This window comes from Ahaetulla prasina, chromosome 1, assembly GCF_028640845.1.
Source record: "Ahaetulla prasina isolate Xishuangbanna chromosome 1, ASM2864084v1, whole genome shotgun sequence".
Classification (NCBI taxonomy): domain Eukaryota; kingdom Metazoa; phylum Chordata; class Lepidosauria; order Squamata; family Colubridae; genus Ahaetulla; species Ahaetulla prasina.
In genome coordinates, this window is record NC_080539.1 from 128,937,237 (window position 1) to 129,009,325 (window position 72,089).

General features: G+C 37.6%; 1 protein-coding gene and 1 long non-coding RNA gene across 2 annotated transcripts; one reads left to right on the forward strand and one right to left on the reverse strand.

Annotated features, from left to right (window-relative positions):
- Positions 1-821: 821 nt before the first annotated feature.
- On the reverse strand, positions 822-9,746 carry LOC131194530 (uncharacterized). The gene is made up of 3 exons (XR_009154216.1): positions 9,692-9,746; positions 8,072-9,000; positions 822-2,338 (listed from the first exon to the last, which is right to left on the reverse strand). It is a non-coding gene; the product is annotated as an uncharacterized LOC131194530 (long non-coding RNA).
- An 11,249-nt stretch (positions 9,747-20,995) lies between these two features.
- On the forward strand, positions 20,996-53,363 carry TBX18 (T-box transcription factor 18). The gene is made up of 8 exons (XM_058175611.1): positions 20,996-21,721; positions 24,449-24,626; positions 27,046-27,147; positions 33,073-33,244; positions 41,023-41,190; positions 45,066-45,130; positions 48,153-48,247; positions 50,375-53,363. The coding sequence occupies exons 1-8, from the start codon at positions 21,382-21,384 to the stop codon at positions 51,097-51,099; spliced, it is 1,845 nt and encodes a 614-aa protein (XP_058031594.1). The 5' UTR covers positions 20,996-21,381; the 3' UTR covers positions 51,100-53,363.
- Positions 53,364-72,089: the final 18,726 nt, after the last annotated feature.

Here is a 72,089-nt window from a genome sequence, read left to right on the forward strand (position 1 = left end):
TACTGCAGGCTCGAGTCCCACCAGGCCCAAGGTTGACTCAGCCTTCCATCCTTTATAAGGTAGGTAAAATGAGGACCCAGATTGTTGGGGGGGTCAATAAGTTGACTTTGTAAATATACAAATAGAATGAGACTATTGTTCTTACACAATGTAAGCCGCCCTGAGTCTTCGGAGAAGGGCGGGATATAAATGTAAATAAAATAAAAAATAAAAAAATAAAAATGACTGGCCCAAGACACCCAGTCAGTTTTCATTGCTAAGGCAGGATCAGAACTCACAGATTCCTGGTTTGCAGCTTGCTGCCTTACCCATTAGACCAGGGGTGTCAAACTGGATTTCTTCAAGGGCCAGATCAGCATTGTAGTTCTCCTCCACAGGAACGGTGGGGGAGCAGGGAGTGAGAGGCAAACAGGACAGAAGCCTCCCGCAGCACTCTGCCTGTCAAATGCCCTCCTGCAGCACTTTACCAGCCAAAATGGGGTGCGGGGGTGCACGCAGCCCCCCGTGCCTCATTTTTGCCATCCATGAGCTCCTCCTCCTTTCTGCCAGCCGAAAACAGGCTGAAAATGGGCCAAAAATCGGCTGTGCGGGGGCTGCATGTGACCCATTTTAAGCACCCCACGGGCCAGATTTAAGCACCCCACGGGCCAGATCCAGCCCACAGGCCTTGAGTGTGACACCCCCGCATGGCTCTATTGTGTTAAATTGTATTGAATAGTCATACGAGTGAAGATAAACTCTCCTTTAAGTCCAATACAACTCACAAATATGTCGACATTATTTTCTTAATGATAATATGGAAGTCACTGCTTACTTTCAGGATGTTTTCCAGTTCAGTTCATAACCTCTGGGATTTTTCCAGTGATTTCCATGGACCTTTTGAGTCTTTTTAGCTTTTCTGAAATTGGCTAGCCACTGAAGACATGAGGAAGACCAATCAAAACCAATACATTAGACAAGGAATTCAATTTATTTATTTTATTAAAGTTATAAAACTCAATGAGTGCCTTAACAAGGAGTACAAGACTTGCCTAAATGGTGGGTCAATCATAAGACAATTCAGGAAAACCCCAGGCCAGTCTTAAATTTGACTGAGATTAAACATCTAGATGGACAATATTTACACATCCATTATAAACTAGCCAATCACATTTTAGCCTCTTATATGTTTGGTATATCATGCAAATCCAGAGAGAAAGAGCAGTAACATTTAGGTATATATACTGTCCAGTGGTGGGATTCAAATAATTTAACAACCGGTTCTCTGCCCTAATGACCGGCTGGGTGGGCGTGACCATGGTGGGCGTGGCCAGGGGGTGTGACAGGCAGCACTCGGCTTCCTGCACCCCCCTGGGAGCAAAAACGGGCCGCGGGGGGACGTGTCCCCCCCACGCCCCGTTTTGACCCTAGTAGGCCTCCTTGCACTTACCTGGGAGCCAAATTGAGGTGTGTGGGGACTCCTGGAAGGGGCGGGGCAGGGAGGGGGAGGGCCACAGACAGCAATTTAACTACTAGTTCACCCGAACCAGCCTGAACCAGCTGAATCCCACCACTGATACTGCCCCACAGTGCTTCCCAGCATTCTCTGGATGGTTTACAGTGTCAAAGCATTACTTGCATATTGCCCCCAACAACCTCCTTTTACCAATCTCGGAAGGATGGAAGGCCGAGGCAACCTTATGCCGCAACAGTTCGAACTCCAGACTGTGGACAGAGTTTGCCTACAATACAGCACTTTAACCTTTGCACCACCTGTAGTCCTAATAAATCCAAGACATTTTTAAAATGATTTAATTTGCTCTTTCTGCATATTAGAATTCCACAGCTTGATCGTTGATGGTTTGGGGCTTTGGAAGGCTGAGGACATAATTTTGTTTTTAATCAGCCATATCATTCTACAACATGGAATATAGAAAAACCATGGCTCCCTGCCCCTTTTTCCCTGTTGAAATTACAACAGCACAATGTTATTAGCTTTATGCGGGTCTATCACCTAAATACAACAAAACAAATAAAATAAAACCATCGTTGTTAGAAGACAATTCTGGCCTGTTTCACAGCCAAGTAAATGAGCACACCTGCTTGAAGTCAAGGTAGAAAGTATTTGACTTTTTTGTGTTGCTGATATCTGTTTATTTCCTTATGTCAATTGTCAGAAATTGGGCAGAAAAGTTTCAGTGTTTCTTTGAATTCACCTGTGGGTCAGGGACGGTTGCGGTTGATGTGTGGACTGGCTAACAGAGGTCTCATAAAAGCTTTTACCTTCCAACATTACTATGGAGCTTCCTAAATTGGCAGCAGAAAAACCAGGTGATGATGCTCTTTGGACAGGCAAAGCCTATGAAAGTATGAAGTAAAATTAGATGAAATATTCATTACAATCAAAGACCGGTACAATTAAAAATGCTCAAAGAGTATCTAGTTAAAAAGTTCTAGAATAATATAATACCAAAATAATAAAATCTATGTTAAACTCATAATTTGGCATCCTATCTATCTGTTGCACATAAACAAAATGTGGCCTAAACTGCTATAATATATTATTATTATTATTATTATTATTATTATTATTATTATTATTATTATTATTATTATTTATTCGATTTTTATACCGCCCTTCTCCCGAAGGACTCAGGGAGCCAAGGTAAAACAAACAGTGCAATATACAATTAAAATACGAATTAAAAAAACTTATTACATAATTGGCCTAAAACTTTGGAACATATAAAACTAAAACCCATTAAAAATTAATAATAAAAATTTAAAACCAATAAAATTTAAGCCAGCCCCGCGCGAATAAATAAATGTGTTTTCAATTCGCGGCGGAAGGTCCGAAGGTCAGGTATCTGGCGTAAACTATTAATCCTTGAATTGTGAAGGCCTATAGTCATTACATACCAAGATGCAACAGAGTGATATGACTAAGATAGCCAGTGCTCTAGCATTTATTAGTGAGGTCCAGAATGAATATGCAGACAGTGAGTGTGAGGAATATTTATTTATTTATTTATTAATATCCCGCCTTTATTATTTTTATATTTGTATGTATAAAAATAAAATGCAACTGCAAACTATTTAGCCCCCTAGCCTATTTATTTAAATCAGAGAGTGGCTGCCGACTGATCATGGTCACAGGCATAGTAAAGCATGGACAACAGAAATGTGTAAAATGGGCAGCCTTCCCATGATTCCTATGTTGTGAACAGTGGTGAAATTGAAATTTTTTTACTACCGGTTCTGTGGGCGTGGCTTGGTGGGCACGGCATGGCATGGCATGGCTTGGTGGGCGTGGCAGGGGAAGGTGACAGCAAAATCTCCATTTCCACCCCACTCTGGGACCAGCCAGAGGTGGTATTTGCCAGTTCTCTGAACTACTCAAAATTTCTGCTACCGATTCTCCAGAACCTGTCAGAACCTGCTGCAAACCCTTGTTTGTGAGCCTCCTTTTTTGCAATGAAGGAAGTCAAGCCCCACTTGGGAAAGGCACTGTGCCCCTCTTTAAAGAAGAAGAAAGCTCCAGATGTATATTGTCCTGGCTCCAGCCCCCTTAAGCTATTTCAGTGTGAGGGAGAGGGTGCCTACCGTCCCTGTCCTAATATTCCTTTTTACTTACTCTTTTCATGCATCCAAATTATGTTTATACTTTTACCTGTTGTCTTATATATGACTCACTGACTGACTGAATGAATGAATGAATGAATGAAAGGGAGCCTTTCCCAGTCTAGATTTCTGTGTCTCCTTATGATGAAAAAGATCGCTTCAATGCACTGTATGGTGCATCGCTCCGGTCTGTGACTTCCTGCTTGGACTACAGTCAGATTCAGCTCACCTTGCAATGAGCTGCGGCCGTTCTCTAGGAAAGCCAAGCGTGGAAAGATTGTAATTTCCTTGCACGGGGAAGCTTTGCTTCCTCTCGTCCCTCGGGGCAATAAAGAACAAAGTCGGAATTGGGCGTCTGCTCCCCCTTCCTCTCTCCAGCTTCTATAGCGAACCGGAAGTGTCAAACAGATGGCCCGAGGTTGGCTGAGGCTTCTAGTTCGGGGCTCGATGGCGAAAGAAACCTCCGATTACCCCCTGCTGGAGGTTTATTCTGTTTTGTTTGCAATTTCTCACCCTCCGGCTCTTCTAATGAACGCTGCGATCCTTCCTTCTCCAAATTTTGATTTCCTGGAAAGGTTTTTTTTTTCCCCAAGGCACCTTGTATAAGGAAACAAACTTAAACCTTAAAACAAACTTAAAACAAAAGCAAAAAAATAAAAAAGTTTGTTTTAAAAAACAAACTTAAAGTAAACCGCTCCAAACTCGATTGCAGAAAATACGACTTCAGCAACAGAGCGGTCAATGCCTGGAATGCACTACCTGACTCTGTAGCTTCATCCCAAAACCCCCAAAACATTAACCTTAGACTGTCTACTGTTGACCTCACCCCATTCCTAAGAGGTCCGTAAGGGGCGTGCCTACCATCCCTGTCCTAATATTCCTTTTATACTTACTCTTATCGTGTATTCAAATTATGTTTATACTTATACCTGTTACCTTACATGTGTTTGACAAATAAAATTAAATAAATAAATAGGAGCCCAAAGGCTCTGAGTTCTTTGGACTTTGCAGGAAATCAGGGCAGAAACTGAACCCCGACTAGTCCCCTAATTTGGACTGGAAAAAATGTTGACTGGAGCACAACGGCAGGCTACAACACCCCCCAATTCCTCTAAATGCAGCATCTTTCTTCACTTCCCCGCCCCCCATCTCCCTGGACTAATCTCCAGCTTTAGCAGAGAAGGGAATCTGGATGAATTTCAAAGCGTTCCTTTCTCATTATCAGCATTTTTTCCCCCTTATTTCTAGGTTGAACCTCTCCTTGATCAGTTTCCATCCATTATCCCTTTTCTGGCTTTCAGGTGCTTTGGGGAAAAGATAGACCCCTTCCTCTCTGTGGCGGCCCCTCAAACATTGGAAGACTGCTATCATGTCTCCCCTGCTCTTTCTCTTCACTAGACTAGCCATACCCAGTTCCTGCAACTGTTCATCTTATGTTTTAGCCTCCATTTGTACACTATAACATAACTACAATATGTCTTGGCTCTGTAAGTCTTTCCTTTATCCCCACTTCAGCTCTTGACAATTTCAGCCCGTCTGCATGTGAAAAACCTTTTCATTCTTCTCTACATTTACCAATGGTCTTTTCTCTCCCCACCTGAATCAGCACCCATCGTTTTCCCAATGTGGGATTTGCAGACTCTCACTTCACTGCTTGCAGTTCTTCTTGTTTATTGGGGCCTGCAGCTGAGATACTTGCCTTTGTTGTCTTGAGGTTTTTCTTTCCTGCTTTTCTGCTGCCTTCCTGGCTTCACCCCTTTCTCCACACGCCCACACACGTGCATGATTCCTCTTCCATTTTATGGGACAAACTCTCCAATTAAGGAGACAGTGGGGCTGTTTGAACCTTCCTTCCCAGGCAGCACAAAACTCTGGATCCCAAATGCCAGCTCACTCTGGGTGGTGCATTCACTCTTCTACAGGCATGTTGGTTTAGATGACTTTCACCACCACCTCTTTGGTCTGTGTCAGTGTGTTCAATATGTGTCCACCCTTGTCTATTTCCATGCAGCTTTTGCCAACCTGGAGCCTGCCAGATGTGATGGATGTCAGTGTAATTCCTAGAATTTCTAGCCAGCATATGCAGGCACCAGATGGTGGTTTTGATTTATTTATAGACATAGAATCCATACATTCTCTTTTGAACTTCAATCTGATGCAGCAGAACATCCTTTTCAATCCTAAATCCATTCATTTTATGTAAGAAATATAATACACTATCTGGAATAGCCTAAGCCTTCATGAACCAAGATCTGATGACTTACTCACATCTCGGCTAATATGCAAGCCACAATGGCTGGCTTCATATATTCCAATAGTCAAAACCAAACCACATTATGTTTTGATGGGTTTTGTAAACTTGGAAATTGAATGCAATCCAGTGGGGATTTCTTTTCCTTTGAATTTGTCTGAAATGTCCTAATTTAACTTTAATACAGTATTGATTAATTTCATTTTTGTCTTGTTTTCTATTTCACTAAGATCTATATAGAGCTGAATTCCATAGTATTTGACATAATACTATGTTTAAAATGGCTATGTTGACACAACACTCCTAACCCTGTCATTTAAAGATCTAACAGAACCTCAATATCCTAACCATGGTTAGAATTAAACTTGGTTCATTTTAATAGATTGGAGTTCCCAAACCGTTTTGTTAGTTTGTGGTTCAGTTTAATGCCCAAACCAGAACATGGATTCATTCCATAATCAGGTTATGCATGTTTTTATGAAGAGACTTCCTATAAGATACTCTGGTTTCAACCCTTTAATCCTGATTCTTCAGAGATAAGTCCCGCTAACTTAAAAAAAAGTTTCTTCTTTCAGTTTATTTTATACTACTATACCTACTATACTTACTACACTTACCTATTATACTTCACTTCATTTTACCTCACCCATATCTATTTTATTTCACTCCACTACATCTTATCTCGTTTTATTGTGTTTTATTGTAGTTGATACTCATGTCTGTCCTTAAGTAGTTAAATGTCTATGGAAAGTCTCAGCCATCCAGGCCATGATTGTCCCAAAGGTGCTTTTTCAAGAGATAACTGGGCTTTCTGTTTTTTCTTTGAAGACTTTTGCTTCTTATCCAAGAAGCTTCTAATCCAAGAGCTGAAGAAGCTTCTTGGATGAGAAGCGAAACATCTCCAAAGAAAAACCAGAAAGTCCAGTTGCCTTTTGAAAAAGCACTTTTGGGATGTCCTTAAGTAGGTTTCACTGAATGTAAACGGCACTTATTGCTACACAGGGTAAGCATGTAAGTTGAGAAGGGAATTCCAGGATTCCTAAGGACGCGGGATGGATATTTATATCTAATCAGTTGGAAAAATATGCTCAATAAAGTAGCCTGTCCTGAAAAAAGAGCAGAAAACACCGGTGGAACGGGGTTGGGGGATGGGGGAGCCCAGAAGGCTGCTGAACACGGGATGGTGGTGATAATCCAACAGGAATTCCACCCCCGATAGGTGACTAAGGAGTGTTCATGCGGCTCTTTTGCCAGAGTTAACCTAAGAATCAAGGACCAACCCACAACACTTAGTCAGATTAAGAGGTAGGCAATGTAGCGTGAACAGTCTTTCGATGTCCTGCCGTACGTATGATTATCGCTGTACCTATGGTGCTGAAGGGTAAATTGGGGGAAAAAATAGATTTTCTGTCGGCAAGAGACAGAAACCGAAAACACCGAAGATTTGGGGGAGGGAGGGTCCTCCTTCTTCCTGCCCGCCTCTCTTTCCCTCCCAGGGCGCAGTAAGAACTAGATTATTCCCTTGCCTGAAATCAAGGCGCAATAACAGGGCGATCATCTCCCCACCAACATTTCTCAAGTCAGCGATGTTTGCAATTCTTTCCCGTCAAAAGGCACTTTTCTTACCCTGTCTGACTTGGAGACCCGGAGGAGACGGCATTTTTTCACCCGCGGCCACTTTCAGAGGAACTGGTAGGAAACGCAGTTCTGGGCAGGTTGAAGGAAGTGGGGGGGAGGAACCCGATCCCTGCCCGAATCACCTTTGGTGACCACCAGTTGTTTTCAGAACAACCTCGTGGTTTGCTCCCAGGGAAACCCGTTCCAGCTACAGACACCCATCCATCCATCTCCGAAACACACACACACACATTCAGAGGCCTCTTGTACATTCTTCCACCCAGCAACCCATCTAGCCATCCCTTCGCCGCATACATACAGGGCAGTGGTGGGTTTCAAATTTTTTTTACCACCGGTTCTGTGGGCGTGGCTTGGTGGGCATGGCATGGGAAGGTTACTGTAAAATCTCCATTCCCACCCCACTCCAGGGGAAGGTTGCTGTAAAATCTCCATTCCCTCCCCACTCCAGGGGACAGTTACTGCAAAATCCCCATTTCCTCCCGAACAGCTGGAACTCAGGAGGCAGAGGATAGATGGGGGCGGGACCAGTCAGAATTTTTACTACCGGTTCTCCAGAACTGGTCAGAATCTCCTGAAACCCACCTCTGATACAGGGCAGCGACCATTCATCCGCAACTGCCAAGGTCCTTCGCAGACGGCTCCAGTTCTTCTGCTTTTCCGCCCAACGTCTGGTCCAGCCAAGCCGCTTTCCAATCCCAGCGCTTGTCCCGAGCGCTCGCCGATCTCAATAAAGGAGAATATTTTGTAGCTCGGGGTTGAAACTTGCGGGTCCTTGGTGCTCTCTGAACTTGCCGGTTTTCCTGCGGGCGTTTCCTTACCCAAACTAGGCGACGCCGCTAGCACTGATGATGTTGCCCAGTTTGGGGAAACGAAACGCCTGCAAGGAAACCGGCAAGCTGGGAGAGCACCAAGGACCCTCTCGCGTCGATCTGCTTGGACGGACTTGGCAGACCCCCCTACCCCCCGCGCAAAAAAAGACCCGCCGTCCCGCCTGTTTCAGCCGAGGAGTCCCGGTGACTCCGCTTGGCACCGTCTTCGGGCGATGCGCTGAATCCGGGTTTTCCAGCCTTGCCTTCCCATCTGCTCTGCGCCTCTGGTTTTCTCCCCGCTTCAGACCTGTCGCCCGCCTTTCACAAAGTCCCGTCTTTTGCTTCGCTTCTCAGCCGCGCACATTTCTGCCGACAGCGCCTGGTTCGCTCTTCCGCCCTTCTGCACGCGACGGATGACCCCGAGTTAAATTTAAGGATCACAGCTAAGTTATTGTTTCCTGCAAAGCCAGTTGCCAGCCTCCCAGCTTCGGATGAATTCAGCGACCTTTTGATCGTGGCGATTGTTTCCACGGCTGCAATCCTAAACGTTGGACTTCGTGAGACTTGCTTCCGAGTAAATCAGAATTGTGGACTCTCCCCCCTCCCTTTATTAAATCACCTTTTTGCATATGGAACCTCTATGCAGAAATATTCGGGTGAATTCAAGGTGATTTTTGCTCGTGGGGAAGAGTTTACTGGATCCTGTAAAGAGAAGAGATATTTACCAAGAGAAAGTGCATCCTATTCCTTTTTGGGTGAACAGAAAATGCGGGGAAACATATTATGACATCCCAGGCGGAAAGCAGTCAATTGCTCCCGCAGAAACATGGCAAGGAACTTGAAACAGATATCAGCAATTTATTTCGGTGGGAAGGATCATTTCTATACAAAACTTAAGTCGCGCTGTGGGACAAATTCGTAACAATAAACACACTTCTAGCTTTTCTCTTTAAACTTTATAGTTTAAAGTTTCCTTTAAACTTTTTAGACTTAACGTGTCATAAATCTGGTCAAATATGGATTCGAACTGGCTGGGAATCTGGCAATGCAAAAAGTAAACTGTCTTAATTTAACTCGCCATGGCACCGAAAACTCGGAGAGGCCTAATATCAGCAGTTTCTTATTCACATTGACAGAATACCAACATACACGCACACCGCCATCTTTTTAAAGTTGGAAACATTGTGATTTAAGCTGCTCTGAGGAGTTCCGTAGCTTGTAATGCGAGAAGTTTGGTAAAACTAGAAGAAACTTGCTTATGATATTCCTTGTCTCCGCATTTCTGGCTCTTTCAAAAAAATTGTCTGCAAATTCCAAACGACGCGATCCTTTTAACCATTTTGAAAACAAAAACCAAAACGGAATGGAATGGAATTCAATTTGAAATACTAACCAGGCGAATATTTCCCCGCTGCAATCCTAGCATTGAATTTAGTGAGACTTACTTCCGAGTAAACCAACTGTCGTCTCTCTTTAAATCAGTTTTTTGTATGGAATCTCTATACCGAAATACCTCAAGTAAATTCAAGGTGACTCATAAGCAAGTGAATGCGCAGTCCCTGGGACTCAACCCTCATTTTAACTGGGGTTGCTTCAGATTCAGGATGGTTCCTATTTTTGCCTTTCATAGAGCCAAGGGAGAGACCTCCTCAGAGTCTGTCCCCATTGCGTTTGCAAATAATGCTTTAGCCAATAGGGGGCACACGATGACCGTCTCCCAATGGCAAAACCTGGGATTAAAATTTCCCTCCCGTTTCCCCCCACAATTTAAAAAAGAAGGGTGTGTATATATATATATAAAAAAAAAAAATTGGAAGTGTCTTGGCGACGTTTAGACGAAGTCTCATTCGTCATCTTCAGGCTTCAGCTTCGTGCTTCTTGCTCCCATATAATATATATATATATATATTATATATATTCGCCTGTTCAAACTATGTGCTCTTTCCATTCTCCCGTCTATGCATGCCCCCCTGGGACTTTATCAAGCTTTCAAAAAAAAGTAAAAATTAAAGTTGCAGGTGTCCTTATTGTGAAGGAAATCTGTTTACAATAAGTTACTTTAGAAACAAAATTTATAACATTAGTACAGGTTTTTTTAGTGCAATATGTAACCTACGTGTGTAGTTCAACTCTTTCTTTCACTTTTTTTTCCTGTTCTTTTTCCCCCCTTTCTGGACAACTGGAGCAGATAGGAATATTGCATGTACTATGAGACCCTGTCAGAAGACTGAAGTTTCCATTAAACTCAGGCACACCTCCAGAGAATGGAGATATACTCATCCCTCTGGCTACAGAATTCTCATTTATATTTCCTCTGGAGTAGTGTATCAAACCCTGGTGTGTGTGTGTGTGTGTGTGTGTGTGTGTGTGTGTGTGTGTGTGTAGGGAGCAAGAAGGAGAAGGAGAGAGAGAAAGACTAGAAAAATAATTACCAACTGATACCTTCTACCTTTATATAAATGATGTAGATTTTCATATCTTAGTTTTAAAACCCAGTGTTTAAGGAGTTTTTTTCCTTAAAGGTTCTACAGTATTTACACAATATGCCTAACCAGATAAAATAAAAACCTAGACCCAACCTGTACACAGCCTAGTACATTTAGTTAGTATAAAACTTAGGGAGTGTTGGGGAAGGTGGCTTAACCAGTTGCGTAAAGGCAGTTTGTTCAGTTAGTTTCCAGATCGATGGGTTGTGAAAGCTAAAGAGAGAATGGATTGTGTCTGCTCTCAGGGAACTCAGAAATGTGTTGAGCCAGGAAGTGCTGTCCTTGGATGCCATTCTACCAGCTTTGGGCAAAACCTGTTGCCCTATATTAATGGCTATCCTATCTGGCCAGAGGGGATCACTCCAGTCCTTGCAAGCCAGGAAATTTAGAGTAGCACTCTGTAGAGACCACATCCTTCATCATTGCCCATGCCTGACCGTGGCCCAAGAGCGTGGTTGGGTACCTATATAGAAAGAAATAGCAGCAGGGTTTTTTTTTTGGGGGGGGGGTTGCTTCCTTTTTTTGAAAAGCAACAGAGGGTGGTCAAAATGTCAAGATGTGCATTTTAAAAACAGGTAGAACTTTGGATGCCCTATCCCGAACATCAGTTTGATTTTTTAAAAATCATGTCCTGCAGACACCCCTCCTAAACAGAGTCTAATCTGCTAAATACAGATATGGGCAATCATTTAAAAAGCCAAAGCTCATAGGGCTAAAAAAAACCGGTAAAAGTCATCTCCATAAATTTGCCAGGCAAATTGCCGAAAAGCTGAGCAGAATTTGGACTATCTTATTAGTTCAAGGCATAGAAAGAGAATCAGCCCACTCTGGAATTCAAACAAGCTCACTTGGCTTGCTTTTTAAGAGGGCCCAAAATTGAAATTGTCCATTCCCATTGAGCTTAGGAGAAAGAAAATAAATTTGTTCAAGAGGAGATTGGCAAATGTTCTTTGCTTCTTGCAGCTCCTTCCCTTGAGACCCAATGCCTCCCATTCCCCACTTCCCATCCCCAAAGGCCCAATGCCTCCTAATACAGAAATGCTGCCAATTGTGGCCAATTCGCCTCCCCTTTATGATTTCCTTGTATTTCCACTTACAAGGAAATCATAAATATAATATGGCTTGAGGGGGCCTATGCTTTATCTCCCTTGGGAAATGTCCAGTGAAGACCAGTGGACTTCAGTTTATTTATTTATTAAATTTATATTCTGCCTTTTGTACAGAGCTCAAGGTGGAGAACATAACTAATTGTCCTATTTTTCTTCAGAATAACCCTATGAAGAAGGCTGGCCTGTGAATGACTCACCCAAAGTTGCTCAGCCTGCAGTCATAGCTGAGAATGGACTTAAAGCTGGACACTCTGATTACTATTCCACACTACCTCTCTTGAATCATCACCGAAAGGCTAGGCTTAGTTCTAGTGTTTTAAAACAGCAACTTCTCTTGTTTTGAAGAACATCTTTCCCAACTCTCAAAGTCCTTTTCTTCTCTCCCTTCATCCCAGAGTTTGGGATTGCTACAAAGTGCTGGACATGAGCTTGTGGGAGTGCGTTTGAGGAAATGCAAGCTGCCTTCCCCTCAAATTCTTTAATAAGAATCATCTTGGCCAGATCCTGACAAGTAGATTCTGATCTTTCTATCTTTCCTTTTGCAGATCCAAAATCTGGCGGGCCAACGCAATTTCGCTCCATTCATTTTGATGAGAATCAGGAAGTAGGACCAAGTTAGAAGCAACGTCCCACTGAATCCCACCAAATATCTCAGCTCAACGTTATTCCCAAATTTGGACAAATTTTATTCAGGAAATCGAGGATTCAGGACAGCACGAACTCACATTCCCTTTTGCTTAAAAACTGGGCTTCTTCTGCTTCTAACCAGTTACTCAGTGTTCCTTGGGACCAGCGCCTGACTTAGCGCCTGCTCCCTTTCCCATGGCCACCTGTGACCTCCACAGTGCTCTGTCCGCAAAGACTGAGATCCACAGGGGGCTCCTTTTAAATGGAAGCAAACAAAATACTCATGCACCAAGTCTGACGCAAATCGAAGTACGGGACACAAGAAGTCTTGGCCCTGTGTTTCTCGCCATTTATTTACTGCGCGAGAATTGTGCAAGGACTTCAATGGGCGGAAAAACCAGCACACTTGCATCTGCCCTTTAAAGAGAGACAGCTGTCATTAAATCAAAGGCCCAATGTTAACATTAAGCTACCATATGTACTTGTGTGTGAATAACAGGCATACCGACAAAACACTCAAGGCAATGCCTAGATGACACTTCAGATCCTGAGCTGCTGGTGGAACTTTGCTGGAAATGAAGTTGTGTTCCCTCCGCCACCTGGAGCTCTAAAAATGATTTGGTTTGTGGAGAGAGTTTGAATGTCAGAATAAGAGTAAAATTCTAGTCTGCATCACCCCCACTTAACCATGAACTTCACTGGGTGACTTTCAGCTTACCTACAATAATCCCCACAGTTTGTGTGAAATAAGGCGGAAAAGGTTGGGAGTGTAACCTCTTATCTGTAAGCCATTATTAAATTAAATTAAATTAAATTAAATTAAATTAATTATCTCTAAGCCATTTAGGGCATGGCTATTGGTTTTCTTTCCTATCAAGTTAGGGCAACTGTTATCTAGATGGCACTAAGCATTCATCCTGAGATTTTAGAAACATTTTCAAATGCATATACAGGTAGTCCTCAATTTATGACCACAACTGAGCCCAACATTTATGTTGCTAAGTGAGAAATTGGTTAAGTGACCTCTGCCCCATTTTATGACTTTTCTTGCCACCTTTGTTAAGTGAATCATTGCAGTTATTTAAATTAAGGGAATTAGTTAAGGGAATTTGGCTTCCCCATTGACTTTGCTTGGCAGAAGGTCGCAAAACAAGGATCACCGGACACTGCAAACATCATAAATGTGAGTCAGTTGTCAAGCATCTGGATGTAAATGACATGACTATGCAGCTGCATAGTGTGAGAAATGGTCATAAGTCACTTTTTTCAATGCCCTTGTAACTTTGAACGGTTACAAAGTGAACTGTTGTAAGTCGAGGACTACCTGTATAGCAAGATACATTCACACATTAAAAAAGCAAAAAGTCTTTTAGAGTTGCCTTGGCCAACAGATGGTGTGGTGCAGCTTTTCTAGGCTTGATATTTTCACTGTTACGTGTGTGAAACGCAGCTATCGTGAAACGGCACTGTGAATTATCTATTGGGGGAAAAACCCGTTTCTAAGATGCTTGCTACTTCCTTGCCAATAATCATGCCGCCCGAGACTGATGGACGCTGCTATCCAAAATATGTGAAGGACACCAGCTTACCTACTTCTTAAAGTCTGGGGAAGGGGGGAATATTTATGTTCCTAATGAAACTAGTAGCCAATTCTCAATAAAGTTACGCCCAAGTAAATGTGTGCAAAGCAAGCAGACGTTGGATCAGCTGGGGCCATATCGATCTTAAATCATCTTGCGGAGGAGACGATTTGTGCCGAGGCAATGGTGATATTCAGGAAGTTCGCTTTTACTTCACCCACGTTAGTCAGAAACGCTCCAATTTGGATTAAAAACTTGCTCAAAGTAAGAAGCCGCCGCTGCAAGAAAGCGGCGGCCTCTTTGCCTTTTCCTACCTTTACATTTCTCTTTTCTATCCGGAAATATTATTGCAACGAATTTACGCGTTGCAGTGGCCGAGTTCCAGGGAAACAATAATTGGACACCCAAATAGAGACGAACCTGAAAGCGAAGTTTTCCAGCGCTGGCGAATGCCGAGGAAGCTTTCCCTACCCAGAGAAATTTGCAGAGCGCGGCGCAGTTCGGATTTTAATTGCTCCGAGAGCCAGGCTTACAAAGATGGAGATAGGCTTGGGGTGGGGGCGTTAAACCGCGATCTAGCAATAAATGAATATGTTCCACTAAACCGCCGTTCTTGAAATTGGGCGCCCCCCTCCATTTGCCCGTCTTCAGGGGGAGAACAGTCCACCAAGAGAACAAAAATCGCTTTTCTGCCTCTTCTTCCTTTTTAAAACGTTGATCTCCTGTATTCCCCCCCACCAGTACTTTTTAACTGAAGGATTTAAAATTGCCTTTTTTTTTTCTTTAAGCGGCAACAGGGACAGGAAAAGAGACGGGATGGAGGGGCTGGTTTCAGTGGTTGAGAAGGAACCGTCTTCATATTTACTTGAAAACAGATTGAGATTTGGACGACGACAGTGGGAAAAAAATCGCTCTGGTCTTATCCTGGATTTTGCTAGCAATGCTTGGTGCCTGTCACAATGGGACTTATTCCCAGGCATTAAGCAACTAAATTTATTTTCCTATGATAACAAACCGAGGAAACTAGAGAGCGATCTATAAAAGTTATCTCCATTTTTGGCTAAACTCAAAATAGATGGTGCTAATGTGGAATATTCTCATAAAACCCCCAAAGGCTACAGCGAGAGATTTACCTGCAAGCCACCTCAGTGAAACGCACAGCTATCTTTGGAAGTGATTTCCTTCCTTCCTTACTTTCCTTCTTTTCTCCCTCCCTTTGAGTCAAGGGCTGCTTATTCTGTTACTTTAGAAATGCACCAGATGAACACGAATATTGGTTTGAAGGTAAACTTCCCAAGGTAAAATCTACTTCCAAATGAATTTATTTAGGATCAAAAACCAAAACCAATAATTATTCCCAAGAAATAAGAATAATTATTCCCAAGAGCACTCTTTTACAAAGAATTGTTTTAGTCTCCTGTCCTTCACACAATTAGATGGTAGACAACTGGATAAAGGGGTCACTAAGGGGAGAAATTGTGGTGGGTGGGTTTTCCCAGGCAGAGAAGACGACAGCTGAATCAACTTTCAGATGAAATAAATAAATATATGTTTTTATTTGGCCACTATCCGTTAGGGCAACCATTTAGAAGAGCTCAAAGGTCCTTGATTTGGAGCCGTATGCCTTTTTGCAATAGGTTCCACACTAACAACAACTTACCTCTCTAGGGACATAAGAACATTGGTCTTTATTAGCAGAACAGAGATCAAGGATGAGTTCTTAAAATATCTCTCCTATTGCCTTGCCCGTGGGAAATTGTTTTAAACCAGTGTGAAACTTTTTAATTCCATCTTCATGAGATTCCATCAATAAATTTACAATGTTTTGATCCTAAATTCATTCAACAAATATCCTTTCTTGTTTATTTTCAACTATTATTGTAGCATCTTAAACACTTGCTTACTTAGCAGTGGTTGGAATTCACTTCCATTGTGTGTGTAGAAAGTTGTGGCAATAACAGTGCTTGACAAAACCCTCTTCTTTTTCTTTCTTCAGTGAAACAAAATCAATAAGCAGTACTGACATGTAGTTGCAAAGACCCAATGAAATCCAGATACACAGCGGTGGAAAATTTTGCTGATGACACCAAGAAAATCTTTGTAATCCTCACACAGTTTTGCATCCAGAACTGATCTAAAGGATCTGGAAGATTCCTTGTATTGGATTAGGATTTTCAAGTTGTACAAAGAGTTTCCAATTTTAGGAAATATTTTTCTTTAATAGCCCTACCTTTTCTCTAGGGCATTTCTATAGTAAGACACAAACTGAAGAAACATTTAAGAAATGTATTTATTTATTGAGCATAACATATTCTACTGTCTTTTCATAGAGATCCCCATGGCAATGTACAAGATTGAAGAAGAGAACCAAAAGAAACACTGAAAGATATTTAATGGTGAAGTTGCAAAGATGATGAAGATGAGTGGAACTGGGTCTTCCAAAATATTCCCAACTTGGTGCTTCAGATATGCTACACTACTAACCTCTTATTATTCCCAGTCTTCCTAACAGTCTTCATTACATTGAAGCTATTTTCTTATACTACAAAGCCCATTGTCCTCAATGACATAGTGGTTGTGGGGGGATAAGAGTCATAGTTGTAATATATCTGTAATATATTAGATGCCAGATTGGGAAAGTTTAAATGTAAATGGAAGTAAATCTTCCCTCTTTTTCACTATCCTAGGCTTTGGTCCCCAAATAATACAGAATTGGGGGGGGGATTTAAATAAGGGAAGGTAAATAGATTGCACATATGCAGTAATTTCAAGTATGATACTTCTTCTGGCCATTTAATTAAAAAAACTGCACTCGCTTTCTCAGAATGAAATCTATAGTAAGCAGATGACTTGTATGAGAATAAATTCAGCTGAGAATTCATTAGAAGAACAAACTTTCTTGTCAGTCATCTCTACGTAGCGGGAGGAGTATGGATAACTCATTGAAGTTACCGAGAGAAGAGAATATTTTTAGCTCCAGGTTGAAATGAGGGGTCCTTGGTACTCTCTGAGCTTTGTTGCTTTCTTGCAGATGTTTCATTACCTAGTTTGGGCAATGAAACATCTGCAAGAAAAAAATAACCAAGCTCAGAAGGCACCCAGGAACCCACACCGAAGTTATCCTCAGTGGAAGAGAAAACATCCTTTTCTTTTTTAGGGAGTTATAGGGAACCAACAGCTCACCTGGGGACAGGTCACCTCATTCCTTAAATGCAATACCAGGCATCTGTGGAAGAGTCAGGGGAAGGTGGCCGGACCCTACAGAAGATTGTCTGAAAGGCTAAGGGAATGTGTGAGACAGGAAGGGCAGAATAACTGCAATGACTCCAGATGCCTCCTTCCTTTTCTGTAAAGTTTCCTAGCTTTGTGTGGTGGGATTCGGAATAGCTTTGAAATTTTTTGGGCGGAGTGTGGGGGAGCAGCATTGGGGCTGGCTGGTCTGATTTCGGACTCATATGCTGCTTATTGCCAAAATAGGAAGGTGGGTTAAGAGACCTCACCCATGAGTAAAATGAAAAGGAACACAAAAGCAATGGGCTTCAAAACACTTAAACTTTTTTCCCTAATACATTCCTTTTCTTAGTACATTTCTTAGTTCCATCACTGTTGCCACTGAAGCTGCAAATGCTGTTGTGTTGGTGTTCAATCCTGTTCCTGAATTTTTAAAGTTCTTCTTTGCAGGATATTAGAAAAAGCACCTCTTTTTTTTTTGCCAGGATCCCAAAACAAAAGCAAAAAGCAAAACAGGCATGTAAAACTTATGAAATTTTTAATGGTTACTGATTTTTAAATTCACCTTGCAAAGGGATTCCTCATTCAAAGAAAGTAAACTCAATCAATCAGTGATTTACAAAGGGGACCAGCACTGAAATTATATTGTAATATACAAATGAAGAGTCACACTACAGAATAAAATGAATTTTAAGAGGCCATTATTATATTCAGATTTAAAATTTCTTATGGCACCATAAACTGCTAATTTTAGCTGCTGTTAAATCTTTTGAGGGTTTTTTTTTTTTTGCTGCAATAGATTAAGACAAGCAGCTCTTCTGAAAATGTTCACATTTATAGAATTCAAATTATGGCACATTTCAAAGTTCAAACCAAAATGAGTATATTCAGGTTGGTTGTTTGGAATCAGCAACAAGATTGCTTATTCTGGAATAATCTATTTCAAAGGGCTCTTTTGGAATGACGCTATTTCAATTCCCTCAAAAATATATTTTATTTGAAAAATCAAAAGGAAAATATTAGGGTGGGGTAAAATTATAAAATGATAAAATGGATATTGAGATGAATCTTTGATGTTCCTGCTTTATGCCAGTGAAAATCTTTTGTTAATGATAAATAAACTTCATTTTCTGACCAAAATACAGAGCCCCTCAGAACAAAGCAAAGTTGCCAAGCCTGTCTAATATTAGAAAGGGATGGGTTTTGTTTCTTCGCTTGTTGCTTTGGATCTCATGAATTTTTTCAAGGAATGCATCAGTTCATTAGACAAATTAACTAGGCAACAGTTCCATAAGACGTGCATGAACATTTGCTGACAAAATGAATTCTAGCAAATACCAAAAACTCCATCTTTCCATTTCAGCAAAAAGTATTTACAATCTGGCACATTTGTGTGTGTGTGTGTGTTTGGCTTGATGTGAATCCCCATCGCCTGAGAAATCATCACTGAAAAGTTTGCTATCAAAAGACACAAGAAGTGAAAGGCGATACTGAACATTCAATTAAACACACCAGTAATCAATGCTCTCTCCCAGCTGCAGAAATAATTGCACAAAGAATAGAATAGAATAGAATAGAATAGAATAGAATAGAATAGAATAGAATAGAATAGAATAGAATAGAATTTATTGCTTAGAAGGCATAGAAAAGTATGCCTTCTAAGCAATAACTGCTCAGTTGGGCTCCTGGTTGCTTCTACAATATGTATCTGAATCATCTGGAGTCAAACAGGACAAGAAAAGATAGGACCAGAAACGGGAACATTTTGGAAGTGATGTAAGCAAAAAATATATGTAAGCACTGGGTGTACCCAATGAAAAATAAATCTTGTGTAGAGAGGCCTCTCCATAATGCTAATCTTTGCTATCTTAATCAATCTTCCTCTTCTGCAGCTATGGATAGCAGCTGGAGAGCAAAGTTCCTGGCCTCTTGAGTTGCACATATTCCTGCAAGCCTTACCAGCTAACAGCTTCTGCAAGCAGGTGATCTAGCCCAGTCCCAGCCTTGGGTTAGGTTAGGATATTGGAGGAATATCCTATACTTTTTATAGGCAAAGCTCATGCTTCCATGCCTTGGAAGGGCTCTTTGGGGAAGGCTACCTTACCAGCATGGGACAGGGTTGAGTGCTACGGAGGTTCCCTGGAAGGCTCAGCGAGCAGTCCCTTACCTTTCCTAGTGTGGCTCTTAGAAGAGGCAGTGGCTTTTTTCTGTGATGGGTGGAGATAAAGGGGGAAAGCAAGGATCTTTCCCAGTTTATAGATTCTAGAAGGTAGCATGGAAAGAGCTTTTTGGGTATTGCAGGCCTGTAAAATTGTGGGAGGTTTTGGCTAGTCAAAGTTCTCCAGCTTGGATTGCCATATTTGGGGGTCAATAAAAAGGGACCCTGATATATCTCTTTCTCATACACAGACAGAGAGACTCTTCACGTTGCTCCTTGGCAGAAAAGCGGTTCCTGAGCAGGAGCTACTCACAATACAGTACCTGAAGCTGATCCTCAGCTGCAAGCCTGCGGGAAGCTCAGCTAGCAAGTCAGCAAGTTTCATACACAAGTATGCAGGCGGGTTAGAGGGAATATAGCCACCAGTTATTATTTTAAAAGGAATATATGCTTGGAATGGATTGGCACGGATGGCATGGATGGCCTATTGCTTTGGGACACCTTGGTCCTCATTAGACTTCAGGAATGAAAGAAATCCCTATAAAAATAATGGGAAGAAAAACAACAGAGAACTGGGCGACATCTTACTCTAAAACTTTACAGTGGCATATACTCATCATCACCAATGTTAGTGGCTTTGGGTTCCAGGGAGAAACTTTAATGCTCAAGCCAGTCAGGATGAATGTTGTCCAATATATACATATATGTAGAAATAGAGATAATGATATACTCTTATCATCTGGCAAATGATACATTGATAGCCTAAGACTATCATTAAGTGTTGTAACATTAAGTGTTAAATTTGTACCCCATGACTATCATTAAGTGTAGTAAATGTTGTACCTTAATGAAGGTACGTTTTCTTTTATGTCCACTGAGAGCATATGCACCAAGACAAATTCCTTGTGTGTCCCATCACACTTGGCCAATAAAAAATTCTATTCTATTCTATTCTATAAATTGGCTTTGGAAACGAGTAAATCATTGTTTTTAGGAAATACGTCTACTAAAAGAGCTCATTTGCTCATATGGAATATAGTTATTAACAGCAACCTATATTTCTCGAGTAGGCAGGCAAACTGAAACTGGTCTTAGCTATTGATCACTGACATATTGAAATGTTTACTTTCTTTGTTTAAAGCCATCGATATTTCTATTTGCATCGTTCCCATTTTTAAAGACGGATAACTGAGATTGTGACGGAAAAATAGCACCTAGCCCATTCACTGAAAGAGCGAGGGCTTGATTTTCAGTTCTCCCGTCTGCCTGTCGTTTCGGTAGGGAGAAAAATGAAAGGTTGTAACGGGCTGAAAGCGAAAGTCTTGCTCGGAGGGTCCAGTCAAAAAAGCATGCCCACATTTTGGCCTCTCTAATCAGGCACTTTTAGTACCCACTGAGGAAGAAGCAACAGGGGGTGGGGGGGAAGGCTATTCCTAATTTCTGATTGGCCAAAATCCCGTCTTGATTGACAGCCCTCCTCCTCGCTGGGCTCCGCCCGGTCCCAGCCACTTTACTGACACTAATGAGCAAATTCTTCCCACCGGTCTCCTGCCTGGAAGTGCTGACAGATCAAGGCAACAAATTTCAATTCCAAGCCCTAATTTGTGTCCGCAGAGCGTTTGTTACCCATGTCAGAGCTGCTCGGCCCCTCAGACGAGGCAGAGCTTGCGGGAGGAGAAGGAGGAGGGGAGGACGAGAAGCCCCGCTTTGGCATACAGGGATCGTCTGGGCTTGCAAAGGGAAGAGGAGGGGGGAACGCTCGGCGACCCACTTCAGGCTGCTAGAAGGTGGATGCAAAAGGAGCGGCGAAGCCAAGCGGCGCGGCCTGGAAGAGCAAAGCAGCCGGCGGGGGCGAGAGAGAAGACGGGAGGGTTCCAGTTGGCCGCTCCGATATGGCAGAGAAGCGGAGAGCCTCGCCTTGCACTGTGCTGAGTCTCAAAGCTCACGCGTTCTCGGTGGAGGCGTTGATCGGAGCCGAGAAACAGCAGCAGCAGCCGCGGCAATCGCAACAAGAGCCGCCGCCGCAGAAGCGACGAAAGCTGGCTGGAGCCAACGGGGAAGAGACGCCGTCCGAAGGTGGTGGCGGCGGCGGCGGCAGCAGCCACCGGAATAGCTGCGACACGGACTCCGGTGAAGGCGCCGGGCAGCGCGCCTCTTCGCTCTCCGGCGCAGAGATCTGCTCGGCCGCGCCTGAAACAGCGAAGAACTGTGGCACCCGGGAGATACCTCCCGGTAAGTCTTTGCGCCCTGTTGCCTTCATACCCCGCTTAAGAAAGACCTTCCCGCCCCCTACATTTTCAGATCCTAATTGAAAAACGGGGATGTTTTCCCTCCCAAGACTTCCAATGGTCCCATCCCCAGGCTGACGTCTCTTCTCGGACCGAGAGAAGGCTGTCATAGCTTGGCTCAGCCTCAGCGGCCTGTCCTTTCCCTTCAATTTACCGTGCATAAATCAGACCGAGCTGTCCCGCGATTTTCAGAAGCATCGACAGGGTCATGGTAGCAGAAAATGCAGGATTATTTAAAAAAAAAAAAACCCGGGCAAAGTTCTAATGCTCTGTTCATTCTTTACTAATTAACAATGGTAAAGCACCATTGTTTTACCATTGGTAAAGAAGTGAAGTGTAATTTTTATTCCGTTTTGTTTCGTTTCTGGAAGGAATTGGTTTCTGTGGGATTTCCCCCAACTGAGTATATATACTAGCATGTTTCAGCTCCAGAACCACTGCTTGGCAAATTTCTTTCCCCGATTGAAGGAGACTCAGCCCCCAGGAGTTTTGAAATCTAGAAAGAAAAAAGCATAAATCCAATTGGAAATAAAGGAAACTAAAAATCACACAAGGTTTGCCTTCACCCTAAAAATGAACCCATTTGAATTTGTACAATAAAAACGTAACAAAACTTGATGTTTTGGCCCACAATGCTAAGCTACAGGTTTTGTACTGTCTCTTAGTATCTATCTTATATGGGTTGCATAACGGAGTGAGCGAAAGAATTGTATTTATTATCATTACTGACGGGGTAGGATTATTGGCTGCAGTCTTCAAAACATATCTGGTGGTGAATTGAACTAAATGGGAATAAGCTCCATTCAATAACCCATAGATATATCTAGAAAGGTCATTCAGATGAACTGCACATGATCTGAAACCTACTTAAAACAAGATCTTTATATTTTGTGGACAGACATTACATTTTAATTTCTAAGAAAAATAATTCAATTTACTCTAAATCGCTAATAAGAAAAATGATTTATATTAACTTAAACATGGATGGGATGCACTTTTAACCAGATAACCTTTACTGCTTTTCAGCTTCTCTCTTTTAATTGGACTGAAATGTTATTTATGACAATGAAACCTATCATTTTTTTCTCGATAGTTACAGTACTTCAAGAATATAGATGTTAATATTTTAACTTCCCCAAAAGCTGCATTGGATTTAATTATGGTCCAATTCAGTGTATGAAAATCAAAATACACTTAATATATTTATAATAATGTTTCTACCCTTTAAATTGATAAAATATGTATTACATACTTTCCTTCAAGTGAAAGAAAATATGGGTGACCACAGGTTTTCTTACAAACATGAATTTGGTATTTAAGCTAATTGAAATTTACAGATTTATCTTCAAGTGTATTTTGGATTGGATTGCTAAATTCATTTGTTTGTTTGGGCAAACAGTCGATGTAATCCGCCCCTGCAAAATAACCAAAGTCCATTATGGTGTTTTTGCTTTTATGTTTGGCAATGGTGTATTTGTGGGAGCATCTGATAAAGAGGCCTAAAACCCATGAACCTTTATTTTACAATACATCCCAAAATGAAATAATACTAAGGTTCTTTGTTGTCTCAATTTACTTCCAAGTCAATACACCCAGGGTGGCCTTGCCCGCCTGGTACTAGATACCATCAGCGCTGAAAGGAAGTGGGTCTGGATTTCAGTTAATACTTCCTTTCTGCCGCCTTTTAAGTAGGATTTGGGGCCTACGCTGTGAAGTCTCCAAAATCAGCTTCCAATCCATTCAAAAAAAAAAATCTGCAATTAAAAGACATGTAAAGCATTTCAGCATGGCGAAGCTTGCTTTCCTTAAATTGAGGCCAACTTCAGTTCAAACAGCCCTGGAAAAGGGACGGCTGTCGATAATAATAACCGTTAAAAAAGAGCGAATGTGAAACCAGCTAGGACTGCTTCTGGGTTGAAGGCGATTTATTATTTCCTGGAAGCGGCGGCCCCTAATTGACGTTTAAGCCTCCGCTACCTTTTTGCTGCAAGGAAGCGCGAGACGACAGATCGCACGAACGAGGCGGCTCTTCAAACGTATCTCGCCCTCCCGGGTGGGCCTCGCGCTATTTTTTTCCAATAGGGATGCTCGCGGTGGGGGAAGGGAATGAATTCCCGCCTTTTCCCAGCGAGATTTTTTTTTTTTGTTTTACTTCCGAGCCTTTCACCTCGCTTCTCCCCCCCACCCGCCTCCCCTCCCCAATTGTTGCCTGTTTACAAACATCCGCGTGGAATTTAGGCTGGAGGAGCTGTGGCCGTACCCAAAAAAAAAAAAAAAAAAAAAGGCACTGGGGGGGAAACAGGACGAAAAGCACGCGCCCTTTTCTAAGGGAGGCACGTGCGCATGAAGCGCGCGGGAGAGTTGGCGGGGTAGAATAAGCGAGTCACTTCAGGCGCCTTCTCCCATTGAACAAAACAAAACAAAGCGCTAGTTTCGTGGTTAGGGTTTCTGTGGATATATTATTATTATTATTATTATTATTATTATTATTATTATTATTATTATTATTATTATTATTATTATTATTATTATCCCTTCCCACACGGGAGCGCAAAGATAGCCAGCAACCTCTCCTTTCGGGCTAGGCTTAAAGCTTTTTAGGCCATTTATGTGCCCTAACCGCCCTCTCCTATCTTCCACCCCACCCCTTCCTCTGTTTTGATTCCTACAGGTGGGTGTGAAGAGAGTTTCTTAAATTGTACGTCACCCCCTCTGACTCCTGCAGGCTCCGCCAAGGCTGCCTCGCCTTTACTCGCCCCACAAGTGCCTCGGGTGGACCTGCAAGGCGCGGAGCTCTGGAAACGTTTCCACGAGATCGGCACCGAGATGATTATTACCAAGGCGGGAAGGTAAAGGCTGGGCGAGTCGTCCGACTCAGTGATTGGGGGAAAACAAAAAACAAAAACCCGGCAATGCGCCTAAATCTGAGAATCTGCGCAGCTCCAACATTCGCTATGGAATTTCCGTTTGGGTAGAAAGTTTTACGGGCGAATTATATTTCCTTAGAATTTTGTGGTTACACGTTGCTCTTCAACATTCGGTCACAGAACTGACCCCGTTCCTCCCGAACGTATTTTGCTGGTGGATGGGTTGTCAAATAAATGGATAATCAATCACGGAGTGTTTTTGACGTTAACTATTGAAACGCTCTTCCATCCCCTCCTTGTTGATTTGTAAGTAAATCTTAAAAGTCAGAATATGTTTTAGAATGAAATACCAAATCGAAAGGCAAATTATCTTCAAGTACATATATTCAGTATTACAGGGATTGTGTGTGTAAATCATTGGAGTTAATTACCATGTCCTTATATTGCCAGACTTAGAGATATATTTTAAAAATATGGCGCACAGTTTTAGTAACAGTGCTAAAGATGAAGTTCTTTCTCCCCCATCCCCACCCCCCAGGTAATCACTGATCTTCAATATATTCCTTGGAAAGGCTATTGGTTTGAAATTGTTTATTATCAATAATGATCAGTCTATGTTAAAAAAGTCGAATATTAGCTATGGCTTGAAATGTTATTCTCTGTCGTATCTATTTTTTGTTCATAATAGTGAAAATATTTCACTTACCATTTCTAGCATTATGAAGAATAAATAAAATTTCTCTAGATGTTTTCCGATTGAAAATCAAAAGATTAGATCAGAAGCAAAATATTCAGGAGAGACAATTGGTTGCCTTCGGCTTTCTGCTTCAGATAATTTGTATTGTCTCAAACATTTTTCATGTTCAAACTTTCACCACTATGCTAATTAAACATAAACATTTACTGTTGTGAAAGTTGGAAGTTTAAATTATATCTAACATGTAATAATATTTAAGAATGGTGGGTATGAATTCAAATTGCTGATATGTGAAAATAATTTAGCAAATTATGGGGCTGGAGAGGCCGTTAGAATTATAAATGATGCAGAACCTGAAGAATGGTAGGTTTCCTGTCCATTATTTTAGCAAAACTACATTCTCCTAAAAATAACCTTTTCTTGTTTTCTAAAGAATGTATACAATGATAAAAATCTGCATTGTAGAAATGTATCTGCATGCATTAAAAATGACAGAAACACATTTGATTGAAGCCATATGTTACCTTCTTCATTTTCAGAGAGGCTTTATTAATGATTGAAATGCAGTATTAAAAAACACAAGGCAATAATTTTTCTTTATCTTACAGATTTAAAAAATGTTAAAAACTAATTAGCCACAGCTAGCTTTGCTTCTTGGTTTTTAAAAACATATTAATAATTTTAATATTTCTAGAATGTAATTTAGATTTCATATTTTTAGAAAAATATATTTTTTAGAATTTTAGCAAAATAGAACTTTATGAAAATAAAAAGATACTATTTCTTTGTTACAAAATTCCTTTAAAGCTAAGACAGTTTTTACTGAAGAGCTAATTTGAGAAATACATTATATTACTTTTTATTTAGACAGTAGCAAAATTGCTGCGTGGATTTTTGAGGTAATTTTTGAAGTAGGGTAATTTTTCCTCTCTTTGAGGGAGATGGGCAGTTTAGAAATATGAAATATAAATACATTTTATAATACCTATTAAATACTATACTTAAGTCTTTTTACTTAAAAAGTGGGGGAAATAATTCATAATTGTCTTTATACAGAAGTAAATCATATTTGTGTTATTGGGATTTGTTTCTAAATACACATTTAGAATTGTACCTTTATGGATGGTACTGCTGAAAAGGTGACATGCTATAATCTCTCACTATGCTAATTATTAGAAGCAATTGATCTTTTCAGTGACCTTTTCCCATAGCAGAACTGATGGTTTTGATCATCTGTTTACATATCAATTTGGGATGTGTGTGCATGGTAGAGGGAAAATATTTATATTCAGGGCTCTAAGACATGAAAATGAGCTATACCTATTTACTTTTGAGAAAACATTTTTGAGGATCAGAATGGCAAACTGAAAATCGTATTTCTGAGTAGCTGCAGCTGCTACTTCAGCCTGGGATGAGAGTTTTAAAACAGAGCAACAAATTAAAAGCAAAAAATAACTTGCTAATTCACATCTATACTTATATGGAGTTGAGTGTTCTTTGAAGGAATTTCACTAACAAATAAAATACATGTAAAAGTTATTGAGACACAATTTGCTAAGGTTGTTTTGTTTTGGTTATGATGATTTAAAAAGGAAAAAAAATCCTGCAGATAACTTTAAATGAGAAAGAGTTGAGTTACTTCAATCATGTTCCTGATTTTGTGTCCAAATCTGCTTTTTATTAAAAAACTCTTTCTATATTCAGACGGATGTTTCCTGCAATGCGAGCGAAAATTTCAGGCCTAGATCCTCATCAGCAGTATTACATTGCTATGGATATTGTCCCTGTAGACAACAAAAGATACAGGTAAAGTAGCATTAATATTTAATACATGGGATGAGGGAAATATAGTTTATTTGGAAAATAACAAAGATTGTGCTTAATTCCCTTCCAAATTCCCATCTTCTTTTTACCCATGAACAATCCCAAAGTTGGTGATTGTTTTTTGTTTTTGTGTTTGAGTTGCATTATACATTTGGTTCACATTGAATATCCTCTGTTACCATTTTTTTTTCTCATCTTGTAAGCAACAGTGTTCAGCTCCTTAGTTGCAAATAGTTTCACCATAAGTAGTAAGACTGGATTGTCTTTACTGTGTGCAAATCACTTTGCTAGCCCAATTAAGAACAACAACCTTTTTGCTGGGAATACTCAATAGGAAATACAGTAAAGAAATAAGGTATCTAATCTTACACATAATAACAGCTGCAAGAATATCTTATGCACAGAACTGGAAAAATGAGAATATACCATCGGAGGAGGAAGTGGTAAGGAAAATTCTGGACTGTGCTAAGATGGATAAATTAACAAAGGAGATAAAAGAAAAGGAAGATATGGAATATTATATAGTATGAAATAAATTGGATAATTGGATAGAAATTAGAAATGGTAAATGACGAAAAAGGGGAAAAGGACACACACACACACACACACACACACACACACACACACACAAGGATAGTGCATGAAAGAAAATGAATTGTTATAATGATAGGTATGATGGAATATACAGAAATAAGGGATAATGGGACAAAAAAGAGAAGTATAATTAAAGGAAACGAGAGGGGGAAAATATAAATAATAGAGGAATACCGAAACAAAGCTGATGTAAAGAAGGAGTATATGTTTTATGTTAGTGTTGGTTATGTCTTGTTGGTTTTGTGAAAAAAATAAAAAGTATTTTTTTCAAAAAAAAGAACAACACTGCATGAATATGGAACTACTCAGTAGCTAAAGTTACAAGTATACAAGGCAGCTGTAATTTGTCTATTTCGCCATGGAAACTATGTCTTTACCTAGTCAAGAGGCAAAGGTGATGTGGTATGCCTTATTGAGATCTTGACATTTGATAAGCAGGTCTACTAGGAATAGCACAGAAGCCTCTTCCAGATAGTGGAAATCATGGAGGAGACTACAGAGCTAAAAGAAGAAATGTACTTGCTTTGGTTAAGCCATAAAAAGGTGGTGAGATGGTGTTTGCTTCATGAAGCAGTTATGATAAAGCATCCCTTTAAAGCTTATACCTGGTCTTTTGCTTAAAAAGAGAAGAAAATGGAAGAAATACTCAGCAATTTTCACACCCTAAGTCTTCCTTGAATTATTTCAAGATGAGATATTATTGCAAATGTTTTACTGGACTGAACACATTTTCAAGACGGATGCTTCATGGCCATAATGGAATTATGATTATTCCATGGGATATTAGTAGTCCTTCTCTCCTTGGTTATTTCTTTGAGAGGGTAGATGTGTAGCAGTTGATTTTCATGCCATCTCCAGTAGCAAAGATGTAGCAAAAATAGTTGTTCAATTATTCTTGTGTTTGCTTCATGAAGCTAAACAAATGTCCTGAGATAGATAGATTAGATTATTTCTTAAATTAAAATGAAAATTGAAGAAAGTTGAAGAGACATTAGTAAAATACTTGAGAACCTTTTGACAAAATGTAGAACAGAATTAAAAATATTTCAAAAGAGAAATGGAACAAAGATAATTTTCTTCTCTATTATCATATGTGCACAAGTTAAGTAATGGATCTTTTGCTGGTATACATAGGTGTATATTTGGGCTTTGGGGAAATAATGAGGCTGGCTCAGTAGATCATTACATCCAGTTAAGCAAAGAATTTTGCAGATAAATTCATTCATACTCATTAGATTTGAATACTATCATTAATGGAGTTTAATGGAGTTCTGTTATTCTCCACTTTTGATGGGTATTTTTCAGTTTATATAGCCCAAAGAAGTGAATACAGTTCTGGGAAAATTAACATACACCATGTGTATTCTTGAATGGTTCAACCGTATTTTCTTGGTTTATAATAGAAGAAAGCTAGCCTTGAATTCCATTTTGTTGTGTGATTTCCAGATTTTAATAAAACATGTTTAGGAGCATATAATGGCATGCAATATACATTTTCCTCCTTGAGAGTATTGTACAGCTTACTGGATTAACTTGAACATGGGTTGATAGTTATTATGGGATCAAAACTATTTTGACTGTCTTAATAGATGCCCTTCCATTGGGCATTTGATAGGAGAATGAATTTTTGGTGATCCCCCTTGACCTTTTATCAGTTTTAAACAGCATAGTTTCCTTTTGAAGATTGACCCTTGCTTTTCACCTCGGTGTTACCACAAATTGTATGATTCCTAACCTATCAGTCATAATCCAAATATAATGTTGAACTTTTTGAAATACAGTTTGGTATGGATTGGATGAAAGCAAACAAAATGAAAGTATCTAGCTGCTCTTGGATGGTAAAAAGATAAGCGAATTGGGGTTCAAATACTTAATTTGAGGATATTTCTAGATTTAATCATAATCTGGATACTTCCCTTTCAGAGGAGTCGTTTGCTCGGCTCCAAATATGCCTGCTTAAGGTGTATGACTTGGCAGTGGTAAGACATAGTATAGTTACATCTGGATTAGATCACTTCCATACTGTGTAGGGTTGCTTTTGAAGACTGGAAACTTCAGCTAACTTAAAGTGCCGCAGCTAGGCTGTAGACTTAGACCAGTTATAGAAAGAGTGTAACTTTTTGACTACAATATATGGCTGGTAGTTTGTTTATAGGTACAATTCAGAATGCTTGTTATAAATTCTTAGATAATATAAGGTCTGTTTATTGAAGAATTGTCTTCTCTAAGATGAGCTGCCCAGCTGTCAGATTCTTCCAGACAGGCTCCTTCTCTACCTCTTCTAAGTTTTATATGCATTTGCATGTCTTTTTCAATGATTTGTACCACATTTGGAAATCACTGATGAAGAAAACCTGGCTGATAGCTTTCTACTAACATGCAAAAATAATTTTATTCAAGCCAGTATTAGATTTCATTCAAACAATTATGTCTCTTTTGCTCCTCTGTATTTAAACTTTTATTTCATTTAATAACATTCATGGCATTGTACTGATTTTTAAATTGTTTTTTAATCAAGGAATGTAACTTTTAACCATATTGGATACATAGTTAAAATACATAGAATTACTATTTCTTCCTGGTTTTTAGTATGGAAAAGCCAGGCTAGATAGCAAGAAACTGAGTTCTAGTTCCACTTTAGCTATGCAACCTGTTCGTTGGGTGATTTTGTGCCTATTACCGGTAGACTTCAACTTAAAACTGGTTGCTTCATAACTATTCGAAATTACAACAAGGCATAGTATAGAAAATACTGGAAAAGTTTGGTTCAGCTATTTTATATGTGCTGTTACTTCTGTGCAACTGTTTTTAATCATGGAATGGATGTCAGTGACATTTATTAAATATGTTAATATAAGATTTCAGTCTTATAGATCTTTGCCAAAATGGTATATATCTGCAATTCCCACTAAAATTCCTAAATTTGTAGGAAGGGAAATACAATGAATGCTTTCAGAAAATTACAAATTTAAGAAATTAGACATTCATTTTCAGAATATCTTTGTTATAAAATTAGGTGGATTTACACATTCATTTCTCTGAGGAAAATACTGGTTTTATTTATTGGAAGTACTTTTAAAACCATTGTTGTTTGAAAATGTGTTAATGTATTCTTTTTTTAAAAAAATCCAAGTTATTGAATATAATAAATACAACATCCTTATATTTATTCTCTTTTCTCCAATCCTGATTTACCTTTTGAATTTATAAAAAAAGCCCAATTCTGCATTTCATATGTTCTGATATGTCATCCTAATTGATTCTAGTGCATAATATTGTGATAATATTTTAATACTTTGACCCAGTCATTTATTAAAACAGCTGAGGGACCTCAGTTATCATATAAGGGTCAAATAAATATAATTAAAAACCGATTAATAAAACATTTTTTATGAATCTAAATTGCACTTGATTACCTTCAGTTGCAGAACTTAAATAAATTTTCTAAATCTTATTCAATAGAATTTCTTTGCTTAAGATTGCTCTACTCATAATGAATACAAATATGTTTGCAGGTATTATACAAAAAGCCACATTTCTAAATAACAGCTTAATTTTTAATTTTTAAAATATTTATTTTTTACTATTAACTTTAGCGAAACTTAAAGTTACAACTCATGCAGATAATTTCACATCTACATTCAATTCTGCAGAGAAATAGTGTATTATGAGTAAACTTTCTGCTAAATGATTATCTAAATGTATGGAAAGAAATGTTCTAAATATAGATTTAATGTTTGGATATATCACCCAAAGCCCTTCTCTTAGCGAATGGGCAGTTTAGAAATAAGAAATATAAATAAATCAACATAATCTTTTGGATGGATGGATGGATGGATAGATGATAGATAGATAGATAGATAGATAGATAGATAGATAGATAGATAGATAGATAGATAGATAGATACTTTGCATCAATTGTCTTTGATTGTTGAGTTGATGATTCTGTTTTCTTGGCAAAAGGAGGGGGTGTTGATTTTGCTGATTTATTTTTCTTGTTTAGTCCTTTCAACTCAGTGATAAAAACATATACAAATCATCCTCCTGGATTAGGTCAAAATCAACCTTAATCCATCAAAATCTACCTTAATACAACATTTCATTTCTCAATACTGGATGCACTCTCTGCACTTACAGTCATGAAACAGACATGCCACAGTCCTTTGTATCTGCTATCTGGAACCTCTTTGCCCCAACTTTCTTCAAAACTAATAAGCCTATGGATAGCCTTACCTCCACGAATCCTCTTTTAAAGCCACACAGATTAATGGTCATCATCATATCTTACTGTGGTGAATTGGTGGAGAATTCCTCAGGGTACAATCTGTTGCGAAATAAAGGTATTGTTGGATTGTAAGGAGAAGGGAGCATTGATAAAAGCTGTCTCTGTCCTCCCTTCTCATTCACCAGCATTGCTGGGTCAAAAGCCTTTCCCATTAACAAAAGACCCTTTCTTTTTGTGGGCTGCCCTTTTAACACCTTTACCTGGGATTAATTATTATATAACACATAGTTTATTCTTGTACTAAGGACATGTTTTTCATCTCGTAAGATAATAAGCCTGATTATTTTGCTTTTCCAAGCAAAGTTTTTGTTTATTCAAATTATGATTTTTGAATTGCTTTAATTATCACTGAGAGATTTGGAACAAATATTACTATCTGTAGTTCAATTTACTGATAGAAAAATAGTATAAAATATGACCACTAAGCTTAAATCATATAATAACAATATTCTTCTTTACGGTAAAGAAGTAAGGCTGATCATGGAAACATTCCCACTCTTTTTTTTCCTCTGTAAGTATGTTGGCTGTGCCTGACTTTCTGGATCAGCATTCCACCCCCCAACCCCCACCCAAGGTCTGCATGGCCCCAGTTGTGCTGTGTTTAGGAAAGCCTTAAGACGGGACTCTTCTCAAAAACACTGAGCTTAGACAGTGCCTGAACTCAATAGCACATAGCAGGCTTTGAATCTGTTTTCCATGGTGTGGTGGTTTTACTTCTGTGATGTTTTAGTGTTCTGTTTTTTTGATGTTTTTAACCCTCTTGTAAGCCACCCAGAATCTCTTGGATAGTAGGCAGCCTTAAAAAGTAAGTAAATAATAATTATTTATTTACTATATTGCTTTCCATGCCAAAGCATCTTGAAGCAATTTTTTCAGTACGATTAGAAATGCATAATAAACCCTCCTTAAAAACAATATAAAACAACTATCAACTAAAATCAAAAGGGGCGGGGGGAATTATATACTTATATTACAACAAACTTTCAAAAGAATGTTTTCATTGTGAATGTAATAAATCTCCCCAATAGGTATGTTTATCATAGTTCCAAATGGATGGTAGCTGGAAATGCTGACTCACCTGTGCCTGCCCGTGTATATATTCATCCGGATTCACCTGCCTCAGGAGAGACTTGGATGCGGCAAGTGATTAGCTTTGACAAGCTGAAGCTTACAAACAATGAACTGGATGACCAGGGTCATGTGAGTTTTTTTCTATATTTGTTTCTCAATTATCTTATTAGCATAAGATAACCACTCTTAAAAAATAAATTAAAACACCTTTGGACTTAACGTTAACAAAAATTTATTGATTTAGCAAAGCTTATGTCAGCTTTGTTAATGAATGTTTTCATATTTTGCCACATCAGTGAATTAGTAATAGTTTCCATCAGATGTTCCTTTGGGGCTTTTGGACAGAAACAAAAATGAGCATATGAAAAATATCAAAACTGAAAATACAGAACAAACAGTATACTTTGCCTTTCTCTCTGTAGTTGTTGGATCTTTTTTTTTTTTTAAGTGAAAAACATAGACTATAAATCCTTAAAGTAAGTGTTCTCAACATATAGGAACCATAGGTACACTAAAGAAAACGTATCTCATGATTTGATAATTTTTTCAAAAATCCCTTGAGCTTTATGCTATACTCAAAAGGAACAACATGAGAGCTATGTTCACTCTGATAATGATTTATTACCTACCTTACACAACAAGACCTTTTACACAGCTGAAGCTCATTATATCTGCAAAACTGGAAGGGGATTGTATAGTTTAACTATTGTGTTTGAAAGCTCTAAATTGTTTAGTTATGATACTAGCTCATTTGCTAATATATGCTATATGCTATAGAAATATTTCCATTTTCAAACAGGAAAAAAATTCACACTAGTATCTTTAAAAATGATTAAATACATCTCATGTTATATAATAACAATAATATACAAATGGTTTTAAATTGAGTATTTTTTGATAATTTTCATAAATTCAGAAATAAGTCGCTACTTGGACTTAGAAAAATAGACTGCATTTTGGAGGTATATAAAGGCCTTTTTACGAATACAGAAAACAATCTTTTCTTTTGTATATTATCCTAAATATACTTTAGCTTGCCATTCTAGGTGAAATATGGTTTAGATTCAATATTACATTAAATAGTTTAAATTGCATTTAAATTTTCTAGTTTTGCTTACTAATTATCTAATCTGGAAAATCTTTACATAATTCTGGAAAATTTCTTATGAAACGTTGATATTCATTGTATTCATATTATGATTGTGTCTTGTTTTTCCTCCTTTTATTATTGACAGATTATCTGTCTTCATGTTCGTGCTAGACAAGCTTAATTGTGGCTGAAAATTGGCCCTACTAACTTTTAATTCTTTTGTAAATGATATTTTAGAGGGCAGTGCATCTTTGTAAGACAGTTAAAATCAAATCATTTTTAAGATAGTTTATTCTTAGATTAAGAAGTGTGATTCTGTGAGGCCCTCAAAGGAATCAAGAGAATCAAATAAAAAGGAGTAAAGACCAATAATAGAAATTCCAATCATTTTGGAAAGACTGCTGGATTTCCGCATCTAATTTGAACAAGAGTACAGAGAGCGGACTCAAATTTCAATTTCTTTTTTAGAAGAAAGCTGTGGTCTTATCAAACACTACTTTACTATAATCAGTTTAAATTATTCAGAAGCAGCTCAAATATCTATGAGATGGATAACAACTCATGAAAGATATAGAAAACAAATTTTCTATACCTTCTAAATCTTCTATATGGATTTACTTAAATTCTCTCTAAATTAAAACTATATAAATTTAGCTATTTATTATTCATGTTGTAGTTTAGAGTTATGGAAGTTCCCTGCATTAATTGAATACTTCAATTTTGAAGAAAGTCAAGTAGCTGTCTTCTGGATCATTTGAAAAACTATACCCCCACGTGATTCAAAACTAAAAAAATTGAGACAAAAGTTCATATTAAAAAATGAGATTTGAATAATGTCATTGATTGTTACCCAGTCAGAATTATAAAATGGAGAAAGATTATTCAAAAGTATATTGATAATTTCGCCACTAAGATTGAATAAGACAATATTTTGAAATGGTGGAATTATTGCACGTTGAACAAATCACAAGGGGTTCGGTATCTTATGTAAATAGATGAATATTGATACAATATTGTATGTATTAATGTTATTGTAAGCTTGCAGATATATTAAATGTTACATAATTTTCCTAGAGCCTTTATTATTTAAATAATAAAATATTTTATACCTTATTATTATATGGATTTAGTGCCAAAATGCTTCAATACAAAATGTTCAGATTTGTCAGGGAAACAAGATTGTTTGATACATTATTACCATTTGTACTTTCAATGTCTGTAATCATGCTGTGGACATTTAAGTGTATTGATATTGAATGATTCTGACAGTTTTTAATACATAAATAATTCTCAATTTGAAAATATAAAAAATAGTAAATTTTGCCTGTTTCAAAATATGTGAAATTAAAAATAGTTCAGATTAAATTGCTTATTCAACTATTTACATTTTCCATTTACATCAATTTCATCTTGATGAAATTTTAATATTTTCAAGAGAGATTTCCTAGTATTGGGAATTAGAACATTTTGCAGTGTCTTGCATAGATATTTTTGCAGAGGTCAAATCATTTATTTCTTTATATTTGGAATTCCTGTTGATTGAGTTTAATAAAAATAATAATACTTACAAAGCAATCTAATCCTATCAACTATAATAGCACTATAGGATAGGTTTAGAAAATACAGCATAATACCACATTTTAAAATCCTTTTATACCCATACACTATTCTATTTATTTTATCTGGAGTAAAATGCCAGTAGAATAGAATTTTAAACTGAATTTATTTCACGTTCATATAGGCTGAAAATTATTTGTAATATCAACCATATTTCCTAAAATGTTCTCCAAATGGCATTTCTAAAGATTTTTTTCCTCATATAATTTTATAACTTCCATGAAATAAAAACCTGAAGCATTCTTAATATAGTGCATATTCATAGTTGAACTAATGGAAGTTAAAGGGGTACATATTAAATATTCTGATTCTCATTTCACTAAGCCAAAGGATACTGTTGTTGCCTTTCTGTATTCATAATACTTACTGATAATGCTATTTTCTTCTCTCAAATATACAAATAAATAAATAAATTCAAGTTTGCTTTTATCTCCTGCTTTAATTTCTTTGTTAATTGTCCTAGGATTTATTATATTCTTCCATCAACATAAAAACAATTTTACTGGTATTAAAAATCTGGCTTGTTTATTCACTGTAATGTAAACAATTAACATGCTTACTATTAAAATAATGGTACCTCTTCTTGAAATATTTTTCCGCATTCTTTTTATTTCTTTAATAGTTCCCAAATTTTTAACTCTAGTCTTAAAGGGGGGAAAGCCTGTTTCGGTCATGGTTATGAAATTATAATTGAAAGCATAAAAGAGGCACTGATTTAAAAAACAAAAACAGATAAAAATACCAACGTACTAGTATATATTTAAATTATGCCCTTTCTTCACTTGCAGTTATGATCAGTACAATAATGCTCTGGCAATGTGAGTGCTTCCCCTTCACCATAACCCATATTTTAAGCAGACTTACCAGAGATACAGCAGTTGTTCCTGCTGTATCTCTGAAAATTTTAGTGTGTTTCCCACTCTCAGACATTTTAGGGGAGACATTTTTGTGTGACCAATTCTGCCTTGATGCATCATTGGCAAATTCCTGGCAGAAGTTTGGACAATTCATAACATTGCCTCTTCGTACCAATTAGTATCCCAAAAGACAAGATGTTAACTAGAGCCACGCCTACATCTTGTTGTCCAAGTAAACTAGGGATGGTTTGTTCTAAAGACCACTAGTGTAAATCTTCAGTCCAGCACATAATTAGGCACCTTGATGGACTCTGGTTGAAAATATATTAATTTTCAATGGCATGTATTGTCTTAAAATGTGTGTATGCATGTACTGTTTCAATAGATATAAATATGAAACAATTACTAGTATTGATCCTGCAGATTTGCATATTTAGAAATTGCAGAACAAGGATAAAATTATGTCTAGGATAAAAAGATTAAAATAGAATGTTACTAGACAAGACCAAAAAGTCCTCTAATGTAGTATTCTATTCCCCAGTTGAGATGTCTACCTTTACACTGTTTTGGCTACAGTAGAGAACACTCCTAGATGAGTGTTCTGTAGTTAATCATTTATAGCTGAATACGTTTTATAGAAACTTAAAGTAATATTTATGCTCCAGATTTAACTGTGATTCTGATTTAATTCCTTGGAGTGAATCTAACTGAACTTCGTATTACATAGTCCTGAATAATACTTTTGAATAAACACTTTTTTTACAATGAAGGTAAATGCATGCTAACAAACCAAAATTACGACAATAAAAATTAGAAGCAGGGACACAAATCCAGGTTGCAAGTATAGTTTTCAAAAATCTCTTGAAAGCTATAAAATTTTGCTCCAAAAATACCAACATATTATTTTATTTTTTGCAGCAAGACTAGAAATTCTAGCATTTCATTTATTATTATCTGTACAGACCCACTGCCTTGAAATTCTAAATCTGTGAGGGAGGACACATATAGCACAATGATGTGGTCTTTGTTGTCATGGATATGTTGATTAAATCTGGTTTCTGATTATGCTGGGTGTTTTACAAATACCGGTACTTAAGTGCTGCTTGTTTGAAAAAGATTTAGTGTGGTTTGGGATCTTTTATCAATCTATTTTCTTATCTTGCTTTACAGTATTTAGATCACTAAAAATTGCACTTTAGTTGCACTTTTTAATCTCTGTGTTATCTCTATTGTGATACAACAAAATCATAATGTCAATTTATACCGATTTCTTCCTCTATCTGTATACATTTGTGTTTCATCTGCAGCACTTCTAAGCATGATCAAATAATAAAAGAGTTTCAGGAATCTACAAACAGGAGAAAGGGAAAGCAGTAAGTTCGAAATATAATTAGTACTGAAACTGAGGATAGTATTAAAAATAAAAAAAAATACTCTTAGGCTTTTCATGGTGAACTTTAAAAAAATATTATTTCACAGTTATATATATATATTTTATCTCAGTCACATTCAGGAATGTACACATCCAGGAAAATATATTGAATTGAAATGAGAGATATTTATTTCTGATCTTGAATATTATTCTAATCCTGAGTGACTGTGTGTAATTGTAACAGATCATTTACTGGCATGCCCAGTACTTTTTAGCAAAAGAAAGAAACATAATAACTCAGTTCATTAATTTCATCCAGAAGACTTTGACATAAAAGTAAGTTCAAAGTCTAAGCCCTATTAGTTTTGTTGAAGCTTGTATCCAAGGAATTGCCTTCATGAAAATGAAGGGAGTATTTCTACAGCAATTTTTACTTTTTAGTTTTTTTTCTTGGAAATAATAGCCCACTATACATTGGCCTCTCGTTCTTAAAGGGAAGATTATATCTTTACTTCTACTTTCTCCAACCAGTCCCAGAATTCTCTTGTACTGAGAAATAATCATTCATCAAGGTTGCATTATCTGAAGACATTTTGTCAAGTCAAAATCTTTGGCCATTTATTTCTGTAAGACAACTAGTAGTGGTGTTTTTTGCAGAAGTCCATTGGCAAATGAGTAACAACAAAAAATAATTCTTTATTGTGTGAGTCTCCGGATAGAAAAATAAATAAATAACTTTCCATATGGATAGTGCCAAAAACATTCACACTCACTCATTCACTCTACTCTCTCACACATGAAGTATATTAACATTTTCAGAATTATGGAGTGATTTCTTCTTCAGTGTGATTTTACCAAAGCAGTACAAAGTGTCCTAAATATCTAGAATACTTTTGAAATGTTTGCTTCAGCAGAATGATTGTTGATATCTTGTTCTGATAAAAATGCAGATGTTGGGGAAAGTACATGGTGGAAACTTATCTAAGCATATTTGGTGTGCATCTGATAAAACTGTCAAAAATCAGAGTTCATTGTAATGGAAGTTTACGTAGGTGGAATTTTGCTTATCCAAAAGACTGTCACTTTCCCAAGTGTGGAATGATTTCACTTAAAAGTGTCCTAATGATAGCCAAGACTTTTATTTTTTTCAAACATAAAATCCTTCCATTTTGGGGCACAATAAGTTTTTATGAAATTTGGCATTCAGTGGGGTATCATAAAATGGGAACCAGGAAATGATGACATAGAATGCTGAATTTAATATTTTGTGGCCAATAATGAAACAGGAAATTAAAAATTGTATTCATTTTAAATCGATAGACTGTTGGCTGATAGCCATGAAACTTCAAAACAAAACAAAACAACTTCCAAAAGTAATATATTTTTTATTTGAAACAAATTCAGATGCATCCTAAAACTCATGTAATATTTTCTCCAGAAATCTTTGAAAATTATGGTTTATAAGATATTATGAAAACATTCCCATGTTCATTCTAGAGATTTCACATGAACAATTTTGAATTTGGGAAACAACAAAAAGAAATGACATTTCACAGATGTAGTAGACTTTGCACAGTCTGATGGACTGTGTTTTACAACTCCTTTTCAGTGATATTTTTCTTCTGAGCGAGATGGGTAGTTAAAAACACAAACAAACAAACAAATAGCAATTGAGAATCTGAGTATACTAAGTAAAAATATTTCTAGCCCTCTTGGAGGCCTGTTGTACTTTTAGTTTTTAACTACATCATTTTAGTTTTGCCACTCTAATTCTATTTACTTTTGATTTGCCCGAACTCATAATTCACATTGTTAACCAGTATGTTAACGATGAATTCATATATGTAGTTATATGAACAGTGGCTATTCTAATTTCTTACAACAATTTTTCCCAACTCAATAGTCCATAGATATTTTGTACCTGAACTCCAACAATTCTTAAACATGGACTTGGAATTATGAATGCTGAGATTGAACACTTCTGTGACATTAGATGGGGAAATTGCTGCATTGTGAAGGAAACATAATATAGAAAGGCCAGCTTAGGGCTTTAGTATTTGTTTATAAAACTTGCTACCTGGATGAATACGTTGAGATTCTGTGAATGACTTAGGAGACAGAATGAACAAGTAGGAATAGAAGAACAATTGGCATATAAAGATAAATCCTCTTTGACTACTGGCAAGGAAGACTGGACTATTCAACACAATTGCAGGGTTGGTAGGAGTTAGTTTCATGACTAGTCATGACTAGATTGTTTGAAACTTTAGTCAGGAGTTATTTGTATGCAGAATTAGTATTTGAAATTAGGATTTTCTTTGCATGATTGCCTGCAGGCATCCTTCTGTTTTGGTTTGTATAGGTAAACACTATATTTTGGAGTTGTGTGAATATCATTTGTACTATTTTTGGACTGATGACTGTAGTGTATAGTGTAGCAGTGACATGTCTTTGATTCTGATTAAATTAAAGTCTAAGATTTCCTTTGCTGTGGTGTAAGTTATGCTATCCTAATGCAAAGTGTTTTAGAATGACACGGTTTACTATCATATCCTTATAAAATAATACGTTTTTTTAAAAAAATATGTTTATACTGTATATTAAATAAAAGATTAAATTACTCCTTGTAAACTGGGTTTATTTGGTAGCTGATGAATAAATGATTTCTTCATGATTCAGCAAACAGAAAGTTCAAGATTATTTCTGAAATCTTTAGTCTAATCTGAATAGAATCAGCTTCAGTCCAAAAACTCATTTTTAAAATCTTTGATAATCGCTTCTGATAGCTTAAAAAGTATCATCCAAAGCCATTCTACTGAACTTAAACTGGATAGTTTTGAGATTCAGCACAGTATATTTGCTTTAGTTAAAATAAAGCAAGACGAGCAAGTCATATTACTATATTTAAAATATTTACGTAGAAGATATGGAAAGAAAATTAGAACGCTTTTCTTTCTCTTTTTCAATATAGATAATTCTTCATTCTATGCACAAATACCAGCCACGTGTCCATGTCATTCGAAAAGACTGTGGAGATGATCTCTCCCCAGTCAAACCCATTCCTTCTGGTGATGGAGTAAAGGCATTCACTTTTCCTGAAACTGTTTTCACTACTGTCACAGCATACCAGAACCAACAGGTAACTTTTGTTTTATTTTGTTTTAATGCTGATGGTTTACTAGGATGGACATTAAAGTCTATCAAAAGTCAAACAAAAGAAATACTGGCAAGCAGCAAAAAACTATACCATAGGTTTACAATAAAACCAGTACTGACCTACCGATACATTTTTTTAAATTTGAATTTATATCCCGCTCTTCTCCGAAGACTCAGGGCGGCTTACAATGTGTTAAGCAATAGTCTTCATCCATTTGTATATTATATACAAAGTCAACTTAACATAATATTGAATATTAGTCTGATCTATTTTGAAGGGCTGATAAAAAGAGAAAACTATACAGAATAAACATAATATACACTGAGAGCGTATGTATCAAGACAAATTCCTTGTGTGTCCAATCACACTTGGCCAATAAAGAATTCTATTCTACTCTACTCTACTCTACTCTACTCTACTCTACTCTACTCTACTCTACTCTATTCTATTCTATTCTATTCTATTCTATTCTATTCTATTCTAATACTGCCTCCTTCAAGGCTGCTGGTACCTGTCCATTTCCCAAAAAAGGGATTAATCACTTCTTGAATCAATTCTTTACCACTCTCCTGACTACCTAAAGGAGGTAGATGGGAAACATATCCAAGCTGCTAGTAATAGAAATTATGCCACAGAAGTTCTTATCATCTTATACATTCTTTCCCAAAGAGCACAGAGCTGTTGGATAATAGCTGCAGGTACTATAAGAATTAGGGAGATGGACTTCCGCTGGCAACGCAGGCTTCGCGGACGTTCCCTTGGGATCGTCTGCCCTGGGTTTCGTCAAACCGTCCCTGACAGCGTACATGGGCTGTCAAACGGTTTGTGATTCCCTCCCCCGGATGAAGGGGGAGGGAAGAGTGGTCAGGATTTGGGTAGAGCTCCCCGGGATCCCCTGGAATTTAACCAGGGGATCGAAGGGTGAGAGCTCCCCTATAGCCTGACGAAGCTCCGTGCCCAGGGTGCTTCTGTTTACACAGAACGAGAAGCCGCGACCATCTCTGTGTCAAGATTTATTCCTAAAAGAGAATTCAACACAGACAGAACAGAGCAGGAGGACTAGCAAGAATTTGCAAGTAATAAATCTTAACTTCAGCTCATAAATAGCTTTCCTTTGAACTAACTTTCAACTTGAGTGGATTTAAAATGGCGTTTGCAATAAACAAAGGAAAACGAAACTATAAAGAAGAAGAATATAACAAGCTACTTTTACAAGAACTGTTAATAATTTTTTTCTCCTTTTACCTTTTTCTTTATCACAATGTTTAAGAAGAAAAGTTTATTGAAATTTTTCTTTTTCTCTTTTGGTAGATTTTACAGTTTATGAATGGCTCTTAAGCAAACAGAACTAACTATTAAAATCTTGGAAACTTTTTCATTTTGAATACGGAAACTTTTATTTTTTTTTATTTTTTTTTAATAGAGAATTTGCAAGTAATAAATTTTAACTTCAGCTCTTAAATAGCTTTCCTTTGAACTAACTTTCAACTTGAGTGGATTTAAAATGGCGTTTGCAATATACAAAGGAAAGCGAAGCTATAAAGAAGAGCATAACAAGCTACTTTTTAAAATGAAATGAACAAGAACTGTTAATGATTTTTTTCTCTTTTTTCCTTTTTCTTTATCACAATGTTTAAGAAGAAAAGTTTATTGAAATTTTTCTTTTTGTTTTTTGGTAGATTTTACAGTTTATGAATGGCTCTTAAGCAAACAGAACTAACTATTAAAATCTTGCAAACTTCTTTATTTTAAATATGGATCTTTTTTTTTATTCTCTTCTTTTTCTTTTTTTTTTTTAATAGGAACTTTTGGAGGCTTATCTTTTCTTAATAAGTTTTTAACAAGAGATTTTTACACCAATATATTAAGGATTGGAAAGTCTTTATTGTTAGATGTTAAGCTGATTGGGTGAGCAGATGGAGGAGAATGTGTAAGGAAATGTGTAAGGAAATGTGTAAGATAGAAGACAAGGGGAAGGAGAATGCTTAAGGTGATTTTGATGGTATTTTCTTTTTTTAATATATATACATAGGGTTTAATTTTTACAACTGACTTATTTTGGGTATATCACTATTTGATATATGTGAGGTATAAAGGAATGGGAAGATGGAATATTGTTTAACTTTTGGAGGACAGATAGAAAAATATAAGTTATAATTTTAATAATGTTATTTGTTAGATGTAAGGTAAATTGAAGAAATATTAATATTTGTAATGTTATTTGATTTATGTAAGTGATATTTTTGGAGATTGAAAATGTGTAAGGAAATGTGTAAGATAGAAGACAAGGGGAAGGAGAATGTTTAAGATGTGATTTTGATGGTATCTTTTTTTTAATATATATATATATAGGGTTTAATTGTAAGGTAAATTGAAGAAATATTAATATTAGCAATGTTATTTGATTTAGGTAAGTGATATTAAAGATATGAGAAGATAGAATATTGTTTACTTTTGGAGATTGGATAAAAATTTAAGAATTTAAGCTGGAAATATGAATTATGTTTGGGACACTGTTAAGGAAGAAAGGTATATTATAGAAGAATTTTGATGAATACTGGAAGATGGAATATCGTTTTGGTCTTGATCGATGAAGATTGGATATATATTTGGTCTTAATTGATGAAGATATTTTATTGATGAACTGAAAATACTAACTTAATTGGAAGATTCTGAAGATTTTAGGAGTGGAATGGACTGATATATAATGGACTGGAAGAAGAATGTTTTTTGTTTTGGAAGGGAGTTAAGGTCTTGACTTATGTTGTATTTTAATTTATGATTGTTAATTTTATACCCTGTACTTTGTTCTGGGAAGTCTCGGGGGTGGGAGGGGGAGGGGAGATGAAGGATCAATGTAAAGGAATGATTGAAGATATGTAATTAAGAAATAGAAATAATTTGAAATGAAAGCGGGCTGCTCAGCTGCCATTTCAGAAGGAATGGAGAGGAGAGGAGGAGTGAAGGAATAAAGCAGGTAGGAAAGAGAGAGGTAGAAAAAGGGGAAAGGAGAGGAAGAAGAAAGGGGAAAGAGAGAGGGTTAGAAAGGGTGGAAGAGAAGAGTAGGGAAAGAGGAGAGGACGTAGAAAAGCGAAGGAGAGGAAGGATGAAGAAAGTAGAAGAAAGTAGAGAAGGGAGGAGGAAGGTTTGTTAAGGAAGGAAGTGGTAGCTGGGCAGGTCCGAATAAGTAACAAATGAAAGTTAATGATTAATGTTGAATAAGAGACTGTATATTGAATAGGTTGTTGGAAAATGAAAATAAAACTTTTTACATATATATAAAAAAAAAAAAAGAATTAGGGAGATGCAAATGCTTTGTTGCCTTTTCAACAACTCTTTTAACCTGGACACGGCTAGGTTTGATTTGGACAATAGAACAATGTGCTTTTCAACAAATCAGATGTTAATTATTTAAAATAACTGGCTGAAATGTCAGAAGGCTGCATTTAATTCTTTTTGTTGACAAATATAGATGCCATCTACCTACCAATGCATCTCTAGAGTCCACAGAAGCAGGATGGTAGGAAAGCTATTGGGTAAAAAAATCAATTCAATCCAAATGAGATTTGCTACTGGTGTTTAGATTTTTTCCCCCCGTGATTTTTACAAGAATTAAATTTCCATTTGACTCTGCCCAATTAGTTTCATCGAACAAATAATAACTTGATATATTTAATATACAGTGGTTTTTTGGTGTGTGTTTATCAAATATGCTTATATTGTGGTACCATGGTGGTAATTCAATTTTTATGTAGACTTTCTGTGTGTGATTTTAAAAATTCATCAATATTAAGATTATTGGTTTTAAAGTCCTACATTTTATAGGTCTGCACATTTTCTACGTATTATCTTTACAGATCACCAGGCTCAAGATTGATAGAAATCCTTTTGCAAAAGGATTTAGAGATTCAGGACGCAACAGGTAAATGTTTTGACATTTATTGTAAAACTATAAGTTATTTATGAAAATGCATAATTATTTGGAGCAAAAGTAGCATACCTAAGTTGTGAGTCATTTGGGAATTGAAATTTGCTTTAGATTGATAAAAGTTGGAAGAAGCCATTAAAGCCAACTCCTTGCTTGGTTTATAAATCAGTTTAAAGCATCTCGTATGTGCTTGAAACTATGCAATGAAATGAAGCCTGTCTATTTCACTATGTTTTATTTGTTATCTCATTTTGGAATTGTCTTGTTGAGAAGTTCCCCCCCCCCCCCAATATTCCATTGGAATCTGCCTTCCTGTCAGTTGTGTACCCTTGTGTCCTGTTTTCTGGAACAATAGAAAACAATCCTTTATTGTCTCCTATATGATAGCCTTTTAGGTATTTGAAGAGTAGCCTTATATCCCCAGTCAGTTTGTTTAATATTTAATATGTAAATCTTCAGCTATATAGCTTAAGTCTCTACTCGCTAGGTCAGATTTATTGCCCCTTTCTGAATATATTTTGCTTTCTTTGAAACTCCTATAATCCTTCTTTTGGGATGTTTAGAAAAACACATTTAGTGAAAAAAAATATCTTTTTTTCTTTACTCATATTATTTACAGACATTGTATCTAAAAATTAGGAGATTTGTGTGTGGAAAGTATACTGTGTATGACTGACAATCTTAGGCTTTATTGAAAATAAAACAGACTTTGGAAAAGAATGTTACAAAAATATTTACATCAGGAGGTAAAACATATATTTTTTCCCTTTCTTAGAAAAAATATGATAGGTTATAGTTAATAAAATTGGCCATCTGGACGTATAAATTATGATGGTGATAATAAGTAGGACAATCCTCAAAAGCATCTTGTATACAATTATGTAAATTATCATGTTGGCTTCACTTCTTCAGGAGATTGGCTTTTATCTGTACTTTAGCGAAAAATGAAAAATCTTCTATTACCACAGGGATAAAAAAATTAAGGCTATTTTTGAAATTCACATATCATACTATTTCATATTTCTTTCCTACAGTGTTTTTGGGATCAGTCTGGCACCACTGTCTTAGAGAAGCAATGTCATGGGAGAATACTGGTTGTTTCAAATTGCTAAGCTAAATTGCAATTCTGGTTTGATTGTGTCTCCAAAGAAAGTGAATTCCATAAGTTAATTGTGTATTCTACAAAAGAAGTACTTTGTCTTTTCTTTCCAGACTCTATTGCCAATCAATTTAATTGGTTGGCTTCAAGTTCTAGTGGTATGAGACAAACTAAAAAAATGTATCTTTCTGCATATCACTTATTATTTTTGCAAACTGCTACCCCACATTTTTATAAATTAAAAGGACCTAGCTATTTTAATATTTTCTCAGGGATAATTTTGATTGCAATTTTCTATACCTTTCCAATATGTGATTTTTTTTTTAGTTCTATGAGATGAACAGAGTAATGAAAACATAATTATTTGTAGGCTTAAGCGTTATGTCTTTGGTAGGAATATATAGTTTAAGAGAAAATATATCTGTATCTCAGGAATATGCTGATAATTGTTATCATGCAAGTCCATCGCAAAATAGAGTCCCTGACCCACTTACTTGTATGACTGTGTCATTCTATTGAGTTGCATACATTTAAACAGTATTTTTTTAAAGAAAATATTTCAACAATTGCAGAAACAGTTCATACTGAAAATTAATAGTTGGGAGGCATTTAATGTATTTTTTAGTTTTTAAGATGTTTTATTTAGTAGCAGCACATAGAGAAAAAACCCAACATCCTTTATCTTTAGCATTCTTTATGGGTCACAAGCAAGTTTACCGGAAAGAACCAAAGCTTGGTTGCCTTCTTGGTATTAATATTCTGGTGGATCTGATTATTATAATAGGAACATTATACTACAAATATATGAATAATCAAGAAAATAAGTTCTCATGTAACATTAGACTGCATGAAATTCTTCAAGCCTGAATAAGACTTCAGAGTTGAGAATGTTATTTGTTTAGTAGATGACACAGCTTTCTCCAAGTCCTTGTTGGCTAAGAGGTTCTGCCAAATCATCATGGTTTAAAATAGAGATATATAACATGTGGTCTCCTAGCAAACTCTCAACATGGCCGCTGGTGACAAATAATTGGCATTACAGTATAGTTCTGCAACATTTGGAAGGTGTGATTTGCGCATCCCTGTTTTAATATAAACTCTTAACTTTTAAAACAAACAAACTAAAACAACTGATTTAAAGCATTGTTTCCATTAGTACAAAATGACAAATCATGACTTTAGAAAAATTAAAACTAGGTCATGATTTCTTCCTACCGTACAAAAGAATTGCTCGAGTTCAAAGTTCAAACCTGCAGAAGCTCACGCATTTTAACATTTTTTTGCTTAAATATGCTTAAAAGGTTGACAGAAGTGTAACAATACATATATCATTAACATATTTGTGTAACTTCAACATTAATTATGAAGCTAATAAAAAGGAAGGAAAAATATTAAATCCATGGAAATTTATAAACAAAACTAAAAAAAAAAGTTCAAATATTGCTTGAAAGCCTTATTCACCATTTTTCAGGATGAGATGGGATGTTCTTGGAAATCCTAATTCAGATGTTTACAAAAATGTGCAATACTTTGCTGGCTAATAGCGCATACATTTCTCACCGAGAGTCATATAAATAATTCTTTTAGCTATACTCAAGCTCTAAAATCTACAATTTGGGAATTTTGGAGAGAAGAAGACTGCATAATCACATGCCGCAGTCAGTCCAGAATCCTGTTAATAAATCTGCAGATAATAGTGCAATATGTAACAGTAATAGGACAAAATGTAACCATGAGTTACATTCCATATCCTGAGTTGCATCTCCAGCAACATTGGTAACCTGCTTTTATTCTGTATTAGCTGCAGTGCATTTCAGCTTTATCTGTGAAACATACTTAGTGAAATTATACCGTGCTGAAAACCTGAACAACGTTTAGGTAATTCAACTCACAAAATATTCTTGTTGTGTTGTCTAGGATGGGACTGGAAGCTTTAGTAGAATCTTATGCATTCTGGAGACCTTCACTGAGAACACTTACATTTGAAGATATACCTGGGATTGCAAAACAAGGTAACTGTTGTTTATGGATTGAATTATGCTAAATATTATATATGTGTTGTTTCCCTCATTTAGGTAATAACTTTTGTTTATTTAAATAGTTGGCTATAAAATCTTGTGTTTGTTTTAAAAGTTAGACTGATAGACTGAACCTATTTTTCTATTAATAACAGAAAATCAAACAAATCTAATAAAAATATATTAGAGAATTTCAGCAAGGGCTATTAAGGAACAAATAATTATTAGTAAATATACAGTACCCCATTTTGTCAGATACTGAAAAAGATGAAAAAATACAGCCCATACCACATACAAAAGTGATCTGAGAGCAATCAGAACTTTCCTTCATTGCAATTATTTAAAAATCAGACTTTTCCTTGCTATCAAACCTCCTGTAGATTCTCTACCCCCAAAAAAGTACTTAACTGTCATCCATCAGATTGAATCTCCTGATACATTTACTGGTTAGAAAAGCAGTAACTTTTTCCTTCTAACATGATTTCATACAAATAGTTAGATTCATTTCTTCCAGAAGTTCCTGAAATTAAGAGTACGAGCAACAAAATTTAAGAGTTCATTCAGTTTATGCAGAATAACATGAAACTGTTGTGTCTAGGAAATATTTGTGAAGAAGTAAGTTCTGAAGCTAAAACCCAGTTTTAAAGATGATGAAGTCCTATACTGATTCTATAGGAAAAGAGAAAAACTTTTGGTATCATGTTATGGGACAGGACACCAGTCCAGATACAGAATTAACAAGAAAAACATATTCAACGTAATTGGTTTTAAATGTTTTATGTGATTTGTATAGTTAATGTATAACAGCTAGCCAGAAGATGTGGGCAGATCTTGCTTGTAATTATAACGCCTTATAGTTACAATAATAAAAGCAGTTGCCACATCAATTACCGTTAAATCATTAAAATTCCTTCCCTCCCATCCACATTTGCTACATTAAAAAAAAGAATACATTTTTTGACATTACCAACTGCATTCTAGCTTTTGTATTTCTATTTCTTTTTTCTGTCCCTTCTCTTTACAGTATGCTTTTCAACATATCAGTACAAACTATACCATGCATATTACAAATCACCCACAGTTATTGTATAGTAACAGATTCTAATCTGGGTTCTCTCAATCTTTGATATAAGTTTGAGGAAGATTTTTTGTGCAAGCTACACACCTAGCTGTTCAACTACAGTAGTGCATGCCTTTTCACATAGTGAGGCAAATGTTTGATCCATTAAGGATAAATAATAGGTGTTTAGTTCTATAAATACACAGTAGTTATAGTAGTGTGAAGACTTCAGCCAATATAAGCATAAATCCAACTACTCTCTGTATTTAGTAAGAGGTAGGCAGCTCAACCTTCCTTCTAATTAAATGATCCAACATGAATGTTGTATTTATTTAATTCCCAACTCTCATTTTCTAGATTTTTATTTTATTTATTTCTTAAATTTCTACACCACCCATCTCAATGTATGTTTCATTACTTCTTCCCCTTTCTACTTGTAATGCCTTTTGAAGATTATTCTGTAAAATACATGAGGTGGTACAACAGAAAATTAATGCCCATAATAAATAAAATTTTGAGCTATAACATATAATATAAATAAAATTCTTTCTTTAGAACTGCCTTTAATTAAGAATCTCAAACAATTATTTACTTTTTAATATGACCTATAACCTGATGTAAGATGGCAAAAGCCATAGAAGGGGCCTCTCTGTTCTGCCCTGTCATTATTTCCTATTGAAGGAAGAGTTACATTATTGCATTTAATGTTGGCTTGCTGTCCTCAGATATGGCAGTAGATGCTATCTTGCACTCTTGAAGTAATTGAACCACTAGTGCAGGGGTCTTCAACCTTGGTCCCTTTAAGACTTGTGGACTTCAACTCCCAGAATTCCTCAGCCAGCTTTGCCGGCTGAGGGACTCTGGGAGTTGAAGTCCACAAGTCTTAAAGGGACCAAAGTTGGAGATCCCTGCACTACTCTGTTCATTTTTTATCACGGTAGCAACAACAAAAAAAGCCGTTTTTGTGCTAACCTAGTATAATCTTATTTCTGCCACTTTAGGGCAAAATGCAACTGTAATAGTTAAATGCCTTTCTGTAATATTCCGATATTTCCTTTCAGGAAACACTGGTTCTTCCAGTTTGCTCCAGGGATCTGCCAGTGGAGTACCATCTACTCATCCACATCTTCTTCCTGGGTCACCTTGTTCTTCTCCTGCTTTTCACCTCACTCCTAATACTAGTCAGTTCTGCAGCCTTGCTTCAGCTGACTATACAGCCTGTGCTCGCTCAGGTCTAACCCTCAACAGGTACAGTACTTCCTTGACTGAAACCTACAACAGGCTTGCAAATCAAACCAGTGAGACCTTTGCAACCCCAGCAACTCCCTCTTACGTTGGTGTACCAAATGGTTCAGCAGTGAATATGCCTGTGGCAGGTAGTGACGGTGATGCATTCAGTTGTCCGCAGGCGGGATTATCAATGCAAATTTCAGGGATGTCTCCACAACTCCAGTACATTATACCTCCTCCATCTGGCAATGCCTTTCCAGCAAATCAGACCCATCCGAACTCTTACAACACTTTCAGGCTTCATAGTCCTTGTGCTCTGTATGGATACAACTTCTCCACCTCCCCCAAACTGGCTGCAAGTCCTGAGAAAATTGTTTCTTCCCAAGGAACTTTCTTGGGGTCATCACCAAGTGGAACCATGACTGATCGACAGATGTTGCCCCCTGTAGAAGGAGTGCACTTACTTAGCAGTGGGGGGCAGCAAAATTTCTTTGACTCTAGGACCCTAGGAAGCTTGACACTGTCATCATCTCAAGTATCTGCACATATGGTTTGATAAATACTTCTAAAATAAAAGTACAGTGCTTTTCTTTTTACAATGTGCCCTCCCCCTTTTTTGGAATAATGCCAAGGTGATTAATATGATACGTAAACTAATTGTATGAATAACAACAAAGGAAATTAGATTGAATCTTTTGATTTGCTTGTGGGCAAACATTTGAACAGATTCTGGCATCTGAGTTAATCTGATTTAGTTATCAGAATAGTCCATTTAGTTTCTGAGTAGCATGCACTTCATTTTATAACACGTTTGGCCATATGCAGGACTTCCTCCAGCACTCTTTCCCACATTTTTCCTTCTTTAAGGAACAAAACAACACTCAACTCTGATGTAGATGAAACAAAAAAACACTTCACCATGTATACGTTGTACTTGTGTATTTTATGTTTGTGTACAAATATTCTGAATACAGTGAGCCAGTGCCATAATGTGTACATTAATTCTCTGTTGTAAGAGAGATAACCAACATGTGTGCCTTCATTAGACTTAATGTAGACATCTAGCTGCATCATGCTTTCAAAACAAAGAGACAGGATCATTTTCTTTCTCAGCTTTTATGATGTACCAGTTGATTCTGTGCTGTGCTCTTGTCCTTATGATGCATTGCTAACAGGACTATCTGCTGGCTTTGCATCAAATTGCATATGTAGTGGTGACAAGCTAAACTATAAAGTGGAAAGGGCAATATGTAATGTTTTGTACAAAATAAATTTAAAGGAGACTCATTCCATGTGAAGAGAGTATAAAGATTTTCTATATAGATTTTCTATTTGTTAATTATTGAACACAGTACTACAAACACAACAAGGCAAGACTTCTAAACCTTTCTATATCTGTATCTTGTTGCGGATAATGTTTCAAGATGATAAGGCAGTAGATATATTTTCACACCATTCTGTAAAATTGCAAAAAAATTGTTCACATACTTTTCTCCCAGTATAAGTGATTAGACTTGAATGCTATCTTCTTTTGAATTTACCAAAACCAAAACTTGGTGTTTAGTAATTGGTGATCATCTGAACTTTATTCCAGTTACAACATCTTGCACTGAATTAATAAGTTGTTTCCAAATTTTGACTGGGATATTAAAATCAGCTATAATACAAAAAGCTGCACACCTCAGTAGATTTGGTAGTTCCTAAAAAATATGTACATGACCTTTGAAATTACAATATTGCGAAGCAAAGTAACTGCAATATGTCCATTTTTCCCCATTGTTATGACTAGCAGTTCTACCATTCACCAACCTGTCAACATTTTTATATTAAGAACATGTCCTACTAGAGATTTAATTCCAAAAAGATTCTTCAGGATGTGTGAGTGGCAGCTCATTTAAAGTATCTGTATCTTTTTCTAGGACCATACAGTTGCTATCTGATCCCAGGAAGAGATGTAGATCCTTTAAATTGTTGCAGATGGGCTTAATTCATGTGTTCTGAAGCACTTTTTGAAATCAAATTTAAAACTTTGCCCAGCACTAATTTTTATTCTTCTTCAGTGTGCAAATTCTTGATTTCTATATGAACATAGATTTGTCAAAAGTTTTGTTTTTCAGTGTTTCTTTACATCTATCCCACTTTTGATTTTATATTGGTGTTCAAGTATGGCTTTTTGATGAATGGGAGGCATTAGATCCCCTCTGAGGGAGAAATATGAAATATAAACAAACTACAATGGACTTTATGTTGGAATTTATATGGAGTCCTATATACAGTAATGCTTCAAAGTTGGTAAACAGTCTTGAATTTCCAATATTTCTGCAAAAAACGTGACCTAAATGTGATCTGTTCTCCACACAAATCCAAAGAAAACCTCAACTAAACAAATGAGTCAAAAACTTACTTGTTCATTTATTTATTGAGCAGAATAATCCCAAACTATGTATTATTGGGCACCAGAAGTGTGTGGACTTCTAGAATTCTCAGTTTATTTGATGAGGGAATTACAGTTGAGTGTTTCAATCAATGAGGTGTTACAGGTGTGAGTGTGGGAGGTCGTGCCTTATTTAAAGAACAGTAATTTGAGTATTCACTGTTAAAATTTTATCTTTTCAACACAGCTCTGTGGAACTGTATTATGGCTTGAAAGGAGATTTCTTTGGACCTTTAAAAAACAAGTTGTTGGTCACTAGGCTGGAAAGTGTTACTTATCTCTAGAGTGTTTGGATTCCACAAGTCCAATGTTCGACAGATTGTGTACAAATGGAGGCAATTCAACACCATTTTTACCCTCTGCAGAAATGATCAACCAATCAGAATCACAGTAGGAGCAGGGCTTGTAATATACTTGTAATATATTACAAGCCCTGCTCCTACTGTGATTCTGATTGGTTGATCATTTGGTGGTCTCATAGAAATTCAGGGTAACATCCAAGGGACTAAAGGCCTCTTGCAGAGATAAATATCAGTGTTTATGAGACCAGCACCAAGAGAATACTGAATAATGGTGTCCGTTACATGGTCACTAGGAGAAATCACTGCTCTCCAAACGAGCATTGTTACCTGTCTACAATTTGCAAAAGGCTATGTGGATAAACCAGAAGATTATTGGAAGAATGTTCTGTGGATAGATGAAATTGAACAAGAACTTTATGCCTTGAATAAAAAGTATGATGGAATTCCAACATAAAAAACCTTATCCCATCTGTGAAACATGGTGGCAGTATCATGGGCCTGCTTTGCTGTCTGGACTAGGATGTCTTGCCATTGGCTGAATTAAAATTATACCAGCAATTATATAGGAAAATGATTATATCCGTCTGTGAACTGAAGCTCAAGAGAAAGGGAGTCATGAAGGAATACAACAACCCAAAATATGCAATTGTATGACAAAGAATGCTTAAAGCAGAAGGAAGTTAATGTTTTGGAATGGCTAAATCAAAGTCCTGACCATAAGCCAACAGAAAATGTAGAAGGACATGAAATGGGTAGTTCATATAAGGAAGTTCACCAGCGTCCCTGAATTGAAGCTGTTCTATAAGGAGGAATGGCTAAAATTCTTCTAAGCTGAAATGCAGGATTTACAAAATGCAGGACTTACTGGAAATGTTTTGTTGCAGTTATTGCTGCCTCAATGGGTGAGTGGTGGTGGCACACCAGTTACTGAAAGCAAAGGTTCACGTATTTTTACAGCACATAAATAAATAGTTTGGGATCATTTTCCTCAAATGAACAAGAATAATATTTTTGACACATTTGTTTAACTATGTTCCCTTTACATAGCTGTAGGGCTCATCCAGACAGCAGATCACGTTTTATGTCATATTTATGATGAAATATTGAAAATTCAAGGTATTTACAAACTTTCAAAAATCGCTGTGGCTACTCGCCAGTATTGTGCACACTCTTGACCCAAATATTACATAATCGTTTGAAAAAGTTTGCTTATGTTGGAAAGTCTGTTCTATTGCCCGCTTGATTGTAAATCTAGGAATTATCAAAGAGTGCAACACTGTAAAACAATGAAATGAACAATTTGGCTTGTTCCCTTTCTGTATTGGTTTTATTTCAGTGGGATTCCTCTGAAGCTTCAGGGCTATAATATGCTGCTATAATACAAGTATTAATGCCAGTACTTAGAATCATAAACACAACATAGCAAATCTAATATTGTCAAATATATTTTTTTTTTCAGTAAAGATTTGGCGCTTCTGGATCTAACTCTGAAAACGTTGCTGTTTTTTCTCATCTTTTTAACTGATTTGGAAGTTAAAAGTTTTCAACAACTATCCTTCAGAGATATTGATGAATAATTTGTAAAAGATCTTAATGAAATGAAAATTTGAATCAATTTGGAAAAGCTTAGAATTAATACAATTAAAATAAAGTCAGGTTTTATGTTCCCATATTAAGGGACATTTCAGGTGAAAAGCCACTATTTTAGCAAATGAGGTCTTGCAGTCATACTGCCCAGCAATACAAAATGTGATACAACTGAACTTGCTGAGGTTCTATGCATTGGTGATAACAGTAACTCTTGGATTTTCATTATCCTGCCTAGCAGTAGTTTTTCAAATATAGACAAGTTTGTATTGTATTAAAACAACTTTTTCTTAAAATGCAATTCCTTTTGTATTTAAAATATCATTACATGATTATAAAGTCCAATTTTATGGAATGCAATGTCAAATAAGCAGCATATCTATAATTACATATTGCTGTATTTTTTTTAAAGCTACAGAATGGATATTAAAGGGTATATCTAAAACACTTTTTATTAAATTTTTAAAATAAAATATTTCTAGAAAAACACATTCATGGTAATGTCATCAAAAATATCATTTATGTTTTATGTGTTGCATTTATTGTATACCAGCATAACTTCTCCAATATATCTGGCATGGTGAAGATTTGAAATAGAAGTCTCATTTAGAAATATATTTGGCATCAAATGCGCAGTGTCTTCATGCACATTCCTGACCTGTGGAGATTCTAGAGTATTAAGTAATTTGATTTTCAACAGCGTACAACCAGGTTTCTAGTACTGTGTATTTCAAGAGGGACAGAGAAAACACATGGACAATTAGACAAATTATTCACTCAATATCTGTATGCCACCTTTTCTTAGAGAAGTTTATATTATATATTAGAATGTAAATTATTGAAATGTATTTAATATTAACATCAATCAAACTCTCTTTGAAGGAATTTACAAGTACTAAAAGATAAAAGCCCAGCTGGGAATAAGACTCTGAATTGTTTTCATAGAATCCCTTAATATGCTATGGAGGGAAAGTTAAGACTTATTTGATGTCAATATGCTGCTATTTTAGGATATAAATGCAGCCAGCTGTAAATTACAGGGATTGGAGATAGGATCAGGGGATAGTTGCAAAGAGGCAAGGCAATCTAGCATCAGAAAAAAAACTTTCAGGCTGAGGTTACTGGTATCTTTTTTGTTTGTGTGTTTGAATGTCCATCCCAGCCCTTTTCTGTTTTTTTTAGGAATAAAATTTTTTGAAATAACAAAATAGCACCTGACTTGAATGATACCTGGAGACATTTCAGTTTGGAAGAGTATCAGACACAAATGAGAAATAAGTGGTTTTCTTAATATGTTTAAACCTGTTGCTATCTGTCCCCTGTTGTCATTTGAAGGTGAAGTCTATGATGAATGTTGGGCATATGAAGAGCCAAATGTTGACAGCCAATCAGCAAAGTTTTTATTTGGAGCACAAGAATGAATGGCTTGCAGGGCTGCCCTAGCTCCCAACAGACCCCTGCTATTTGCCACATGTCTGAACTCATTCCAAAAGATGTGATGATAGGATGAAATCTGTCTGTCAGTCCGAACTAGAAAATTAACACTTATGCATGCTTGTTTCACTTGGGCATGAGTCTTTCTCCTCTAGTGTGTGTAGTTAACTACAATACTACAACCACAGTGCAAATTTTACAAGATAAATAGATTTAAAAAGAGGTCCTACCACAGTTTGGAACAGAACTGGCTTTAAAAAATGATGTAGGGACATTTAATCTGGCAATTTCTGTAAGAACAGCCAAGAATCTCCATTTAACCAGGCTGTTTGTAAACATTTTAAGTTCTGTGATGAAAAGCATAAGTAATCCCAAAACATCAGGCAAAATCAAATAAGATATCCATGTAATAGAAGTACATCTGCATATCTGTCACAATGCTGGGGTTTTTTTTTTAGCTTTAGTTATCTAATTTTATTTTTTTTGTTTTTAGTATTTATTTGCAAGATAAATGTTCAGTTAATTACTGTGGCCTTTTTTATGTGTCTTCTTAGATGGTTGCACAATTCTTTCATAATATTACTAAAATCCATTAATCTTTCCTGTTTCATACTTCTGCGCTTTAACTTTGTTTTGTCTCCATCAAAACCATCGTTTCTTTAATCCCATCTTTTTGGTTTGGTTCATTCCTCTTATCTCTGATATATATCTCCTCTATTTTTTTCTGTTCTTTTTCATTCAAAGATTATTACTTATCTTGACCTCTTAAAACTAGTGTACCCCTATTTCTCTGTTCCAAATGTTCTTTCTTAAGAGATTAGGCCTACAGCAAATGGGAGACAGTGTCTCCGATTATTCATCCTTTGTTTCATCTTGTTTGGGTTTTGCAGTAAATGATTGTTGCAGTCATTTTCCTTCTTTGTCTCCCACCACTATAAACAAACACATTGATCCTATTCTATTTTCATGTTTTCAATTAAGTCATTATTAACATATCTCTTAGAATGTATTTTAAGTATATCTTAGTCTAATTTTTCCTTTATCTCGGAGAGTTTCATGGAATCCTGTGGGATTCTTTCATAAAAAATACTTTTTATCTTTCCTCTTCTATTATTGTATGCTTTTATGTGGTTAATCACCCGCTATAACTTCATGTTTCTGATATGTATTTTATTCTGTTTATTTTTTTTTCTCTTTTCCCATAGATTTCTTCCCAGTTCAAACTCACTCGAAATAGGATTCTTTCTATTAAGTGCTTCCAATTTTCTTGCCCAGCATTATTTTTCTTTATAACCCTCCTCTGCTTGGGGAAAATTCTTGCAACCAGATACTACGGATTTATTTAATAAATCTAGAGAAACTGAATCAGAGAAATAGTTTAAGTATATTAATTTTAAAAAAAATTATTAACCCCTCAAATCTTCAAAGGAAAATATGAATATTGAAAAATATGAATATAGGTAATATAGTAAATATGAATGAAGTGAAACACTATATTTTAACATAGGAGAAAAAGTGTTCCCTACCTGATGGCCTTTTAAAAAAAATTTAGCATATGGCATATCATACATGGATTAAAGTGGTGAAATATGAACCGGTTTGCCACCAGTTCTATGGGCGTGCATGCACGCTGTGCGCCAAGCGCACGGTGCTCACGCGCATGTGCAGTGTGCACCAAGCACACTGCATACAGGATTTCCTGCTTTATAGTGATTTTAAATCACGCAGCACAGCTGATTGTCGGAAATACTGGTTCAGAGGAACCAGTACCTTTTTTTTACTACCAGTTCACCCAAACTAGTAATTTATATCACTACCAGTTTGCCTGAACCGGTGCGAACCGGGAGCATTTCACCACTGATGGATTAGCAATATATATTAATATTTCACCTAGATTGGTAAAACACAATAAAATATAAATGTTAAAATCTATGTTCAAATACCAATGTCTAGACCACCTACCCATTAAAGAGCAGCATGGTTTACATGAGAAAAAAAATCAGATACTGGACTGGTATGTGCCCTCATCTTGCAGCTGGTCAAAATGTGATCTACAGTTTGACATGGGACCCTGCAGTCACACTGAGGAGAGGATACTATGCCAAATGTATACAGTGAGTTCCAGCAGACTCCATATGAGGTGCGAATCCTATTCAGGATTGTCTACTGCTGGCGTGGCAGTTCACCCCCTTTTTTGGGGAGTCATTTATATGTCTTCCTATGTCTGGGCATTCAGTGATCCATTTGGCTTTCCATTGGAAACCAATGTTAGAGTTGTTGGGTGCATGTTGTGAAAGTGCTAACAAACACATGACAACGAAATACATGGTGGGCTGGTAAAGATAATCCTGCCCTCAAGAAATTATCAGTAGCCTGTAGTGGTGATGAGACAAGCTGGTCATGCAGATCAGCTCAAACTCTTATTATTTAACTTGTATTGATAAAGAGTGCTAGTATAGTGTAGTGGTTAAGGCATCTAGCTAGAAAACAGCGGAGTGTTAAGTTCTAGTCTGCTTTTGGCACAAAACAACTGGGTGACCTTGGGCCAGTCATTCTCTCTCAACCCTAGGGAGGAGGCAATGGCAGACCACATCCAAAAAAACCTTCTCAAGAAAACTGCATGGACTTGTCCAGGCAGTCTCTAAGAATTGGACACAATTGAACTGAGAGAGAAAAAATATTTAAAATCAATAGCTTAAAAATAATGTGTAGTTTCCCTGTATTTAGGCCTAATTTCCTGATACAGAATTGTCTGTCTATATGTTTGATGAATGGTTTATGTGGAGCAGTCAGCTGAAGCACAAATCAATATTTGGACTCTTTTTTTTCTTTTCTTTTTTTTACTGTGTGAGCTTCTCTCACATAACTCCTCCTGTTTATGTTGATATTTGCTCAAGCAAGACAGTTGGTTACTTTAGATACACGCTTATTCTGGGGAAAGGAGGCTGCGATGTCTGCTCTTCCATTGCTTTCAAGAAGCTGAATTTATGATCTTGTATGTTCAACCATACCTGACATCGTTTTCCTGTTTGTCTAGCATGGCAACTACTGTATATACTCGAGTATAAGCCGAGTTTTTCAGCACGTTTTTTGTGCTGAAAAACGTCCCCTCGGCTTATACTCGAGTATATACGGCTTATACTCGAGTTTTTTTTCTTCTTCTTTTTTTCACATTATACCGGATGGCGCAAACTTGGCGGGCTTTTGCATTAGCGCGGGGAAGCCCTGCCGGTGCAGTGAGAGGGCGGGGCGGGGGAGCCGCCAGCCTTCTCGGCTGAGGAGGAGGTTTCCTGACCGGTAGCTGCCTCATTTCCCTCCCTCGGCTTATACTCGAGTCCCCAGTTTACCCCAGTTTTTTGGGGTAAAATTGGGGACCTCGGCTTATACTCGGATCGGCTTATATTCGAGTATATACGGTAGTTTAATTTTAATCTGAAAATGTGTAAACCTAAAAATATACATCACAACTCCTTTAGCGGGATTACCAGTGATGACCCTGCTTGAAATGCTCCAATTTAGAGAGAAATGGGTAAGGTTTCCCCCCACCCCACTCTAAAACTGCATAGCCAAATGAGTGGCAAATAAATTTAATAAATAAATATACGGATGAAACTCAAAAAATTAGAATATCGTGCAAAAGTTCATTTATTTCAGTAATGCAACTTAAAAGGTGAAACTAATATATGAGATAGACTCATTACATGCAAAGCGAGATAGTTCACGCCTTCATTTGTCATAATTTTGATGATTATGGCTGACAGCTCATGAAAACCCCAAATTCACAATCTCAGAAAATTAGAATATTACATGAAATCAATAAAATAAGGATTATACATAGAACAATATCGGACCTCTGAAATGTATAAGCATGCATATGTACTCAGTACTTGATTTGGGCCCCTTTTGGATCAATTACAATGCGGCATGGCATGGATGCTATCAGCCTGTGGCACTGCTGAGGTGTTACGGAAGACCAGGATGCTTCAATAGCCGCCTTCAGCTCTTCTGCATTGTTCAGTCTCATGTCTCTCATCTTTCTCTTGGCAATATCCCATTGATTCTTTATGGGGTTCAGGTCAGGCGAGTTTGCTGGCCAATCAAGCACAGTAATCCCATTGAACCAGGTTTTGGTACTTTTGGCAGTGTGGACAGGTGCCAAGTCCTGCTGGAAAATGAAGTCAGCATCCACATAAAGCTCGTCTGTGGAAGAAAGCATCCAAAATCTCCCGGTAGACGGCTGCGTTGACCCTGGACTTAATGAAGCACAGTGGACCAACGCCAGCAGATGACATGGTTCCCCAAATCAACACAGACTGTGGAAACTTCACACTGGACTTCAAGCATCTTGCAGTGTGTGCCTCTCCATTCTTCCTCCAGACTCTGGGTCCTTGGTTTCCAAATAAGATGCAAAAGTTGTTCTCATCAGAAAAGAGGACTTTGGACCACTGAGCAACAGACCAGTTCTTTTTTTCTTTAGCCCAGGTAAGATGCTTCTGACGTTATTTGTTGTTCAGGAGCGGCTTGACAAGAGGAATACGACATTTGAAGCCCATGTCTAGGATCCATCTGTGTGTGGTGGCTCTTGATGCACTGACTTCCAGCCTCAGTCCACTCCTTGTGAAAGTCCCCAACGCTTGTGAATGGCTTTTTCCTGACAATCCTCTCCAGGCTGCGGTCATCCCTGCTGCTTGTGCACCTTTTTCTTCCACACTTTTCCCTTCCATGTGACTTTCTATTAATGTGCTTTGATACAGCACTTTGGGAACATCCAACTTCTTTTGCATGTTGAGGTTTTCCCTCCTTATGGAGGGTGTCAATGATGGTTTTCTGCACAACTGTCAGGTCAGCATTCTTTCCCATGATTGTGATTCCTTCTGAACCAGACTGGGTGACCATTTAAAGGCCCAGGAACCCTTTGCAGGTGTTATGGCTTAATTAGCTGATTAGAGTGGGACACTTTGAGCCTAAAATATTGAAACTTTTCACAATATCCTAATTTTCTGAGATCGTGAATTTGGGGTTTTCATGAGCTGTCAGCCATAATCATCAAAATTATGACAAATCAAGGCATGAACTATCTTGCTTTGCATGTTATGAGTCTATCTCATCTATTAGTTTCACCTTTTAAGTTGCATTACTGAAATAAATGAACTTTTGCACAACATTCTAATTTTTTGAGTTTCACCTGTACTTCAGAAGAAAAATCTAGGTTTTGAAATTTTGTCTCCTCAAGGTGAGAGAAAAGAAAGTTTTTTATCCTTCTGAGAGGAACCAGATTAAAAGGGCATCAGCACAGGTAGTCCTTGAGAAACCACTAGCCTCTTAATGATCAGCACCCCAAAACTATATATGAATCCATTTCAAAGTTGTGACAGACATAGTACCCCTCTGGTCATTTCTATTTATGACAGACCATGGGGGTGCTGTAATGCCTCTCTTATTTTCCCCCATCCCACTCAGATGGGAACCCTGCAGCACTTTGGCCTATTTCCCCATGCTTTGCGGAAGCAGCCGCCATTTTCAGCACCCTTAAAATGGCAGCTGCTTTCTCTGCTTTCTGCACCCCGATCAGCTGGCAAGCAGGAGGCTGCAAACTTTCCCTCTCTGCCCCTCCCCCAGCCATATTTCTTCAATTTAAAAAAAAAAAGCTGGGAGGGACAGGCTTGTTGACCTTTCCTCCCCGCTGCCCCAATTAGGTGCTTAAACTAATCTCTCTTTCTGCTCACCAATCTCTATTCGTTTTGAAAAACCTTAGCTTGACTCCAGGCTGAGGAGAACAGGAACCAAGCAAGCAAGGAGAGAAAATCTTTCTGCAGCTTTCCCCCCCTCTGAACTAAAAATAAAAATAAAAATCTAAAAGTTGTGCAGAAAATGGAGGATGCAGCACAGTAAATGTTAAACAATTGGATCTTTTACAGCAGTCTAATCTTATAGTCTTATAGAGGGATGCGATGGCTCAGAGGCTAAGACTCTGAGCTTGTCGATCGAAAGGTCGGCAGTTCAGCAGTTCGAATCCATGGGGTGAGCTCCTGTTACTTGTTCCAGCTTCTGCCAACCTAGCTGTTCAAAAGCATGTAAAAAATACAAATAGAAATATAGGGGCCACCTTTGGTGGGAAGATAACAGCATTCTGTGCACCTTTGGCGTTTAGTCATTCTAGCCACATGATCACGGAGACGTCTTCGGACAGCGCTGGCTCTTCAACTTTGAAACGGAGATGAGCACTGCCCCCTAGAGTCGGGAACAACTAGCACATATGTGTGAGGGGAACCTTTACCTAATCTTATAGCTCTGCTTAATAGCTACACTTGAGCCTTATTTCGAAAGTTGTTATTTATTTTATTTATTTATTTATTTATTTATTAATTAAACTTTTATACCGCCCTTCTCCCGAAGGACTCAGGGCGGTGTACAGCCAAGATAAAAAACAGTAAATATACAAAGTTAAGAATCAATTTAAAATACCTATTCCATAATGGCCGAATTAAGACCGTCAAATTGACCAACCTAAAATACCCCATATAAAATTACAGAAGATTTAAAAATTTAAAATTCAAAATTTAGAAATTTAAAAAATCTAAAAAATCAGTCCAGTCCCGCTAGAATGAATAAATGAGTTTTTAATTCCCGATGAAACGTCCGAAGGTCAGATATTTGGCGCAAACCGGGGGGAAGGTTGTTCCAGAGAGTAGGTGCTCCAACAGAGAAGGCCCTTACCCTGGGGGCCGCCAGCCGGCATTGCTTGGCGGACGGCACCCTGAGAAGACCCTCTCTGTGAGAGCGTACGGGTCGGTGGGAGGCATAAGGTAACAGCAGGCGGTCCCGTAAGTACCCGGGCCCTAAGCCATGGAGCGCTTTAAAGGTGGTAACCAGAACCTTGAAGCGCACCCGAAAGACCACAGGTAGCCAGTGCAGACTGCGCAGGAGTGGTGTTACCCGGGAGCAACGTGGTGCTCCCTCAATCATCCGTGCAGCTGCGTTCTGGACTAGCTGAAGTCTCCGGGTGCACCTCAGGGGTAGCCCCATGTAGAGAGCATTGCAATAATCCAGGCGAGAAGTGACGAGAGCATGAGTGACCGTGCATAAGGCATCCCGGTCCAGAAAGGGGCGCAACTGGCGAACCAGGCGGACCTGGTAAAAAGCTCTCCTGGAGACGGCCGCCACATGGTCTTCAAACGACAGCCGTCCATCCAGGAGAATGCCCAAGTTGCGCACCCTTTCCGTCGGGGCCAATGACTCACCCCCAACAGTCAGCTGCGGTTGCAGCTGACTGTACCGAGATGCCGGCATCCACAGCCACTCCGTCTTGGATGGATTGAGTCTGAGTCTGTTTCTCCCCATCCAGACCCGTACGGCCTCCAGACAACGGGACAGCACTTCGACAGCTTCGCTGGGGTGGCCTGGGGTGGAGAAGTACAGCTGAGTATCATCAGCGTACAGATGATAGCTCACCCCAAAGCCACTGATGACCTCGCCCAACGGCTTCATATAGATGTTGAACAGGAGAGGCGAGAGAATCGACCCCTGCGGCACCCCACAAGTGAGGTGCCTCGCGGTCGATCTCTGCCCTCCTGTCAACACCGTCTGCGACCGGTCAGAGAGGTAGGAGGAGAACCACCGATAAACGGTGCCTCCCACTCCCAACCCCTCCAACCGGCGCAGCAAGATACCATGGTCGATGGTATCAAAAGCCGATGAGAGATCTAACAGGACCAAGGCAGAGGAGCAACCCCTGTCCCTGGCCCTCCAGAGGTCATCCACCAATTTGGCATCTTTAAAGTTTGAACTGTGGATTCATCCTAAAGGATCATTATAACATAAAAGTCTCCTCCTATCCTGTCATCTAATTAAATCATACATAAACACAATCAGTGGTGGGTTTCAATTTTTTTTACTACCGGTTCTGTGGGCGTGGCTTGGTGAGTGTGGCAGGGGAAGGATACTGTAAAATCTCCATTCCCACCCCACTCCAGGGGAAGGTTACTGCAAAATCCCCATTTCCTCCCAATCAGCTAGGACTTGGGAGGCAGAGAATAGATGGGGGTGGGGCCAGGCAGAATTTTTACTACTGGTTCTCTGAACTACTCAAAATTTCCATTACTGGTTCTCCAGAACTGGTCAGAATCTTCTAAACCCACCTCTGAACACAATGCAGAAAAACCTGATGCCATTTATATATGTCCTGGGAAAAATAATAATTTTCTGAGGATTATGTTCTCTTGATCCATATACCTAGTACATGGAATTTAACAACTGGACAACATAAATGAATTCTCCATGAACTTACAATAAATAAAAGAGTAATATTGCAGCATTGAAAAGATACATGTATGACAGCATAGACTCAATAGATTGAAGACTTATAACCATACATACATACATGTATACAAACGCAAATTTGCATGTTTGCATTAGAATATATAGAATTGTGTTTAATGACACATATTTTTTATTTTTTTATGTTGTATCTTGTTCACTTATTTTCAGCACTTGTTATGCATTTTTATAAGTTTTTTGTTTATTACAATATTTTAGGCACTTTATTAAAATAAATAATCATATCCAGCAAGATAGCAAACAACTTTTTAAGAACAATAATAATGAGCAGCAGGACTAATAATTTATCAAGGACAGAATTGGCTAGTAATTTAGTTCATTGATTTATATTGCATCTTTATTTCAGTTAAGGGCTCATACCATTTAGCCCAAGTTAAAATTGTTTAATGACCCTGGCCACTGGCCCAGGGAATAGCTTTCCACTACACACTGGATTTTTGTTTTCAAATTCACAAATTCAAATTCACAATTGTCCATAGAAAGCACAGCCATGTACTGTAGCTGACAATATAAACACACAAACTTCACCTAATAACAGAAAATTTAAAACTACTGTTGTTTTCGTAGCTATGCCCTTCAGAGCAGCTTGCAAAAACACACACAACAATGCATGAAAAGATGCACAAATATATCTACAACGGTCCACAAAGCACAATGTCTGCCTTAACAAGCATTTGTAACAGATTATACAAAAACAGACAACAAACATCAACTTATAAAGTGTTAATTTGCAATGACTGTTCACAGCTGTTTACATAGCAATGCGCAGCAGCTCATATAAATGTTCTGGGCCCATGTGCAATTTTAACTACTCAAAGGTGTACAAATATACGTAGATATGCCCACAAGGTAGGATACAGATGTGTACAATGGCTGCCAGCACAGCTGTGCACAATTGCTCATTTAAGTATGCCCAAAGCTGTTTATAGAGCTGAATAGCAGAGAAGTAAGCTGCATAGCTGTGTGTGGCACATCCGTTCCCCACTAAAATAAACCCACACATAGCATTTATTCATACAATTGCAACATTGGTACACAGCACAATGCCTCTGGTGAAAAACTACCCAGATACAGGTAGAACCCGCACAATGGTTCTGTTAATGGTAAATCGTTTTTCAGACCAGCTGTGGATTCTGTTATTTAATTTATATTTGTGCTATTTATATCTTTCAAAACTGTACTTTCGTCTGTTTGCAGATTTTATTTGCTGTAAACTACCCAGAGTCATGCACTTGAAACAGGTAGTGATATAAATCAAATAAATAAATATTATAAACTGTTATCTTGAGCATTCAATTGTTTACTAAATGTTCTTAACTGGCCACCTGCTTTGTGAAGATAATATCAAGATGAAGTGTAGATGTGCATGTACAATTCATAAGTTTTCAGTTCAGTTTCAATACTGAAATAAATGTTTGTCTTCCACAGAGAAGAAAAAGAATGTATCACAATATACAATGTAAATTCTTTCCTGGATGTATTTAATTTGGAAGGCAGGTAAATATAGATAAACATTTCATTCTGTTACCCACAAATAAATCATTACATTTATACTGTAACAGATCTCATTTAGGAAATCCCGCAAAAGAGATTTTCTCTTACTTAAATCGTGGGCCAATCAGTGTAAAATATTCTACTTAGCAGATGCAGAACCAACCCAATCAGTGGATTTTTCTCTAGTAAATAAGAGGCGTGCATAAGAGCGCAAATGTGCCTACCATTCCTGTCCTACTGTTTCCTTTCATTATATCCAATTTATATAGTTATTACATGCTTATACTCATATATATGCTTATGTTAAATAGTTGCTTCATGCTTATGCTTATGTATGCTGTTATGACAAATAAATAAATAAATAAATAAATAAATAAATAGTGAAAGTTCAATTAAATGAGCTGTTTTACATACGCAAATAGCATGTTGCATGGGTGCTTCTTCAATCAAAATGACAACTGAAATCTAAAACTCCCCTGGAGCTTTTCCAGAGTATGCTGTCAGCCATATGTTGCTCCACCAATTGAAACTCTTGTACTTGAATGATTTACACTGTCCTTGTAGTCTGTTCCCTATTGGCTTTGCTGACATTCTTTGCTAGTCCTGCCAGAATTCATTTCTTTGAAGTTTTGTGTATTGGTGGTGGTGGGAGGCTTTCAAAGATGTGCCCCAACTCTGTTTTGAATAAATAGAAATTTCATAACATATGTCCTAGCTTCCACTGCTGCTATGCTTTCATTTTCCACTGAAACCTATCTTGTTCAATAACAATCAATAACAACACAAATGTTGCACTTCATGGTTTCCCAAGGCCACATTGATTAAAAAAAACAGTCAAAATATTCTGGTATTCAGAATGAATGCAGTAGGCAAAGAATGAAATTGAAAGTGAAGCTGAACCTCAAGTTAAAATGCCACAAAGTAAAACCTGAAAATTTGTGTAGATACATACAAAATCATATCCAAAATAGTTCTTGAATATTTTCCTGAGAAGACATTTCTAACATCTTTGCTTGATTATGTTACAGTCCAAGGAAACAGAAATATCTGAATCAAAATTCTGGTAAATCCTTTCCTGGTTCACTGAATTAGGACATGGATCTGACCAGATGCAGCTTATTCAACAATGAATTCCATAGTCCAGTGTACCATGAAAAGATTATACGTAGCAGATTTTACATTCAAGCAAACAAGTCTCATTCCATTCCTACTGAAGTCAGCCATGTTCCTCATCGGTTGCAGTAAATATGCTTAAACTATATTTGCAATCTATCATGTCTGTGGAGTTTAAAAAGGATGATGGCCTTGAGGAAGAAAGAGAAACTGTTACCACAGAGCCAAGAAGAAAAGCATATATCCGTGATGGTGAACCTATGGCACGCAGAGCCATTTTTCCAGGCTCGTGAGCTGTCACCCAATTCACCAGCAGCTGTCACCCAATTCACCAGCCGGTGTCTGGGCATCCGGTGCGCATACTCGCAATTCAGGGGACCTAGCTGGTCTTTGGAGCTCTCCTGTACATCGTATGCATTTGCGCATGTGCGCAAGAATATTGGTGCACAGCGTGTGTATACTTAGATGGTGTTCACACATGTGCATTGCATGCATGAAAACCACTCACATGCGCAGATGGTGTGATTGCGTGCACAGTGCACGGTGGAGCACACTTGCAAAAACTGCGCATGCGCAGATGGTGTGGTTGCGTGTGCAGTGCATGGGGGAGGAGCCACCATTATCGCAGATAGCACGCGCGCACACAAAGCGTGCAAAGCACATACTGTTCGGCACTTGGTGAGTAATAGGTTCGCCACCACTGGCATCGATTAAATCCAAGACATGTAGAAAACATGAGCAAACATCTCAGACACCTCTACTTCACATGATTATAGAAAGAGAAAACAGGGAGCACAATCAGATTTGAAAGATTATGTTACTACAGCCAATCTAAATTACTGTAATCTTTAGCCTTCTGTGGAATTTATTTCTTGGTCTGGTCAGTCTCGTAGAGGCAACATTATTTTAGTTCAGAAAAATACAGCAACCACCACAACAGCAACAACAATCAAATCCTGACTAACAAAATATTGGAAAATACCTGCAATGTCAGATTGATGCCAGACAGGTCTATATCTATTTTCAGGCATGGAAAACTCTGCAGTCCACAGGATTAAAAAAAAAAAGTGAAATATCCTTTGAGCTCCTGAAAAGAAGTTGGAAGATTAAACAGACAGACAGGCCTGCTAGTGATAACATGCAACCCTTTCCCTTGAGCTTGGAGGCAGACCTATAGTATATCAACGTTTAATATCTGAAACATATTAAAGGATATAATAGAATATTGATTACTAGGGCAAGGTTAAGAACTCTTGTCACCTTCTCCTGCCTCTTCTTTATACTTAAAATTAACTGTGAAGGTTTATTGTTATAGGCAATTTATGGATGAAGTCATCATCTGTAAAACTGGGAACACATTATACAATATTCATCTCCCATAGTAATGTACCGCAGGAAGTTAGTCTGGATTTTGAAAACCATGCAGGGAGAGCATGTGAAATTTCTCCCAAGAGCACAGCTCAGCTTCAATCCAAACTACATGTTCATCACAGTTATATTTGTATTTTACACTGTGTGTGTGTGTGTGTGTGTGTGTGTGTGTGTGTGTATTCTCAGTGGTGGAAATCTGATCATCTGTATGACCCTGAAAGAAAAGATCACTGCGGATCTGTATGAGCAAATTAAGACTTCAACTAATTCTTAGCCACAACTGAATATAAAAATGAGAGAGCTAGGCAGGGGTAAAATGCTACCGGTTCAGACGTTCCCCTGCCACGCCCACCAAGCCACACCACCCCCACCAAGCCACCCCCACAGAACAGGTAGTAAAAAAAATTTAAACCCACCACTGATGTGAATCATATCGAAACAAACTATGGACAACTTGAAAATGGTAAAGATGAGTGAGCAGAACGTATCGAGTCAAAACATTGACTTTTGAAAGCTAATGAGCTGTAGGACTGAGAAAATCTTCAGCCTTCCTAGTGCAATAACCATCATGGGTCTTAACTGCTATTGACATCGAAGCAAAAACTTAAGAGAGTGGTAAATGCCATCACTTTAGGTGTTCAACTGCTGGACAAAATTGTCTTCCTTTTTTTTTTTTTTTTGTACAAATCAGATCATTTAGGCTTTTGGAACTGGGGCAATCTGGATTCCTCCCATGAGCTGCTGTCCTAGTCTAGTAGCAATTAGACCTGGATTTTTTATTTTTTGGGGTGGTGGTGGTGAGACTTAAATAAGAAAGAGATTGGCCTTATTCCAGAGTTTGCAACAAAAGGAAAACCCCATTTCCCGTCTGACAAGCCCAGGAAAGCAGAGCTGTTGAAATGACAGACAGGATCACAAAAGTCTGCTAAAGAGATAACAACACTTCCACATGAGGAGGAGGAGAAGGAGGGGGAGGGGGGAATAGGGGAGAAGGAAAAAGCCAAACAGCTGTTAGCCACAAAGGGCTGTTTGGCAGCAATAAAGGATTTCTCAGCAGGCAGATAATTAGACAGAATCCAGGCACTGCACCATTGGATGTCCGGGAATTAAATTTAGGGAAGGCTTCTCTGGGACTCTGAGGTATTTTATTGTCCTCCTTGTGTTACCTTTAGTTTGAAGCATGAGCTCTCTCCTGGCATATTCTTATGTAGCAAGTCAGCTATGCCAAAATCAGTGACACACACTGCTAATATATTACAGATAGTCCTTGACTTAGGACCACAGATGAGCCCAAACTTCCTGCTACTAAACAGAGACCGTTGTTAAAGTGAGTTTTGCCCCATTTTATGACCTTGCTTGTCTCAGCTGTCAAGTGAATCACTGCACTTGTTATGTTAGTAGTAACACAGTTGTTGAGGGAATCTGGCTTCCCCGTTGACTTTGCTTGTCACAAGGTCCTGGGACCCTGAAACCAACATAAATATGAGTAAATCGCCAAATGGCTGAATTTTTATCATGTGACCATGGGGATGCTTCCACGGTTTCATATAGAATAGAATAGAATTTTTTATTGGCCAAGTGTGATTGGACACACAAGGAATATGTCTTGGTGCATAGGCTCTCAGTGTACATAAAAGAAAAGATACATTTGTCAAGAATCATAAGGTACGACACTTAATGATAGTCATAGGGTAAAAATTTAACACTTAATGATACAACACTTAATGATACAACACTTAATGATAGTCATAGGCTACAATTAAGCATTCAAGAAACAATCAATTACAGTATAAATCGTAAGGATACAAGCAACAAAGTTACAGTCATAAGTGGAAGGAGATGGTTGATGGGAACGATGAGGAGATTAATAGTAGTGCAGATTTAGTAAATAGTTTGACAGTGTTGAGGGAATTATTTGTTTAGCAGAGTGATGGCCTTCGGGGAAAAACTGTTCTTGTGTCTAGTTGTGCAGTGCTCTATAGCGTCATTTTGAGGGTAGGAGTTGAAACAGTTTATGTCCAGGATGTGAGGGGTCTGTAAATATTTTCACAGCCTCTTTTTGACTTGTGCAGTATACAGGTCCTCAATGGGAGGCAGGTTGGTAGCAATTGTTTTTTCTGCAATTCTAATTATCCTCTGAAGTCTGTGTCTTTCTTGTTGGGTTGCAGAACCAAATCAGATATGTGTGAAAAACAGTCATAAATCACTTTTTTCAATGCCATTGTAACTTCGAACAATCGCTAAATGAATGGTTGTATGTTGGGGACTACCTGTATTCCTGAATGTTCAGGCTTTCAAAAGAGTATATGCTGTGTTTGTATAATATATAATAATTGTTACCACTCCACTACTTAGGTAGTCTCCCCATCTGGAAGCAGGGCTTTCTTTCCTGACCCACTTGGTGGTCAAGCTACAATCACTTAAGCCGTCCATTTAAAAAGATATTGGTCAGACTTTGTAACTTCCAGGATAGTTTGCACAAGATAATTGGAGACACACACTTCCTTATAATCTAAAGCAGTGAACCCAAAACCAAACTATGTGTGTAACCCAGGAGACTCCGGTTTATAGATACAATTGAAATGCAGAGGCATTCTTTGGACCTTTAAAAACTCAGATGATGTTTTGACATCTCTTTTGGAACGTACCCCCCTATCCCTCCCTCCCTCCCTCCCTCCCTCCCTCTCCCTCCCTCCCCCACCCTCTCAGTCCTCGGCTAATGTTTGTATTTGCCAACAACACATCAAACTTAGGGGAGGGATCGGGTTCGTGTTCCTGATGAGAATGCCCTGTGCCTGCCTGCAGAGAGGTCCCGGCAATGTTGCTCCCTGCCATCCTTCAAGCACGTTGACATTTGCTGAAAACTCCAGGCATAGCTTGAGGCGGCTCCATTGCTGATCGAATTTCCTGCGTGTGCTTTTCTTTTTGTTTCTTTCCTTTTTGTAATATGAATGTGTTTGACGTGTTTATTGCTTTTGTTTGCACTTTTTTGCTATATACTGCCCGGAGTTACTTCTTGTGAGATGGTGGGCAGTCATATAGATTTGATAAACAAATAAAAATAAATAGCTGGTCTGATTTGTGATGGGCTTTTTAGCTAGCTGAGCAAGAGAGTTCACTGAACTGGAGAACCTGGTGATTAGAATTAGAAGCTTATGTAAGCTCTTTCCTTCTTCTGCCATCACTTTTCTGTTTTGTTTTTTTAGTGTGAATAACAGGGAGAAACAATGGAGAAGCTAGATATGCCAAGGAATTCCTGGCTGAATAGTATCACTTTAATATTTGGTTTTAGCAGTTTGTTTCCAAGTGAAACAGTAGTTGTGATTATTTGTGTATATTTTCAAGAAGATAACTTTTGTGTCAATTTTTTTTCCTCCTTCCTTCCTTCCTTCCTTCCTTCCTTCCTTCCTTCCTTCCTTCCTTCCTTCCTTCCTTCCTTCCTTCCTTCCTTCTCCCCTTCACCCACTCAAATTC

Excerpts from the sequence above, each read along its gene's own strand:
- TBX18 (XM_058175611.1), top strand. The coding sequence starts at position 21,382 with ATGGCAGAGAAGCGGAGAGCCTCGCCTTGCACTGTGCTGAGTCTCAAA. Across the intron at positions 21,722-24,448 it reads CACCCGGGAGATACCTCCCG|GTGGGTGTGAAGAGAGTTTC; the intron begins GTAAGTCTTTGC and ends TGATTCCTACAG. Across the intron at positions 33,245-41,022 it reads AACTGGATGACCAGGGTCAT|ATAATTCTTCATTCTATGCA; the intron begins GTGAGTTTTTTT and ends TTTTCAATATAG.